We start from the raw sequence: 59,820 nt of genomic DNA, 5'->3' as shown, positions 1-59,820 counted from the left end.
TATATGATGGCGATGCCCCTATCTTGCTTGGATTTGGTGACGGAGTCATTCTTTACGAGTGATGGCACAGGGCTGATTGGACAATTTATGGCTAGTTATACTTATCCTTCTAGTGCTGGAATTATGGGCAAAACAGTGATCTTCTTCTCTCTTCTAAAATCATGTTCCCTGCACTTCCAGAAAGAAGGTTGTACAGTATCCAACAATAAGATAGGGTAGTGTCTGGTCTAGCCAAAAACATAACTAGCCGGATGATCATCTGAGCGAACCATCTCGAGAAGCCGATCGTCCTCACCCACTCCAACTTGAGATGGCGTCATCGTCGTCATCCCAGCGAGAAGACTGCACGAGACGACGTAGCCAGAACGGCTCTACCCCATACAGTGTCTTGACTGCCTGCCCCGTCCGGGTACGTAAGACATGGCCGGCACGGGTGCGAATACCAGATTTTGTGAGAGAAAACGGTGGCTCCTGATTGGGCGTGTTGGAACTTGGAAGCGAGTTGAGACTAGGCGATATTCACATTTGGAGGATCCACCAAGTTTATTTATTTTCTGAAATCTTGCTATGAATTTTGCATTTTCTAGTATTTGTTAAAAAGGTTTCCTGTCAGGTTGAAAACCTTTTCAAACTTGTTTTCTTCTTTGGCCAAAGCCAAACTGAGTTGTTCCCTACCAAAAAAAAGAGAGAGTTGCGGGACCAATTATCGCTCCGCCTAATTTAGTGTGTAGGTACATACATGGAAAAAAAACGCAATGGACAAGAATCTTTTGTTTAGGGAAAATACGGCGGATCCGACACTTACATCAAATATTGTTAGAAATCTTAAGCGATAATGACATAAACCAATGGACTTAATGTTCGATTCTGAAAAGGAAATGCGCGCGAAAGAAAACACACACATACAAGGATAAGGCCACTATTCACTGAAATGTAGTTTACATGGAAGGGCACCAAGGGTGGGATGCACCGGAACCTTTCTCGAAGCAGATTACTGGCCAGACAAACAAAGGCGAGATCCAAACCAAATCATCCGTTCGTCCTGTTCACTGTTCACTGTGCACAAGCACAACCCCCCATTTAATTTCTTCGTGTACTGAAAAAAGTGGCTTTCGCGATGGTCATGGCCTCATGGGGCTTCTCCTGTCGCGGCGAATTGACGCCACGCGTGCTTCTGGACACGCCGCGAGAATCGTCCGTCGTCGTCTCTGGAGTACGTAGAAACTGTTGGCGATTGCGATCGATGGATGGAATGGAACGGACGCTTAAATTTGGAGGGTGGGAATATCCACGTGTCCGGATTGCGTCCGCAGGATGCCGCCCGGAAGAACGAGTCGCCTGGGCCGGGGCTTTTCCGCGTCCAGGATCTTGGAGGGTTGCCTAACCATGAGATCCTGTCTCAAAATTATCTGTGAGGTTTCAAAAAACAAGAATAGAAAAACTGAGCTCCAGGGGCGTGTTGAATTTTGATTTTGTTCGATTTGCTGCACATGTACGTCTGGACTGGAAAGTTGGACCCACCACCTCTTTCTCTCCACACCACCATCGTTGTCCCCTACTTTTAACACCTGGCATTATCTATCCATTGGTTCTGATAAATTCAGCTCACCTGGCATCAGCTATCCATTAGTTCTGTTAAATTTAGCTACGGTGCCATGCTATCCAGCCGTTATTGTTACTGCTCCACGTCGTTCAGCATCGATGGCAACTACTTCCTTGGTTCCACCATTCTCGTCGAAATTTTACATGTATCTGGATACTTTTTAAAAATAGATACATCCATTTTTGGACAAATTTGAGACAAAAATTATGGAACGGAGGGAGTACCAGTAGCTTTTCGTTGCCATCATGCAGTGCATACGATCTTAGACCAGCTTAGCAAGTTAGCAGTAGGCCCAGAAAGCAACCATGCCGTGACCACTCACCTCACCTCGCATTCCAACAACGTCAAATCAAAAGAGAAGAAAAAAAAAACAACAGGAGAAACTAAAGCAGAAACGAGAGGCAGGAAATACTTGTCAGCACAGCTAGTGCCGTTGGCCCATCAGCATGCATAACATACTCTCATCTCACCTACACATCCATCATATGAGTGGAGATAATGTTCTTAAGCTGCGGGTCAAAACATAATACACGGAGTGATAACATTTTGAAATAAACCGGTTGTTGCCGTTCCAATTTCTTCTTCTTTTGAAATAAATGTAATTCTACATGGGCGGTGTGACCCTTTGTTCCGTTAACGAAACCCGGCTATATAGTCGTATGGAAAAAAAAATGTAATTCCCTAAATTTCACGAGAAACGAATTTGGGAGGATATAAAACCCTGATTAATCAAATATGCCATTTCTTTTTGAACCAATTGGACAAATGAAAGCTTGATAAGAGTTGCAAAGCAACGTACAATATGCATTTCGGCCAGGCCCAACAAAATATAGTACAGTAGTACACTAACAAATTGGTTGACGCGGCCTGCAGGCCCGTCGAGTGAGCATTACTAGCAGTCAGCACATCCTCTTTCGCTCACAAAAAAAAAGTCAGCACATCCTCTTTCGCTCACAAAAAAAAAAGTCAGCACATCCTCTTTCGCTCACAAAAAAAAAAGTCAGCACATCCTCTTTCGCTCACAAAAAAAAAAGTCAGCACATCCTCTTGGCAGGTTGCCCAATGAGATCGGTGCGACCGGCGTGTCGCTTCGATTTACGGCAACGCAGCGCACGTAACAAGGCGTGGTCGAATTCGTCGTCATGATTGTCGGGTGACGGCGGCGACGCAAATGTGAGAGGCGAGAGTAGCGTTGGGCGGTAACCCCCGCAGATCATCCACGATCTGTCAGCCGGCGATGACGGGAGCTTCTGCGGATAGCGCATCATAGGCTGACAAACAGAGTACTTGTAATCTCTCATGTCATACCTGTAAAAGTCGTCGCCAACCCTGTAGCACATCATCTGATCCTTCTCGTCAAGCCACGGCCCCCTCGGCAGGCCCGCGTAACTGTTGTCCAAGGCGGCTCCGTCCGTGATCTTGTCATCCACGAAGAAGCTGTAACACAGATCCCAGCCGTCCTTCGACGACGACGACAAGAGCCAGAACTTGATCTCTGGACGGTACCAGTGCTCGGTGTTGACGACGAGGCACGGCCGCCCGTGCAGCTCGAAGATGCTCACCCGCGCCGTGGCCCGCCTCGCTTGCCACGTCGATCACCAGTATCCAGTCAGGCCTTTCCTGCTGTTGGTTCGTCGTCAACACGTAGAGCTTGCCGTCCACGAGTATTGGCGGCGAGTATTTGGCTGTTGTGGTTCTGCGGTATGGGAAGAGATACGGGTGGTGCGCCACCCGTCGTTGTTGCCGCCGCCGCCTAGGGTACAAACGTCCAGGTAGCAGCAGCTGGTGGCCGGTGAGGGTACTACCGGGAACAAGGCCTGGGAAGCAGAGGGATAATAAGGATAACCATGTCGTGCTGAGACGACAGAGAGCCGGAACAGCTTGTACTCCCTGGTGGACGGGCTAAACCCCAAGGCAGTTAACAGATGAATGCTTCGGGCTCCCAGCGGCGGTGCCGGACTGGGAAGCGTCAGGTACTCGCCGGTAACAGGGCTGCAGACCAACGGCGGCGCGTCGTCCAGGCCAGCCGCAGAGGCAAAGCAGAGGATGCCGTTGCAGACGTTGGCGAGGGTGTAGCCGCTGGGGATGTTGACGCGGCACATGGGCCTCCCAGATGATACGAGGGAGACGCTGGCCTCGGTGAAGCTGCCGGGCGCGCGCTTCTCCGAGACGAGCAGCACCTCCGGAGCCGTGTCGTCGGCGGCGGCTATGTGGGTTTTTCGGAAGGAGGGGCTCCTGACGACGTCGCGCCAGAGCGTCGATACGCAGCAGGCTCTCGCCACGTCCTTGGTCGGCAGCTTCACCAGGATCTCTTCTAGCATCTCCCGGGGGATCTCGCCGCCGCCGCTGCTCTCAGGCGTCGCCATGGTTATTGATCGACAACTACTGCTCGATTCCTACTTTATGGAGTATACTTGGGGAAGCCTTCCCGAGTTCGAGTTGGACCATCGAGTGTTCGAGTCGACTTCTAGTACAACACCACCAATTATGTACCTGGACAAGAAACCAGTACGTGCACGACTCGGAGATCATGTCGGTGCTGCAATGCGCGCATTTTAAACCGTGGCACTACGCCGTACGGTAGTGGCGCCGACATATACCACCCAGGAATTTGAATTCTTCGTAAAATGTCAGCATATTTTCCACTTTCAGCAGTATCATCGTCTAACAAAATAATATACATTAGCTCTGATGGGTTGTAAAATGATCCAAGTAAAACATGTGTATTGAGCTCGGCAACACATAAAAAACATTGTTGGAGATGGTCATGTAGTTGACGTTATCTCTTTTCCTGCATAGCAGGCGAGCTTCAATCGTACCTCCTCAAGATCAACATCTTCCAGATCATCATGACTTAACCATGAAGATAAACAGAGATTAACAACATCTATACCACTATCCATTGATGCAAGGTCATCAAAATTGGCAACTTGTCCAAACTTAACTATCTTCCCTACATTAGCAGCAGATGGTTCCTCTGCAAACTTCAGTAAGATGTCTTTCATAGCACTACACCAGATAGGACGAGCCATCTTCAAGAAGCAGCACAAAGTTGTAACAGCAAGCTTAACTGCTCCAACATCAGACTCATCTTTTGTGCCTTTCCCATGGAAATCTGAACCTCCAAGCTTCAGAAGTCCGTACTTCTCAGCTAATTCACCATACCCTACAGAATTAATTCAATGCATTTTACTCAACATTTCATAGACCACGATATACGCTAACAAACGAATATTGTATAACACAATAGTGTTAATCTTCTTCTATCTTTGAGTCAATTATTTATATACATCAGACGTACCATCAACCTTCCCATCACTTCTGTAAACCTCCATGGCATTAAGACCAGCACCTTTCAAGGCCCTAGCGATTGCATCTGGATTTTTCAATGACCATGGGTGGGCTAATGCAGATATACCCCCAGTACGAGTAATCAACTGCACCACAGTCTCGGTAAATGGCTCATTCCCTCTGCAGAGAACACACGCACTGTTATTCAACAAGCATTTTTCTCATTGTGAAATACTCGATAGGATGAAATACTACATGCATCACTTACGTGGCATATGCAGGGCCATCATCACCAAGATATTTGTTAAATGCTTGCCTGACATTCTCTACATAGCCTGCTTCAACCAAAGCCCTCGCTACATGGAGTCGACCAGGAGCCACTCCCTCACCAGCAATTTTAGTTACATGCTCCCACTTTATTGGCACCTTCAACGTACTTAGCTTTGCCAGCATATTCTTTGCACGTAAGTATCGCCCATCTCTAATGTTCAATAACATGCTGTCCAATTCATCAAACCTTGATGGGCCACACATACCATAATATGCAAGAATATGAACGGGTTCGCCAGCACCAGCAGTCTGCCTTTTAGATAATGAATTTCAGTAAAGTTAAAACACAACAAATTGCAAAATGGCAAAAGGAAATATATGTACAAATGAACAACGAGCAGAACAATAGGTTAATTATAGGCCAGCAAGAAAATATTCTTATTTCTTAATAGAAATCACATAAACTATATCAGAGTATGTTTCATCATTGTCAACCGCCGTGCCTATAGGATGAAAAAAATGAAAGGAGCAAAGAGTATTCCTGAGAAGATTGTTTAGTCAGAGTATGTTCCGTCATTGGTCAGATCTGATCTTTACAAACAACAATGCTCAGGATCAGCATGCATTATGTGAAATGAATAAACAAATTGATGCTAATAACAGTTGACTTAACTCGTATATTTCACCTTAGGTGAGGCTTTTTCTTCAAGAAGTGCACAGATTTCTTAATTTTAGGATATAGATTTGTGGCTTTGCAGACTGATACATAAACACTAAGAGAACCCTCCAGTGTAGAATCAAGATAGCTACAACTTGGAGAACCACAGTTCTAACTGACAAGAGTATGCATGCAACATGCCCTGGAGAATTTATTTGCAAGCAAAGTGAAAAAGGCTCCTACCGTGGAGAATGCAGTGCACTGATTTCTACTCCAGGAATTATTCTTATGCCAAATTTACGAGCTGCTGACATAGCTTCTGGTATACCAGCCATGGTATCATGATCTGTCAGGGCAAGAACTTTCACCTGTATTACCAACATATATAATTTAATCTTTCTCAAAAAAATATATACTTTAATCATGATATTAATTTCATCATCCAAAATTGTACTCCCTCCGATCCTAAATTCTTGTCGCTGTTTTAGTTCAAAAGGGAGTTGCATGCACCCCAGAAGAACATAACATTAAAACTTGGACATATCCACAACATTAACATGGCGAAAATGTGGAAATAAGATATAGCACACCCCAAAATGATCCGTGACAAAAAAAATGCTCTTAAACCAATTGATTTTCCTATTCTCAAGCGATAAAAGAAGGAGCAGACAAGCAAAATGCAGTCTGAACTAGAAAACATAATTAGCAGATGACCACTTCATTAACTTTTTTTTTTGCTAAGATTTAACTTTGACAGTGGCCTGTGCACTGTATGGGTGTAGAGGCCAGAGAGAGTTCTCTCTTCCATTATCTCAAAAATTAACTGACGAGACTCATTCATTGACACTAGTTATAAAAGCACACCTGCGAAGCTAACTAAAGCATCTGCATCCCTAGGTGCGACGCACACGTTAAGGGTGAGAGAAAATGCCTAGCACAGCACACAAGTGCTAAGATAAAAAAATTTAGCTCACACGTTAAGGGTTAGAGAAATTGCCTAGCAAAGCACAGCTGCTAATGGGGAGTGTAGGTGCTGAGCAAAAACAATCTTAGTGCACATGTTACAAGCGCTAAGATAAGAAAAGGCTTAGCACTCCCAATACGCTTAGCAACCAATGCTAAGCTAAGTAAGTTTGTTTAGCTTATGTATATCAGTTTTAAATTGAAATTTGAAGTCCTTAGTTATTATTGGTCGTGCTTAAGGGATGTGGTAAAAGAAGCTCAAAAGCAACGGTGAATGGACAGAGAGGGCTCATGTTTGCACCTTAGCGCTTAGGTTGGATGCGGATGCTATGACCATAATCAAACTAATAGGCACGTTACTTATTGCTAAACAGGGCAACAGATTAGAAGCCAATACTCGAATTTGCCAAGCACTTGAAGAGTACGTACAATGGAATAATTCTGGGGAGAACTCATACAGCACAGGACACAAACCGCTAGCCGTACCTCGCAAGCATTTTTTCAAACACCTACTGTGCAAGCAGAGGAGAGGCCAGAGACCTACTAACTTACCCCGTTGCGGTGGGCGCGCTCGACGAGAGCGGAGGGGGACAGAAACCCGTCGCTATGAATGGAGTGGGAGTGTAGCTCAAACAGCACGTTGCCTCCGCCGCCGCAGGCCATGCGCGAGGCCTGGGGCGGCAGAAAGCCGTCCCCAGCGGCATCAGCCGCCGAGGGTTCCGGACAGGGCGCGGGGTGCGCCCAGGCGCGGACGTAGTCGAGTGCCAGCGCCTGGTCGGCGCTGGTCCTCGGCTTCTTCTTGCCCCTGCTAGGCTTCGCCTTCTTCTTGCTTCCTCCCATGGCAGGTTTTGGCCTTTTGGGAGGCGGCAGCGGCGCTGGCGGTACCGTCAGTCAGGGAGAGGGAGAGGGAGAGGGAGAGGGCGTTGGGAGAAGTCCCTCTTGGTCGCCTGCCGCTTTCCAGCCTGGCAAAATATTGGGAGCAATTTTATCCGCTATGGACTTCAAAGTTTGAATTTGATGATTTTAGTTTGCCTCGATTAGGTATTTTTTTATCAGTTTTGTTATATCTAATTTGTCTGATTTTTATATAAAGATAAGTTGATTTCGTAGCCATTGGATATGATCTGTGAAAGAAAAGTAAAATGAGATCTATGTAGTAATGCAATGACTCTGATTTGTCAACTTAAATTTAAATCTTCTGCTCCAGTTCCAAAATGAAAATGAAAAGCGAGAGTTACTTCTCATTTGATAGTTATGGCCATCCGATCAAAATTTTCTCATCTTTTATGTTTCTTTTTTTATGGAAAAATCATAAGGGCATAATTGTGAGTATCAGGATTTGAACCCTGATGGTCACCATGCCAAGAGTCGTTTCACAAAACTGGTGATTGAATCACACAATTATTAACATCAATTTAGAAATAGTTATTTTCAATCGTCTTAGAAATAGCGAAACCGAATGAACAAACATAACTCGCAGAATAAAAGACTTTAAAAGTCCAAAAAAAATCATACCAAACATAATTCAGTGCTTCATTCGCTGATCTTTTTTTATTTTATAAATAAAAAGTTCAAATGAAGCAGTAAATTCTAATTTGACCTTGTTGCTACGTCCGACGAAATTATTCAAACAACATGTTACGCTGTCCTCGTTTCGATCCAGTAACTCTCAGGTGACTTTGATGGAGTGCAGCACCAGCTCAGCTCTCATGCCTGATTATCTGTTATACCAAATCGGTCGGAACGTCCACAATACTAAAAAGCAGAGAGATCCATACGGCTGAAACGAGCGGGCTAAATTGGTTGGAGTAGTCCACCGCGAATCAAAAACATACAATTATAGACCAAGACATCCCCAAAACGGGCAGATCAATTGGCCACATTGTCTCGTACAGCCGAGCTAGCCCCCCGGTGAAAGAGATGACGGACGGAAGAACGCAGACACCCAACCGAAGAACCAGAAAACACACAATCAGCCGAAAAATAGGCCGATTCTGCCCTATATGTCCATAAAAAACCTCACCATTTCTTGGGGTCCAGGGAGGCGGATAGGATCACGGCGTTGCCGGGCCAGCCTCCTGACGTGTGCCTGTAGCAATATTCCAGCTATGCAAACATCAACCATGGGGAAGTTGCTTTTCTACTACTTCGTGGAGGCTCCTGCTAATCCTGCTCATAAACCACTTGTCCTCTGGCTCAATGGAGGTAAGAAGTAAGAACACAACAATTCTGCATAACTCCGCGCAAATATTTTCCTAGGTCCGGGGAGAGAAATAGGAAACGGAATGTGGGATGATGTTTGGGCTTTGCTGCGTGGCAGCTTCCTTCTATAAAAGATGATACACCTGTTTAGGTGTATCTACAAAAAAAAAACATGCGGTCAGATCAATGTGAGAGTTATATTGGTGGATTAATTTGTGGCAGGGCTTGGCCGCTCCTCCTATGGGATTGGAGCGTTCCAGGAGATTGGACCCTTTCGTGTCGACACAGACAGCAAGATCCTCTGCTGAAACAAATACGCCTGGATCACCGGTAAGCGCGCATGCAACAATCAGACCATGCTTGCATGCATTTCATCAATTAAAATCTCAAATGGATTCTAGCTTTGTTTTTGTTATGCTCTAATGGCGTTGTATTTAGGCGGTTTGCAACAGCGAGACTGCCGTTCCTGCAGATGCCCATGGGCGTGGGCTTCTCATACGAGGTGTACGAAACCATGGGGGACAACATAACCGCCGCCGACTCGCTGTTCTTCCTGCTCAGGTGGTTCGACCGTTTCACCGAGTACAAGGGCCGTGACTTCTTCATCGTCGGCGAGAGCTGCGTCGGCCACTACGTCCCCAAGCTCGCCGCCGTCATCCAAATTAACAAGAGAAACCCAACACCACCAATAACATCAAGCTCAAAGGAATTGACATAACGAAAACCAGCTTCATAACGGGGATTGGCACGGTAACATTGTTAACTGACTGACACGTCTCGCTAATCAGATAGGGAGCGGCATACTGGAGTACGCGGAGGAGCAGGCCGAGCTGTATGAGTACCTGTGGCAGCGCACATTCGTATCAGACTCGACGCACACCATGATCGCCCAACACTGTAAAATCTCCGACGACCCGTCCACAGTCTGCCAAACGACCAGGGTCATGGCCTACGACAACATAGGTGACATCAGCGCGTACAACATTTACGCGTCGACTTGCCACGACAAGAAAGTCACGGCTACAGATCCCAAGTGCATGGTATGAACTACTGCTATTAGTACGTACAGGCTGTGATCAAGCTTACATCAAGAACCCAGTCACTACTAGCATGCACTCATTTTGGCTTTCTTCTATTGTGTTGTGCTTCCTGTGTGGAATAATGGATCGACAAGCCCGTGTACGTAGACGTCTGCCGGTTTGTATTGTCACTAGATCTCGATGGACTCGGAGGGGTGAGGGGGGTACGTGCCCCCCCCCCCTCCGCCCCCCACATGAATAGTCGGTACATATACATGACCCAAATTGTATTGGATTTGATCATTTTTTATCGGGTTCTACAAAAGCCCCGACGACCCGTCTATGGTCTGACTTGTTAAAAATAATATCATTTCGGCAATATCATTTCGGCAGTTCGAAATAGCCCAACAAAAAGCAGAAACTCCCACCCGAATTTGAGCTTTTAGTTTTTTATCAACACCGTTCAACCAATTCCCAAACATATTTGTGACATTGGTTGGAGGTGGCAAATTAAAAGATACATGAACAATTCGCCACACAAGACGAGCATATGGACATGTTATAAACAAGTGACGGATAGTCTCTTCTAATCTGCAAAAGCAACATTGTTTACACCCACCCCAATTACGCTTAGCAAGATTGTCTTTGGTCAACAACACTTTTCTATAGAAAAACCACATAAAAATCTTGATTTTCAAAGGTATTTTAATCTTTCGAAATAATTGTGAGGAAAAACAGCATGCCCATCCATTAAGTCTCTATACATAGATTTAACCGTGAATACGCCAGTGGTATTAAGTTTCCAGGTAAAAGAATCTGGATCGGCAAAAAGTCGAACCATTATTAAGCGGTGGACTAAATGTAACCATGATGTCCATTTATTCCATGGCAGTGGCGCTAATTGCCGGACCTAATTAATTGCTAGGCCTAATACTAACCACCGCCAAAAGGCTCCCTAAAAAAAGCACTGGCAAAGCCTAATACTAGGCACCGGCAAAACTGCAAAAGGCTCCCTATAAAAAGCACCCGCCGAGTTGTGCAGAACACCACTTCTACGAATTTTTTGCAGATTTCACCACATATTGGTGTAATGAGTTGCAGATAGGTCTTAATAGTGTGTTAGACGAGCTAACCATGTTTTGACCTGTTGGCCCTGCATGTCAGTGCCAATGTGGACCGAGCCCCTTACCACAGTGGACCGGGTCGGGTTTGAGCCAACTGATTAAAATGAAATCATGCCCGATTCGGTGGAGACAGACCCGACCGGATCCAATTTAACATATTTTGGAATCTAATCAGACGTGATTTCTTTTTAACCAGTTGGCTCCAAACCGACCCGGTCCACCGTGACAAAGGGCTCGGTACACGTTAGCACTAACATGCGGGGCCCATAGGTCGGAAACGTGGTTAGCTCGTTTAACACGTTATTAGGACCTATCTGCAAGTAATTAGACCAATATGTGATGAAATCTGCAAAAAATTCGAAAAAATAGTGTTTCGCGCAACGACGGTGAAATGTACAATTTTCTCGCCGGGCTCCCCCGCTGAGGGGAGAGCAAACCGTGCATGTTCGCAGCACGGCGCATCGAAGCACGCCACAGTAGATCTAAGCTTAGCCTGCTACCGTGGTCCGTGGCAGTGGAATGCGTAGCTTGTTCTGCCCGGTGCCCACGCTCGAACCGGAAAGTAGGTGAGCCATGACCGCAGCGTCAGAGGAAAAAACATACGCGCTGTTCTGTCCACGCCCGAACCGGTTAAAAGCAGGTGAGCCCGCGCATAACCTCGGCGTCAGAAGAAAAAAGAACATACACGTTGGGCAGGATCGATCAATGAACGAGAGCGGCTAGAGTACCAGTCCATGTCCATAGAGTCCTAACTAACTATCCGTAGTAGTAACAGCTAGCTATGGTCCAAAATCAAGTGCTAAGCCTGCTGAACGAAATGAATCCAACATCGAACTACTGCTAAGCTCTAGATACTAGGCCCCATGACGACCATAACAAACATACAAAGATCGATGCTAAACACTACTAGTACCAGCTAGCAGAACCAGACGTCGATTCGTACAGATTAATGAGTATCTGGACAAACAAGGCGCCTATTTATGTTGCTGTGGCGCCTGCCTCTTCCTGCCCGGAATGCACCTTCCCCTGATCGCATCCTCCCCTCCCATGCGCTCATCCATTGTTTCCTCGCCAATCGCTCCACCGCCAATCCTCGAGCCCCTGGAGAGATCAAGCCAAACAATATTAGTCACCATCGATCAAATTAAGCGTATGTCAACGATGCAATATTCTGCACTGCTCACTCGAATATGTGCAGGACACACACAGTGAATTCCTCTATGTAGCTTAGTAGGCCCGTATGTACATACAGCAACTCGATCCAGCTTAGCAATCGAGGAGAGCTCCCGGAGTCCCGTGCATAATGCACAGTGACAGAACACACTGCACATTGCAGCCAAAGCCCAACGGGAATCCGTGGCACATGGTAGAATGGTACTGTACTGGTACACTGCTACACATTCGGTACTTCCCCGGCAATAATGCTTGGCTGCTTGCGCTGCGCGCCGATATGGTAGAACTAGGAACATGAACATGTACACTGGATCATGCAACGTTTGGCTTTGGCCTTTGGCTAGCTTCGTATAAACGACGACATGCATGCAATGTTTCCTTTCGTTTTCATTATTTTTCAGGACATAAGGACATGCAAGCTCACTTTCTGACCTCGACCTGTGCCTGTGTGTCCTACCGTGACCAAAGACCAAACTTCGTGGGCTTATTACGTCTACATGACATGACCTAATTATAATCAGGGACACATATTCCTAGACATGACATGACAAACCGGGATTAAGACAGCCCATGTGCAATCGACAATTTCATCCAGCAGAAATATGAAGCCCTGCAACTACAGAAGTGGTACTTCAAACACGAAGATCCCTGCCGGATAAACGAAGGAGATATGCTTTGGATCAGCTAATTACCTCTCTTCGTTGTACGAGTTGGAGCGTTTGAGCGACGAGGCAGGCAGAGGGGTGCCCCTGCCGCCACTCTCGACAATGCTGCCGCTGAAGTACTCCTTCTCCTCCACACGCATGTGGCCGAACCGCCGGCTCAGCTCGCCGCCGGCGTCCTCCTCTTCCTCCTCCTCGTCATCGTCCGCGCCGGCGCGGGACGAGAGCCGGCTCACGAGGCCGCAGCTCCGCCTCGGCTCGGCCCGGCCGCACTTGGCCGCCGAGCCCGCGGTCGCCGAGCCGCACGCGATGAGCTGCAGCAGCATCGAGCCGGTCCGGTTTGGCTCCTCGCAGAGGCTCGCCTGCTGCCTAGCAGGAGCCGCTGCCGGCGGCTTGTCCGACGAGGTCGAGGACGGCGGCGAGGTCTCCTCCACGGGCAGCTCCACGGGGTGGCAACGGTTGGTCGTGCGCGCCGAGACGCCGCCCGGCTTGGTGTCGGGCCGGGCGAGCCGAGCTGCGGCGCCGGCGGCTCGTCGGTGGTACGGCTGGTACCCCGCCGGCTCGTCGTCCTCGGGGTATTCTACGGCGTCATCCCGGTATCTTTCCACGTACTGCTTGTGGCTGTGCGGGAGAGCGAGCGTCTTCGCCGGAGACCTGTCGGTTAGCCGGAGGTGCTGTAATCGATCCACTGGTTTTCAGAAAAAAAAAAAGTTCATCAGTTAAACAGCTAGTACTTGTTCAGCTCGAAAATAAATTCAGATTTCAGAAAATACTGTATGATGCATCCAAGTATTCATGATAGACTTCCGGTGTCATGCATTTAAGACCAGGGGGAAAAGGAGACGAAATTCGAGACATGAATCTTTTGCGTTTTCTCGGGAAAAAAAACGAAATTCGACCAACGCTGGTTTCAGAAGAAAAAAACAGTTCGTCAGTTAAACAGCTAGTACTGTTGTACTTGCTCAGTTTTTCTTTTGACTGCTGCACTAAATGTAAATTCAGATTTCAGAAGAAAAAAATGACGCATGCAATGCAAGCATGCATGATAGACTTCTGGTGTCAGCGACTCAGCGTGCATTTAACATCAGGGAGAGAAAAATGGAGTTGTAGCAGCGCTGAGCTGTGGGCTAATAAAGTCTTCGCGACTTCCAATGCGGGTGCAGGAAGGGAACGTGCAGGTTGTAAGAAAGCCGTACTTTGTTTTAGTAGTACCAGCCTCCCTTGGACCATTGATTTGAAAACGAGTTGACAATGAGAAGAGAGAGAAAGCAGTAAAGGAGCTCGTTTTCATCAATCGACAAGACATCTTGTTTTTCTGGAGGAAAAAAATGAGTCCTTGCTTGACATGCATCATGCAAGCCATAGGAGTAGTAAGGTGACAAGAGGTAGACAAGAAACAACGTCACCAAGAGAAGGCCGTGCAGGGTGATAAATAAACGAACTGATAATGGTCATTACCGGAAGAACAGCCGGGGAAGATCTCAGAGCCCTTGAGGACGTACTCCACGCCGTCCGACGGGTAGATCACATCGCTCTCCGAGAGGTCGTTCCACACGTAACCATTCTTGTAGTTCCTTTCATATATGTACAGAAAAAAACACAAAACAATGCAAAAACCATGTGTAAGTTGCAGCACTGTCCTAGAAGTAATTAATTTACCCGGGAAGAGAGCAGTGTGAACGATGTGAACGAGACCAACCAAAGTCCAAGCAGCACCTACCTCTTGCAGGACCATGAGAAGAGAGCCGGCATGCCTTTGCCCCTCAGCAACGTGAGCCTGTCCATCACATCTTCACACCATGCAAAAGGAGAAGAAACAATGGCACAGCAGCAATCGGTGACTAGCTCTAGCACATTACACTTGTTTGAAACAAAAGACCGCGCATGCATTCAGATGCATCCATACACAATGGCAAATAAGTTTCTGAAACACTTGAAATGCATATAGGATGTGTGTAAGCAAGTAGAAGTTGTACCTTTGAGGCGAAGGGGCTGGTGAGGGTGCTGCGCCAGCTCCATGAAGTGCGGGTGCTCGAGCTGGCCGTTCCTGCAGAGGTAGTAGATGATCTGCACCCGCCGCATCGGCCTCGCCGGCGCCGACCTCGCCGTCGTCACCGCCGACGCCGGCCGGCCTCTCTCCGGGCTGGCCGCCTCCAGCACCCTGCCAACCTGCAGCTTCCTCCCTTCTCCTCCTGCCATCGCCTCCATTAACTTCCTCCGAGGCCGGGCAAGGCTCTCTCTTCGCTCCCTCGCGCGCGCTCTGATCACAAACTAAGTAGGAAGCGACACAACTAGCCGGCTTTGTAATGTAATGTACTCCGGCCGGCCGCAGCTGCTGCGCGCAAGAAGTCAGCAGCTTTATATCACTACAGCGGAGTGCATGCACTCTTGCCTGCTAGCTGCCTGGTGGTACAGGTAGAGCGGTTTGGCCCCCACAGGTTTTACTAGAGGGGGTAGGAAAAGAGGGAGGAGATCGTCGTCATCATGCTGCCATGATCGAAGCGTGTGGAACGGGAATGGAACATCCTAGTACCAAGCGCCCATCCTCCTCCTCCTCCTCCTCCGCTCTTCTCGGTCGTCTCTCCTTCAACGTACTGCGCACACAGCGCGTCGCTGGCTCACTGCTATGTATGTCACGTCGCGGGCTTTGCGGTTCGTGTTCAAGACAGGAGCAGCCCACCACCCACCCGTGTACCTCGCGGCAGCTTTTTATTTACCCCGGCCCATTGCCACGCCGGTTTTTACCTACCGGCTACCTTCGGCTCTATTTACTCGATCCATCCGACTCCAGCTGTCAGAAAGCAAAAATACTCGATCAACTCTATATTCAGCGGCAGCAACAGCGGTACAGCACACTTGTACAGAGAGAGAAAGTACTGTACTCCTATTTATTTTTTCTCGGCAGCGCGCTGCAGTGAGCGTCATCAAGCAAGCATGCACCGCTTCTGTCGCACAATAAGTGCACTCAACTGCCGAGGAGATCGAGCAGTGGCTACTCTATTAGCACTAGCTGTGGCCCGGGCCCGGGTCGAGCTTCTTCTGCTGTGGTTTGGCCGACGGGTTTGGGTCAAGCGGTCGTCGATGGCCTTAAAATTTGTTTGCGATGCCGCGGAAGGATTATGAAAGATGCCTTGCCATGAGAGGGACCCGGATTGCAGCTTTTGGAAACTAGCCGGCGGGCGCGCGCAGTGCCTCGTTCCGTCGTTCGATCTGATTTGATGGGGTGCTTTGGCCGGTTGTTTCTTTTGAGTTTTCCCTTTCTTTCCACTGACGGATCGGTCCTGGCCGCTTTAGTTTTGGTGGATCCAATGCACATGCACGAGATCGGCGCGAAGAAATTATTGGACGAGCGATCGGATAAATCTCTGGCATGCTAAGTCCGGGGGCCGGAGGGAATTAGTAGAATCCAAGCGCCCCCGTCCATAACTCTGGTCTTGGTGTTTGCATGCATTAAAATCTGACCCACTCTTTCCCTTGATCAACTTTTTGTTACTTTGTGTGCATGGTTGTACACTTGTACTAGAGGGATGGATCGATCGTCGATCGAGCTTATGCCGATTGGGATCACGGTGCGGTTCCATTGCAGCTTAGTGTCCATGAAAGAAAATAGATCGAGAATTATTAGAGTTGTTGGAGACCGCCCTGCGTGCATTCATGCAGATATTCACTAATGAGAGCATGATCAGTCCTGTGTGCCGTCAAGACCAAATAGTACATGGCGGCATGCATGCACAGGCAGCGCACGACAACAAAGTCGTAGCAGTGCAGAATTAAAACTTCATCGAGCATGTTGAAGTCTACATCGTGTAGTAGTAGTACCACTTTTACGTACTAGGCGTTCTGGTGTCTTCGTCTTTCTCAAGATACAGCCACACAGGCAGGCACCAATTTATTTCGTTGCCCTTCATCGATGCCTGCGTGCGTGCGTGCAGGACTGACATCGATGAACATTATGACAGGTGTGTATTGAAGAAACAACCTGCTTTGCGATGTGCAAGCCGAAAATGCTTGCATACCTCTCTTTAAGCTTCTCCGTAGATGCATATTGCTACATAATTGAGTCGATGAATCGCACAGCTTTCCATGGATTATGCAATGCAGAATTCAGTAAGCAAAAAGGGCACAGTTGCACTGCAGAAGCGAAGGCTGGCGGATCTCGATCATGACGCAGGGGTGCATATATAGCAGCATAGGCGGGGGCTGGACCTGAACATGGTCGAGGTCACGCAAGGATAAGGAAATGAATGTGGAGTAAAGTACACCGATGTCCAATAATACTAGCGACGTGCACGTCCACAGTGCACGAGAGAAGGAACAGCTAGGAAGAGTATGAGCAGATTGCCTTGTATATGTAGGTGCAGCTCTTGTTTCTGATACAGAGCCAAGAGCAGTAATGCCTTTGCCTAGTCTATTGAGAATAAAATGGATAGGGAACAGTGCATCCACATTAATCACATTACCATTTTCTGGACCTGGTGATGCGCTTTTTTAGGTACCTTGATTATGACATGGTGCCCACATCCACATGTCCTTCTGAAGGCTGAACTCACGAAATTAGCATCCTCTCTGCATTGCGAAGTGTCTAAAATGTTTTTCATAAACAATAGTGAGATTACTCGTTCCATCCATGCATGCCGGTGTACCTACACTCTTGCATGCATCCCACTCCCACCAACTTCTGATGTAGAAAAGACAGTAGTTGGAGTTTAACCACGAAATGACGATACACAGCTGATTTTCTGAAGCATCAGGACCTGTATTGCTCCGGCGCGCGCGGAAGCATCTCTTGGAATGAAGCTTCTTTTTTTTTTGAAAGGAGGAATGAAGCCTTTGGACTCTGCCACCGTGCAAGTAGCAAGCCAGTGCCCACCAATAGTACTCCAGATGGCAATGGATACCTATTACCCGTTTACCCGCAGGTAAATACCCATTAGGGTACGGGTATGGGCAAAATTTTTACCCGTGGGCACGTACATGGAGAAAAAGTTGTACCCGGCGGGTACGACAGGTATGGGTATGGGGAATTAGTACCCATACCCGTGTACCCATGTACCCGTGTAAGATGAGTTGATAAGTGGGTTCTTTATAGTCTATGTATACTTAGTAGCCTTGTTTTTTTTTTAGTGAATCCTTAGTTGGGCCTTGCTAGACGCAGTAAATTGATGGGCCACATGCCCGCCTCGGCCTGCCGGCCCCTAGCCACGAAAACCCTAACTTCCTATGCTTCCCGTTTCTGTCGATCTCTTCTCTCACTATATGTGTCATATGCTTCAAATGCTGCTGTTTTTTAGCTGATATACTGCTGTTTTTTGTGCGCCATATGTTGCTGTCGTATGAGAAATTGTTGTTGTTGTTGTTAGCAAATGCGTTGTCGTTTATGTCAAATATAGTGCTATTTATAACCATGCGATCAAAAAACTATACGGGTATTTTTATCCATGATACCCGTTTACCCTGGCGGGTACGGGTATGGGCATAAGTTATTACCCGGTAACGGGTCAGGTTATGAACGACGGGTACAGGTATGGGAAGCCAATACCCGTGCCCATAACATGCGGGTGACATCTTGAAGTAGTACTAATGCTGTGAGTAAAGTTCATTACTGTAATGCAAGAAATGAAGCGATCACGCTGTACGGAGCTAAAATCAGAACCCCCGGCTAACAGAAGAAAGGCTACTTTAAGTCTTTAATCTGCGCAGGGAGCCCATGGACGTCTTATCTACTTCGACCATCTCATGCTACACTTACATATAGACTGTTGAAACGGTGCAGGGAGATGGCTGACGCAGGCCACACGGGCCAGAAGAAGAAACCAGGCCAGAATGAATGGCAGGCTCTAATAGTACTGTAGCGGAGTACTCCGCAGAGGCGCGACAAGCCACGAACACCAGATCCATAATAAAGCGAGCTGCAGTATTAACTGCATGTCTGCAGCTCTGCACCGTTTCCCGGCCAAAGACAAGGGGAAGCCTTCCGTTATCTCTCTCCCTGTATCTCCACCCTTGGTAATGCTGGTTTTCACGGTTATGGAGGCGACCCAGCGTCCCAGCCAAGGTCTCCGGGAACACATCCGCCATCTGTCTTTGGATCTCGGCATCTCGTGCTTCTGTAATAAAGTTCCGGGTGTTTGACAGTGCCATCTGCCAATGCAGCAAATGTTGGGCTCACGGGCGACGGGGGTTAAGCAGAAACATCTGCAAAATGGCTGGCTGGCTATGCGCCTGTGTGCTGAGGCTTCTGACTTGGGATTCATAACGTGGCGTCGGGTCAACGGCGCGGTATAGCAGAGTGTAGTGCCAGTAGTGGGGCTGTGAGGGCTCGGGCATGTCGATCATTGCACAGCGCCCGTCGCGAGCATGCTGATTCTTGCACAGTACTACCTGCTGATGTATCGAGCCTACGCTTGCTCCAGTTGGAATCAGCTCCTTCGGTTCCTCGGTTCTCCTGCCATCCCCGAGACATCGAAGGTAACGATTCAATGTGCAAATACATCACGGTAACGATTTCTCCCCGTGCCTACCAAGTAAACTGTGCTTCATTGGTGACCCTAAAATCTAGTATTAGTAAATCTTTTACATACCACTTTTCCAGGCAGACATCTCTTGGATACCTTTTTCAGATAAATGGAACAACTTTTTTCACAAAAATGAAGGGATATACCATGAAAGGAAAATAACTGGGCAAAATAGCCGTACAAAGACAAGTTACATTAATAAAAAAAAAGATGGTTCATATAAAGACCAAAGTCGGCTTGGTATGTCAAATTATTAGCCAGCCAAATTTCGTCATCAACACAAGAAATACATGACAAGTGCTCAAGAGTGGGTTTCTCATAACAAATGTTGGGGTATCCAGGTCTAAAAGCCTTATTCATGCCCTCAAGACATGATGCCATCTTCGATAGGCTGAAGAAAAAATCTTGGGCATTACCAAACCTCAGGACGCAGCTCGCCGGTTGCCGGAGGCATCCATTTCCCAGAATTATACACACTCTCACCAACTTTCCACCCAGGAACATTTTTCATGATCCTCGCTTCCTCTTCAAGATACTTCTTCCACTCTTTCACAAATCTACAGGAGTATCAAACGCCACATGTAGTATGCAGATTATACGGGTAAAAGCCAAATATTTACAGTATTGAGTTGTACCTTTCATCCTCTTCAGCTTGGAGCATTGGCAGAATAGCACTACGGGCAGCAATTTTCTCTTCCTTCAGTGCACTACACAATCAGAAACCCACACATGAAGCTAAAAGACAAACATAACATGGACGGGCAACCACATTAAACAATTAGCATTCAAGAAAGAGAGATAAATATAATAAACAATGGATGTGACAATAACAAATAAGCAATAAAGCATGATCAGAAGACAACGATCCCAGGTGATTTCAGTATAAAATGGAGAAAACATATAAAAGTACTGTACTAAAGCATGAGGTTACAAAGATCACATATTAACGGCAAATACAGAACAAAGATGCATAGCAGAAAAGCATGGTACGCAGCAGCACTGGATGATTATAACAAATTGTTGCAATGATCACAAACCTATTGTCTTAACTAGTCCTAGTGACCATGAGTAAACTTGAGAATAAGCAACTCAAAGTACGGAGATACCAACCGAAAGAAATAAGAACTTTCAAACTTGAATTATTCCCTGACACCGGGTCCATTTGTCAACCTTGAACTCCAAAACTGTCCAGAAAGCACCCTCAAACTCTCAAAACCAGGACCTCAGCACACCTTCAAACTCTCAACACCAGGAGCTAGAGCAAGTGAGCAACAAGGAGATAGGAGGCGGGTTGCTGTGACCTCAGTTTGCATAGAGATGCCCTGTGATGTGCATGTGCTCACATCATGCGGCTGCAACACATCTTCAACAAAGGGATCTCAGGGAGAAGGATGGAGCGGTAGGATCTCCCTCTGCGATTCCTGTTCCAGGAGACGTTTTCTCTGGCGACAACGGTGAAGTACGAGGTAGAGCCAAAGAACCAGTGCCCCCCTTGCTTAGAACGGAAAGCAAGCAGGATGACTGCTGGTGTGTGGGAGCAGCACATCAACACCGCTGGCCGCAAGGACAGCCATTGCTGAGGGGGCGGCGTGGGATCAACAAGGAGATGGCAGCGAGTCAAATGAAAGCATGAGACGGGGTTGGATGGCAGTGGTGAGAGAGATATGCCGGCTGGTTAAATTGTATGTCTACGTAGCAACATGCTCTTTCCCTAAGCATGAAGTAGCACCTCCGACACATTTTTTGTCTTTGATTTTGCTAATGCCTCTTTAGCCCTTGCTATTCATTTCTAAGCTGATTAAAAACATCAACACTCACCTTCTTACACGGATGAATTCCATCAATATGTTAGAGGATAGGGGACAGAGCACATGGAACCTTGATGTCCTGCTAGAGCCTGGGAGAGAGAGGGGGAGGGGGGGGGGGGGGGAGGGGGGGAGGGGGCTGGAGGAGTTCACCGTTGGCTTGTGACCGTCTGCTGTGGCTGGTGGCACACTAGGGAGCCACCACCCTGGTCAGGAGAGAGGTAGGGGCAGAGGGGGTTGGGACCTACGTCGAGATCGGCAGGGGCACAGCAGGGAGATCGGGATAAGTATGCACTTATCCAGGGCTGGGCTGTATCCTCCATGTATCAGGTAGGTATCCAAAATTTATCGGGAACTAAAATCATTTGCTGTTATTTCTTTATAAACCGATACTCTTCTGATATCTATCAACACATACATGTATCACACACAGTATCCTATACGGATATGCAGGTCCTGGGAAGTATCGGTGCTGCGTAGCTAAGGTTCCTCAACACAATGTGCATGACTCAGGCTAGGTTTCTGATTCTCATGCATTATGCCAATACCTGAGCGATGCTAAAATATTTACCGTTACTCTGCTAATAATATACACATATGATGTGCACCAAGAAGTGCTGTTTTCATTTACATAAAACCCAACGGTACAAATGGTTTGTACAATTTCATTAGAACCCATTGTTAATAGTTACTCCCTCCGATCCTAAATTCTTGTCTCAAGTTTGCCCAAATATGGATCGGAGGGAGTATTTATGAACCACCAAACTGACTTCGGTTGGCTCAGCTAAAAATTTGGTGACGCATCCATTTACATCTGAGCAATCATCACTCCTGCTAATGGAAGTTCTCTAACTCATTATATCTAATTACCTAGAACAATTTCAGATGAAAAACTGCAACAATTTATTTCAACTAATGCAAGGTAATGAGTACAATATTTAAGGCAAGCACGCGTACTAGCAAGACATGCGAGTAAAACAGACAGATCGACGTGCAGGGCACGCACTTACCGGCGGACCTTGTTCCCCTGTCCAACCTGGTACATGCCCCAGGAGAAGGCGCCGAAGGTGGTGAGGAAGAGGGCGATGGCGCTGGGGCCCTTGCTGGGGATGCGGCGCGCGTAGCGCACGGGCGCGAACCCGCCAGGCGGCGGCCCGTCCTGCAGCAGCGGCATGTCCTTGACGCTCGCCATCCCCGGCTTGTTGCGCACCAACGACTCCGTCATCTTCGCTCCGATCCGGAAAGCTCACCACCAGCGCGGGGCCAAGCACCTGCGGATCTAGCGCTCCGGCGGGAAGCCAGGCGATCGGGAGCGCAGCTGTCTGTCGCTAGGGTTAGTGGAGGGTAGGAGGCGATGATGCGAATTGGGGGCGAACTTGGTGGGAGGAATCGCCTCGTCCCTGGCTGCGAGGAGGCAGTGACCCTGTGAGAGAGTGGGCAGTGAGTTAGTAATTCGTCGCTCTCCGGGGTCTCTTTTGCAAGAGCTTACCTGGGCCTGTGTAGAGCGGGAGGCCCGTTAGACGCCAACTGGGCTCCGATGGGCTAGCAACCTACTGGCCTGCATATATAAAACCAGCGAAGAGACGCCGTAGCCCCAAATCCAATTTGTGCCCCCGATGGCGACGTGACGTCTTTGATGCCATCAAAGCTCGCAAGACAAATTAGCCTGAAGCCTTTGCCGTGCCCCTTCCTAATAACGCCCCGACAACATTAGGAAGGATCGATGTACTCCGGTTGGATATTCTACCGACAGGTGATTACAACAGGGGCATGCTTGATTTTTCTTCAAAACAAAGGCAAGTTTTTTTTGCCTTCATTCGATAATTAAGAAATTTGTCTCGATTCATTAATCAAGAGAAAGTAACAATATAACATACCGAAGTAAGAGAAGAACAAAAATCTGCGGCAAAAACTCGTCCAAAACCAAAGCCTACTCACCCGGTATCAAGGAGTCCAAATGTCAAGCACACGCCCTAAGCTTAATTCTCCGTATTCAAAAAGTGGTATGCTTGTTTGATGAGTAGTTGGTCCGCTTAGCTCTTCCCATTTTTAGCTCTGGTTGGATGCCGAATTCTCTTCTGTGGGAAAGATGCCAATTTGTCACGCAGACGAGACAACCAGCAAGTATTCTGATGTGTGCATACACACATGTGCCTAGTTGGGCCAAATCGGCGAACAACCATACCCTGTTGAGGCCTGACCTAAAAGCTGTGCCTCACAAGGCATTAGTAAAATAAGTAAGTGGGTGTTACACCCACCTAAATTTTAATGGGCATTATATTTGTTACTTATACCTTACCCAATAATGCAGGTTGGATTTGGATGCGGCTAATGATGGGTACTCCAGTGGACAACATGCTTGGCGTATCTGATTAAATAGTTCTGACTGTACTTAGTGAGTGTTATTAGTGCAGACAGAAATAAACAGAACGACAAATCTGAAGTTATCAGGGGATCGTATAAAGGGAAACAAAAACAGTACTCTGATTTGTCAAAGAAAAAAAAAACAGTTAACACCTTCTCTGCCTTTAAAGCCTGTAACAGTGCAGCGTTATTCAGTGTGATGGAAAAAGAACACTCTGAGAATGCACTACCTGTTGTTCTCCACCGACAAACAGAGATACAGATGAACCTTCGATATTCAAGCCTTCAAGATTACCTCTTGTAAGAAAACTTTCAGTTAGTTGTCTTTCCACATCACCTTTAGCACAACAATTGGCATTCAGAATTTCGTTTTTGCTCTTCAGTCAAGATTGTGCTGATTATATATGTTTTCCTTTTTCCTAAACGATGGCCAGATTCATAGAAAGAGCAGCATCAAACGAGTGGTGTGAATTCAGGAGTGTCAGTAAAAACATTTATCAGAGAGTTTCTTAAAAAATATATCAGAGAAAACATGTTAGGAATTTAACTTCCCACTTTCACCTGGGAAATCAATATCCTGTAACTTGCAGACAGGACAAAGCAGCTGCACATGCAGTTCTTTGGTTCCCGTAGTAAATGTTTCACAACAAACAAAGCTCTCCAGAACAAAGCAACATGGCATAAATTTCAATCCTAGATCCAAGTTAGTCAAGAAAGAAACATCCATCTACTTTTAGTCCCATATAGTAAATTACATAGCATCACATGGACGGGCGATCAACCGGTGTATATTTTCCACGAGAAGAAAAATATTCTATGCAAGTGGTGACAAACACTGAATTAATCCTATTCGCGCTCAGGCATCACCGCGTCAGTGGACATAGAATTTTATAGTGGAGCAGTAGTGTTTCATTTTCACTTTACATGAGAGGAACAATCACAAATATATGATGCAGTGGCGAACATGCATTTGGAGCCTCATGCTGCAGAATCAGGTTCACTCCGCATCCAAGTAAGCTAATCGATGGCTATGTGCAAAGCCAATGCAGTGATCGAGGTAGTCCTCACGTGCTCTCGCCTCGCCTATTATCTAAAAAAAAATCTGAACATGCTACCAGCGAGCTGAGCAAGATCATCGAACAGTGAAATCAGTTGGGGGATCCTATCCCACATCCTACTCTGTACCACGAAAATCTTGCCACCAAAACCTTTTGATCTGTGCAGTGCACTGCCGCTCTCATCGAGTTCATCAATTTGATTGATTTCATGATGACGGAAACCTCGCATCTACACTAATCATCTCACGAGCTGATGTTTAGTTTACTAGTGCAGGTTCCGTGGGTTGCACCGTACCCAGTTTGCTGTTCCTTTCTAGGCAGATAGTTTGTTGTTCTCGCGAGTCCAACTACTTGGAAACCGAAGTGCAACTTGCTTTGAACGAAGAAAATCTTTAGCAGTTCTAGCTATCTTGTGAACTGTGACCCTCTTGTCGACCATGATAAGAATTCTCGCCCTACGTATTAAAACCCTATTCTTCCGTTCCACAATTCTATCTGAATTCTGATCCGTTAAGCAGTCTCGCGTCTCCACTTGGCACTTGCCCCCGGCGAGATATACACGCGACCTACCGCAATTCTGTGATCATCGTCTCACGTCCTCACGCCACAAAATCCCAAATCTGTCTCAAATCATACTCCAAATCGTATAAGCGACGGGATTCTGAATCAGCATTCGAAAAAGAAAAGGGAACAGAAGCCAATCATGGCAAGCCTGCAACTTATCCATCAAGCCGGCCGAGAACGTGCGCACACAGCATGCTGTTCTCCGGCCTATATCTCCCGGCAATAATAGTTTAAGGCAGATCGCATCGAGCGATCCTTGCCCACGACTGCAAGAATTAGTGCTTAGTTTTCTCTTTTGCGAATAGAATTAATGGTTAGTTGATTGATTAATCAAAGGATAATCAGAGGAGAATATTGTAGTAGCAGTGGCACTAATCGTCTTCCGTGGCCCCGTAATCAAAGAGCTTATCCGGAGAATATAGATAAGCTCCGACGACTGACGAGTTCGATCGGAACCCCGTACCTGCTTTGCTGGGTAGGTCGCCTGGTGGCCTCAGCGAGTTACACCACGCGGTTTTGCTCCCTGTCAGATGGGTCCCACGCTTCTGTTGGCTGTGGATACTGTGGATAGAGACGACACGTTGGTAGCGAGGTGGGGACACGTGCAGCGTAGCGGTTGGCTGCATGTGAAGCTGCGTGGATCCCACGTGGCGGGCCAGGCCCATCGTGCCGATTTTGTGTATCCATAAAATTATCCGTAGACCGCAGCGAGCGACGACTAGTCCACGAACGATGGTATGGGCGCCCGTCATTGCAGTTTTGCCGTGTCAAGCTTCGCATTTTGGCTTGGGGGCTGTTCGATCTTAATTACGTGGTGGTGTTTTGCACTTATGATTCTACGGTTACATTTTTTTCCCTTTTTAACAGTACAAAAGAATTCTCAAAGAAAAAATAAACTTGTCCTTATGAAACATTGTGCTTTCTTTCAACTGAATCACCTTCGGTCACATTTTGTTTGTTGCATGCTAGAGATTTTTGTTTAAAGCTTTGTGTTTGCGGGTCCATAATTCGAAACATGTTTCATGTGACGACGAATAGAACACCTTGGCAAAAAGGAGTGTTGAGGAAAGAAGACTAACTGAACGGCCTTGTCCAAAAAATAATTCCCCCAAAAAGAGACTTGTTCCATTTTTTTATTACAATAATAGTTAAGCAATTTCAGACCGAGGAAAAATAATTCTTCCTCTGTCTAGACATACGTGGAGGGAATGATCGTTGGTTAAACGTTCTTTGACCAACAACTAATCCGCTAGTATAAGATAAAATCGACATCATTCATAAGATTTGTATGCAAACTTGCTTGTGGTTGTAATTTGTATCACATATACTATTGATTTAGATTTATTTTTTCAGAATGTTGTATTGACCATTCAAAGTACGCCACAGATAAGTGCTACGAATGATTTTGTACTATATTCCGTCCATATTAAAATATAGGGAATATTTCATTTCTTTCGACCGAGGCTTCGATCAAGTAGTTGATCAACATTTGACTCATGTGATACAAATTAAACAAGTAGTAGTTTTCAATCCGAAGGAAATGCAATGATGTCAATTTTATTTCACAGAATAATATTAATAGACTAATTGTTGGTCAATGACTCAGTAAAAAAAGAAACAAAATACATCTTATATTTTAGAAGGGAGGGAGTACCATTAACACTTCAATTCTGTTAACCAGCGCTCCTAATTTCTTGTGCTTTTATGAGTCAGACATGACCAAAATTATTCATGTGGACACCATTTCCCAAATAAGCTATAGATACTCAATAATACATGCAACAGTATGAAAAGCATGAGTTAGGCAGTCAAAATTGCCATAAAAAATAATTGATGGAGTGGATGAAAAAAATAAAGTTGGAACTCTGTGTCCTGTAATCACTTTCACGCTAATTATTTCTCTCTTAAATCTACAAGCCTCTCAGCTTTCACGAAACAATTAGTACCACGCATCATAACAAATGTTTCAAATTAATTTTCATAATGTTCTCTCTGTTCCCTGTCAAACACATGCAGATATGAAATATGTGAAACGTGTATTCCACGTACATGACGCTAGTTCGATACAAAACGCACCACGTTAAACATAGACAGTGACATCAAATTTCACATTTTCGTGTGTGCTTACAAACCTTGTTTTGCTCGCTGACCCAAACTAACGGTTCTCCGAAGGGAGAAGAACAAAAACAAGACAATGTACTCGCATCATCGCATGTCAGCATGTGCCGACACATAATCGACCGAACGCAAATATTTCCCTACTACTCCGTACATGTTAAACACTAAACGTTTACCCTACATGTTAAACACTCCACGTTTAGCAACCCGACGGTGAGACTGGAAAAAGAAGCTGCAGCCATCTATTACTACGCACGGAACGCTACCGCTGGAGCTTTAAAACGGCACAACTACTTTACAATCTCAGCTTGAAATCCCGGCAAAGAGAAGAAAACCAGCGACGAGCAAAGCCGCTTGCACTTGCGCAGCAGCACACGCACAGGTCGCCCCTGCCGGCCAAATACAAACTTCCGGGAGGCCCTTTGTCGTAAAGCGACAAGCAGGACAACGACGGAGAAAATTAAGCTGAAATATGCACGGAAAACCCCACTCCACCCCACCACCAGAGCCGAGAACAAGCTCCCTAGAAAACGACGCCGTCCGGCCGCCGAGCAGCGCCTCCCGCGCCCCCGCCCCAGGAGACACCACCTCGAATCCTCAGGCGCAAGCCTTGCTCCCTCCCCATTAAGCTTCCTTTCCTCCCTCTCGGCTCATCAATCTCTCTCACCGACGCTCCCAAACGCCGCTTCGCTTTGGTTTCTTGCTAGCTCGCTGCTGCTGATTTCCCCAAAGCCAAATCCGTCCGTCTTTTGTTTCTGGCCAGCTTCCCACTTCGGAATCCTGCTGCGTGAAGCCATGGCCGAGGCCCCTGCCGCCGTCGGCGTCCTCGGCTCCCGACCCCGGGAAGTCGTCGCCCCAGCGCGCGCACCTACTCCGCCTCCCCCTCGCGCGGTCCGTGAGCTCTGCTCCCCCACAGGTAAAGCATGATCCTCTTTGGACGGCGCACGGTTTACTGCTGATTGATGCTATATTTTGTTCTGTTCTTCGATTTGATATTTGAAGTTTGATTCATGTAGATGGTGATAAGGAGGTGACTGGAGGCGCCGATGCGGCGGAGGTTCCAGAGGACCGGTCTGTGAGTGGCGGGGCGTCGGAAGGTTCAGCTGTCGTTGACGCCGACAAGGCTGCGGTTTTGTGTTCCGAGGGTGCCGCCGAGCTCGAATCGGCTGAGCCGGGTGTTTTGGATGTCAGATTAGAAGCTCCGGTGGCGCGGCTCCATGAGCAGAAGTCGGATTGCGGGAGCTCGGGTTCTGATGAAGCTGGCGCAATCAACAATATCTCTTCACTGGTTGCGGTGTCCCCATCAGATACCAGTCCAAATTCGGAAACTACTGGAGAAATTCGTGGTTCTTGCCTTGCGGAAGGATCCCTGGCGGAGGCGAGTGATTCCCGAGGACGACAACGAGAGGCACAGGAAAAGCCAACGGGCGTGCAAGGGATGCTTGTGGCTGCGGGGTCCTCTGACGGGCATGCGAATTCTGAGCTCGGAGTTGAGGTGAAAGGTGATTTCGATGGCCGACATGGCCTTATGCAGGGGGAATCGGAGTTGCGTGTTGGCGGCGGCGGTGTGGAGGCGGACACAGAGATGGGTGGCGCTTTGTGTGATGAAGAGGTAAACAGAGAGTTTGAGGCTTCAGATAGCTCCACCGCGCGGGTTCAGGAAGGAGTGGACAGGATGGAGACGAGTTTGGATGACTCTGAAGGTTCAGACGGCTCAACCACGCAGGACTCTGATACTGACGTGGAGACTGAGTCCAGCAGCTCTAGTATAGAGGAACAGGACGCGGGATATGGAGTCCACGTCCCACCCATGGTATGTCTTTCGTGCAAACTTCTGAGCTAGGTACTCGTCGACGTTTCTATGCTTAGCGTCCGTAAATTGATGCTGCAATATTTGTTACTCTGCCTTGTAATTTCTCTAAATTAGTTCATTTGATTTAACTTTTTGGAGTGTCATACCAACTCCATGGTGCAAAAATGCATTCTGTGGAACATTAGGCAGTTATTCTCAGGGGAGCAATGCTCCCTTTTTTAATGAGGATGTGCTTTTATTTATTATTACTGTTCTCTTATGTTATCACTTTCTAGTGACTTCGAGTATTTGGTTATGCTCTTTTGATATGGTCATATATCCTATAAAAGACCACGCTTGTACTCAAGGAACTCTCTTATACTAATTCAAGGAGTTATGTCCTTGGATACGATGCACCCCTTGTTTATAGTGGCAAATTAGCATTAAATTCCTCAAAAACTTTAAAACATAGCCTTGTATATTAAGCTAGCTTATGCCGTTATGTGAATATATATGTTTGATATAGTGCGGATTTCTTCTGCTTAGGGGATGATGTATTTATATGTACTTCCGTTTTCCCATTTGCAGGAACAGCCTATCTGTGAGGTGACCAGGGAAAGCAACATTTCAGAGGTGAAGAGCTCTGATAGGTATTGTTTTGCCTTATAGCTTTAAGGTTGGCTGATATCTTAATCTGTTTCCACACATGCATAGGGTTATTCAAGTAAGGTTTGGGGTGTTTTTAACCTATACGCTGTTAAAGTTGGGCATTCCTCACTATTTTCTCCTTTTCCTTTGCAACATATGAAGCTTGAACAGATGATTTATTCATGTTTTGGCATGCTTAATTCATATGCAGGATGGTTTCAGTAGCTGTATCAACACATGTATTGGCTTCAGGTGCAGCCATGTTACCTCATCCTTCAAAGGTAATGGTTGCTCTTTTCAGTATTTTGTTGGTAATGTAATTTCCTATATATGTCTGTATCTGAATAGTCCAGTTAGAAAATGTACATCAGACTAAACTTATTATATCCGAATAGTCCAGTTAGATGTCTGTATTGTTGATTCTGCTCGCAACGTACTGCACAATGTCGTTGAAGGCATGTCAAACAGTCAAATGTAAAGAACAAAAACATTGCAGCTACATAGCTCCTTTCTTATCATAATTTAAGCTTAAGTTGAGTACAACATTATTCCAAACGGCTGTGTGTACCACTTTGATGCACGGGGCAGTAGGCAATAAAGCTTCTCCTTTATCTTAAAGAAACGTTACTTGATTAATTTGTTTCCTCTTATGTATGGCTTACTATTTTGCTCCTTATTCCAGTTTGTTATATTCCATCTATAGTTCTTAGACTGCCTACAAGAAACAACAGCTCTAGTTCTCTTTAAAACATCTACACAGTTGTAGCTGCATCTACTGGTTTCATTTATGTGACATACTACACATGGAGGGGGTATTTACGTTCCTTGTGTATTTGATCTGTTTGCCTGTGGTAAATCATTTTTGTAGAATCGCTTACAATGATATCTGTTAAAAACAGGTGCTGACAGGTGGTGAAGATGCTTATTTTATAGCTTGCAATGGTTGGTTTGGTGTAGCGGATGGAGTTGGTCAGTGGTCATTTGAAGGTACCATATCTTCTCAGCTAGAGTTTTGTTGTGTAATCTCGTGGATTCTTTGAACTCCTGTGTGTACGAATTTGTCATTCATACCTTGATTCTTTAATTGTTCTCAGTCTTGTAAAGTGCTGTTTACCAGAATTTACCATAATTTTGAAATGTTCAGAACTAATTTATTTGCGTTATTTAGCTTCAATTTTTGCACCAAACTTGAATTTTATTTTTCATGTGCTCTGTTATTCTGGAGAATGTGATCACTTAGTTGTAGATGTGGCCTTTTGTCCCCAGGAATCAATGCGGGGCTGTATGCGAGAGAGCTAATGGATAGTTGCAAGAAATATGTTATGGATAGTCAAGGGGCACCAGAGATGAGAACAGAGGAAGTTCTTGCTATGGCTGCAGATGAAGCACAGTCCCCTGGCTCTTCAACTGTTCTGGTTGCTCACTTTGATGGGCAGGTATGTTGTTCTGCAAAGATTTAGGGCGCATTTCTTTCTTATTTCTTGGTTAATTGTATGTTTTGCTTATCGACTCCATTTATATGATAGGTCCTTCATGTATCAAATATCGGAGATTCGGGATTACTGGTGATAAGAAATGGACAAGTACATGAACAAACAAAGCCGATGACTTATGGTTTCAATTTCCCCTTGCAAATTGAAAAGGATGTTGATCCTTTAAGACTTGTACAGGTGTGACAGCACTTGCTGGCCCCATTTTTCTGTTATTGATCTCTTTGAGCTTTATCAGATTTAACACATGATTTTTTTCTCTCTTTATTCTCAGAATTATTCTATTGATCTACAAGAAGGTGATGTCATTGTAGCAGCGACAGATGGTGTGTTCGACAACGTCTACGAGCAAGAGATAGCAGACGTTGTTTCAAAATCTCTAGAAACCGACCTCAAGCCTACGGTCAGAACCTAACTTTTTATCACCTCTCAGAAAATTGTCAGCCAAGAATTATCCTGACATGTTCCATCTGTCATAACTTCCGCAGGAGATTGCCGAATTACTGGCTGCTAGAGCAAAGGAAGTGGGCAAGTCTGCATGGGGGAGTAGCCCGTTCTCAGACGCGGCACTTGCAGCCGGGTACCTTGGTTACTCCGGGGGCAAGCTGGATGATGTAACGGTTGTTGTATCTATTGTTCGGAAATCTGAAATATAACCCTGGATAAGTTGTATTTTCATCTCTCACGGCCATGGCAGCGCTAAAATTGCGAGCCATGTTCTTTGCGCTGCTCCGAATGAGCTGGCACTTACCACTGTGTTTCTGGTCGTAGCCAGTTAAGCATTTTCGACGGTAAAAATGATATGAACCAGCTGCAACATACAACCGACGAGAGATGATTGTGCATGGCAATTATGTGTTCATCAACGAAACCCGTTTAAACGTTTATGAAACGAATGGTAACTCTCAAGCAAGATACATCTCGGTACAGGCAGCATCAAGCCATCAATGATTTCTCGGCCGTGTCAGGAACGGCGAGAGTGCGACCATCTTACGGCATGAGCAGAGTCGCAGCAACAGTTGCCGCGGCTAGGAAGACCTCTGCTGAAGACTGGAAAGTGGCTGGAGCGGAGGACGATGGGGACGGAGCTCGAGCTGTGGCGTCGCTTCCTGTTCCTGCTGGTGATGCCGCAGAAGGTGTGGACGACGACGGCGATTCCCCGAAGAACGGAGCCCCGGACGATGGAGCAGGAGCTTTGAAACAACGGAACAACGTCAGTACAAAAAAGTTGCCGAGTTTTTACTGAAAAAAACTAGCTTTGTGTTCGGTTGCTCAAATTTTCTACGGGTTAATTTCACAAGAAAACATAAAGACTTGTACCTGGAGACCCACCAGTCACACCCGGAACGGAAACTGCATTTAGCGCAAGAGCGAGATCATTAGAATCCCATCAGGTAAGCAAATCATAACTGATACATGATCGATCAGAGACTTGGGATAAAACAGAACAAACTTACGGTGGCACTTGCTGAAGGGAGGCGTCTTGACCTTGCAGGCGTCGGGGAGCTGCAGCGCCTTGGTCATGTTGAGCGTGACGCCGTAGTCCTGGCTGCCCTGGAAGGCCTGGCAGAGGCAGGCCACCTCCTTCTTCACCACGTCCTTGAGCCCCGAGCAGCACGATGCGTCCGGCGTCGCCACCGTGCTCCCTTCCTGCACGTAGCTCAGGCACCCCGCCAGGCTCAGCAGCGCGTCCGTGCAGTCCACGGCCGGCGCCGGCGCAGCCACGCCGCCGGTTGCGCCATCGACGTGCGTTATTACCGTGGCTAGCGCTGAGAGGATTATTAGCAGCAGCGATGGCCATGCCATGGCCGTGGTTGACCTTGCCTCCGTTGCCATTCTTGCTCTGGTTACTGCTAGAGATGAACAGTGCTGGTCTGAGAACTTGTGATTTGGTCCGTGGAATGGTGGTGTGAGGATGATACGAGCTGGGAGGGTTTTATGCCGTGATGGATTATTGGATTGCCACCACGTCATGCACTACACGACGCTAGTGGAGACCTTGGTTGGCGACTTGTGTTCACACGATGCTCTCCCTGACAAGGGACAAGGGACAGGAAAGGAACTCACTGCTCATCCTAGCTTTACTAGTCAAAAAACGAAAAAGAAGAACTGGCCTCGTATGGCAATTCTCTTTCAGTGACACCTATGAACGTTTGCCCAATGGTTGAGAAATCATCAGCCCGGGCAGGTTCATCGGTGCACTGCCGTTGTAGCCGCAGCCACTAGAGAGCAGTGCAATGCAGGTGGCAATCGAGCTGGCGATAAAAAAACTCTGATCGGGGCGGCGCTGTGCCCGAAATGATGAAGTGCTTCGCGGTTGTGGGGGTGAGTCAAAAAGGCGATCGATCATTCCAATCCCACAATTGTTCTGCACTGAAGATCCATTCCGAGCGCCTAATCGCTAATTGTCAAGTATACCATCATATCATAAACCATCATAAGCATGCAGGGGTCGGTCGGCGGGAGATTGATAATGGGGCAGTGGCACGGGAGAAAAGAAACCGCGCGCCCGCACGATGGCACGGGGGAGTAGCTAGTGGACTCCGGAGACTTTTCGAGCCGTGGAGGGGACCAAAAACACGGCGCGAATACAAAGGGCACCCCTGAAGAAAATTTGTGTAACCAAAACGTACCTCAGCTCTTTTGTGAACACACGGAGCTTACACCACCGCCACGAGTTGCTTACGTCACGGGACACGGAAGATGCAACCGTAAAACTTAAAGCAGTGATTATAATGTAACAAATCATCTGAGAACGAAAACTTTAATTTTCCTCTCTGTCGAGTCGGATCGAATGCACGTAACAGAATAGTACGTACAACCAAAAATTTGCACGATGTAAAAATTTGTGAAGTGGGTAATGACAACTACTTTAGTACGTATATCACTAGCCCCAAGTACTACTAACTGAACCACCTACTTAAGCTAACCAAGGGCAAAACAGAACAGCCTAAAACAGTGCAACGGCAAGCGCTGCGGCAATCGCCATTGCTCCCATGGGAGCAGCCAGATTGGCGCCCGAGACAGTCGTCGTAGAATCCCGCGTGATCGGCGTCGTTGGTGCCGGTGACGGAGACGGAGACAGAGAGCCGAGGGCGGCAACCGGCGCTGGACTTGGCGCTGAAGGAAGCACTGGAGCTGCACACAAAATATTGAGCACAGTTTGTTAGTGTTGCACGCTCTTACGTAAAGCAGGTTGAAGATCGAATCTGTAGATAGCACATCCTTCCAGTACAGAAACACAATTTTCATTATTCAGAAAATGTGTATGTAGATCTGCGCTCCTTTTGTTTACGTTAAACTTCAGAGCATGACGCACCAGGTATGGCTGGTGTCAACGCAGGGGGTTGCGCAGTGGGAGCTGCACAACGATCATGACGTTAACAAAGAAGTGCAATTGTGATTAATTCTAAATGTTTAGTGTAGATTTATTTATTTTTCCTGATAAAAATAATACAGAACGAAAAGAACATTTTTTTTACAGCTAGGAAAGAGCATTCTTAATGGGCCGGTCAGGGGCCAACAGCTTCGGCCCGAGATAAACAAACGGGCCCTTGAAATCCGCGATTAAGCCCAACCGTCCAAAGCGATCGATCTGACGGGCCGGCTACGCAGATCGTGCGACAAAGCTAACAAAGAAGAACCACAAAAAAGAACTCGTAAAGAAAAAAACGAGACGTACCAGGAGGCGTAACAGGGAGCGGCAGTGGAAGCGCGGGCATCGGCGCAGGAGCTGCCGTTGCCGGAGAAAGAGCCAGCACGATCGGGCGGATCGGCCCCGGCGCAGGAGCCTCAATGCTCGGCCCCGACGCAGAAAGACCAGGCGCGCTCGGCCCCGAAGCAGAAAGACCACGCGTGCTCGGTCCAGGCGCAGGAGCTGCCATCGCTGGACCAAGAGCCGGCGCTGCAGCCGGAGACAGCATCGGAGACGAAGCCGGCATCGGCGCCGCCCCGGGGCCACCAGAAGGTGCCTGCACAGGCGCCGACCCGAGGCCGAGGACACCAGAGGGCGCCTGCACGGGCGCCGCCAAGGGGCTACCAGAGGGCGCCTGCACTGGCACTGCCACGGGGCTCCCAGAGGGGGCCTGCACGGGCGCTGCCAAGGGGCTCCCAGATTGGGCCTGCACTGGCGCCGACACGGGCACCGTGTTCACAGGCGCCGGCGCTGGCGCTGGCTGACCAGACGATAAGGTGGGCGTCGGCGTAGGCGCGTTGGATGATGAAGGAGAGGCGGTGGGCGGCACGGTCGCCATGGCGGGCGTCGGCATGGGCGCGCTGTATGACGGTGTGGTGGCTGGCGGCACGGGCGCCATGGCAGGCGTCGGCATCAACGGCTGGACACCACGACTTTTTGGGGCCTCCACGGGCGGCTTCGACGGAGCTGTCGCGGGTGAAGATGCCTCCTGGAACTTCGACGCCGCCATGGCGCCGCGACCCCATGGGACGGGAAACATCGTCCACTTAACTGCATCAGAAAGCAAAAAGTTAAGTTTGGTAAAGACTGTAGAGATGTTGCAGCAGTGCACAAAACGAGCAATTGATTACTTGAAAAGGTTGTGGCAACGACGATCGAACTAGATTAGTTTTCCATAGCCAGGAAACAAACTTCTGAAAGGTTTAATGCGTGTGTTACTTACTTGATTCGGCGACGGTGGAGGCGCAGAGCAGCAACGCCAAGACGGCGATGCTTTTGGTTAGCATTGCCGCCATAGGAGGCGAGGTTGGTATGGGCTAGGTTAGATCTATCGATCAATCGATGACGACGAGGTGTCTTCTTCGCGCAACCGGTTTTGAGGTGAATTGTGTGCAGTATATATGGAGGGAAACCAATATGCTAACCGACCTTAGTTTGTTGGGATTGTTGTGAAACGAGGTGACCTAGCTTAATGCTGAAGCTAAAAACCTGCGCCATTGTCACGATTTGCCTTGCCAACATGATCTGCTGAGAAAATCTGTTTGTTTTTCTGTACGGTATGCGCGTGCTCTTAGGCCCGGTCCATAATTGTGTGGTTTTCTGGTATACTAGAGGCCCTTATCGGCAGATAGGTTGATCAGGGCCCATTACTGGTTTTCCCGAGCCTTCTCTTCCCGGCATATATGGATCTTCGGCCCAGTGTTGTGTCTCTCTCTCTTTCTATATATATATATATGTAAATTAAATATTTTAATATTGGATTTTTTAAGGCTGGTGAGGCCAACGAGTGATGTAATAATCCTACTCAGTACTCACCGTATTTACTATATTGCTTCAGGAGTAGCTAAGTTATTTTCCTAAGCGTCTTTAGTCAGGTTTATATGGGTGATTTCTTATCGTCTTCCCAGGCAGTTCCACCTGAAAGGAACACTTCTCTACGGTTACAAAGTTCTCATTTCAACGCCATACACACGGCCTAACAGAGAACTACACGCAGATGTTTCTCCTATAGGATCCCTAGCATAAGCACGCACCCGTATAAACATGCTAAAAAGACCGAGGGAAAAACTAAACTACTTCATTTCGCAATATAGCTTACATACGGTTTTCCCTTTCGGAAACCCCCGAAGGGTTCACACAAAGATAAAGAAATTACTTTACTACCTTCCCAGTCTTATGTTACAAATGCCTTGATTACACAGGTTTTATTACAGTGGGAAGTGGTACTACTATTACAGAGCAGATAGTTTTTTAGCTAGCTACCCTGAACTACTTGCTGCTCTGAAGGCTTGTGTTGTGCTCGATGGTTGTGTGTCCTCCAATGCTGCAAACAGCCTCCTTATATAGGCACCATGGCTGGCTCAAATAGTGCTCCCATGCATTATTTACCTCACCTTTCTCCATGTCCATGATGCACCTCCTTTATAGGTCCTAGGCTTCTTTTATAACCTTTGAATGCATGCATGCATGGTGATAAGGGGTCTTTTGGCTGCCACTTCACTCTTCGGTTGCATACGAACGTGGCTTTTTCATCTTGGGAGTAGTCTTGCGTTTTAATGATACTGTCTACGACACACTGCAGCCTTATTGTCTGCTTCCTTGGCTATTCTTCATCTGCACACCATAAATCATAGGATCCCATGCATTTGTGATCTTGTATGCTGACGATGGGTCTTATAAGCCTAATACATGCTAACGATGGCTCTTAAGATTTAATATTTTCATTATTTTTAATTATTATTTACTTTTTTTTAAAGTTTTCAATCATATTCAAATTATATTCTATCAACTATTCGAGTATAGGTGTACATGTTCGGAGGTGGTGTATATGTCCTCCCCGCCCGAACAATTGATAGTAATATCAATTAAAATTCTGGTTTCTGCCCATGGCCTGCAATATCCATGTGATCATCTTCTGAAAGATTAAAATCAAATTTTGAAAGATTTAGTTAAAATTTTAAATCATATTCTTTCTTCATTTCTTCAATTTTTGCATGAATTCAAGTCGTAATTCTTTTAAAATTTCTTCTTTTAACTCTTCTTTCCATATTTTTGAGGTATCTTCTAATACTTCGTTTATCTTCAGATCTATATATTCAGAATCTAAAGGATCCACTCCTTTTACTAGGCAGTTTTTGTATGTTTGATATTTAAGAGATTCTTCTTCTTTTACCTTCTTTAATATTAATGTTTCTTCTTTTACATTCTTTGTATTTGATGAAGAAGAAATTTCTTCACCTTTGATCTTCTGGATATATTTTTTGGCTTTCGGTTCTATGTAATAATTTTCACCTATCGTACTTCTTGCTCTACTCAAGGCTTCATTGACATCAACATATTTCTTCCATGTTATGTCCTCTTTCCTTTTCCTTGCGTCTAGCTTTTCTTTTATTATTTCTTCAAAGGTCATATATATTTCAGGTTTGATTCCATCAAATAGTACATATAATAGCTTATATTCTTGCACTGCAATATTTGCTGATATTGGTAACTTCTTGTTCATCATATTGAAATATTCGGCTAGACTATTCAGAATTGATAGCATATAGCCTTTTTCTTCTCTTTTATTATTATATTGGAACCAGAAATTGTCAAGTATGCATTCTTGAATTTCATCGAGGGCAATATGTCCCTTATGTTTAAATTTAAATGTATTCGGGGGAAATATTTTCAGTGTGTTTTCATTTCCAAAGGTAAATACTTCCATCCCATTGGGAAGCAATCCATGCTTCATTCCTGCAAGATTGATGAACGGGAGAATATGTCAGGTAAACAATTATCTTTTCCCTTAATATGCTCAAAAACAACTTTATATCCATTTCCAGTTATGATATCTTCAAATAAAACCCATCTTCTAGTAGAACTTTTCTTACTATTGATTTGATTATAGTATCTACATATTGCTTCACAATCAGTGCGTGCTGTAAATTCTTTAAATCCCAAGTATAACCTAAATGCGTTTATTGCATGGACTACCGCGAGGATTTCTCTATCAATATTATTTACTGTTTTTAATTTATAACTTCCTGAGGCATACCTACATATCTTTTCTTCTGCCTTTGGAGAGTACTTATTAGGTTTTTGCTTTAATATAGCACCCCAACCTACTTTAGATGCATCGGTTTCGATTGTAAAGTAATAATCTTCTAATGGCAATTCTAAAGGTTTCAAATTTTTGACCTTTTCTTTTATGGCCTTGACTAACTTTATGTCTTCAGAATTAAAATACCTTTGCCCATTCTTTCTTAATTTAGCATATAAAGGTCCAGCTAGTTTTGCTAGATTATCTATATAATTTCTTGCATAGTTTACAATCCCTAGGAATTGTTGTAGAACCTTTTTATTATTCATAGAACAGGAAATTGTAAAATTTTCTTTGCAATATGCTCTTGCAGATGTATTTTTCCTTCTCCTATTTCGTGCCCAAGAAAACTGATTTTCTCTTCACAAATCTCCATTTTCTTTTTAGATAGTATTAGCCCATTTTGTTCTACCTTCCTAAAAAAGACTTCAAGGTGAGCAATATGCTCCTTTTATGATTTTGAAAAAACCAATAGATCATCTACATATACTAATATAAATGCTTGATTCTCATTAAATATATTTTGCAACTTCCTTTGAAATAATGCAGGCGCATTTTTTAATCCTAAGGGTATTACCAGCCATTCATAATGACCTTGAGGGCATGTAAACGCTGTCCAAGGAATAGATTCCTCAGCCATTTTTACTTGCCAAAACCCGGCCTTTAGATCAAATTTAAAAATATATTTGCTTCCTTGTATTCTATTAATCTATTCTTGCTTATTGGATATATTGAATGCATCGTCTATTGTATTATCATTAAGTCTTTTGTAATTAATAACCATTCTAGATTTTCCCCTGACTTCCTCAGCATGATTCCTAACTATAAAGGCAGCTGATCTATGAGGGCTTCTGTTTTCCCTGATGACTTTTAATTTCAATAACTCTTCAATATGCATTTTGAATTCTTCTATATCCTTGGGAGTAGCTTCTATTGGTCCTGACTTGATTATGTAATCAGGGTTGATAATATTTATCTTGCAGACTATGGAGTTCTTATCCCAATGTTTCATTGGTATTTCTCCAATGATTTGTATGTCTTCTTATTTTTGCACTATTTTGTCTATATCTTTCTTGGTTTTTATATCTCTATACCAATTTGGTGAGAATGATTGTAAACCTATACATTCGGTACATGTATTTTCTATATGGTATTCTTCTATGACATTACTAAGCTCTTCTTCTTTGCAGATTTCAAGAGAGTCTTTATCGGCACTATATTCTTCATCTATATTAGATATTTCTGCATTTTGTATGGATTTTCTCTGTCTTATAATCTCAGATATGTATGGAACCTTATCTTGATATGGGATGAATGTAACTCCTTCTTCATATATAATACTGGTTTGTAAGGATTGTTGTAAAAATCTTAAACCCAATATCATGTCATCCTTTATTACTGACAAATCTCTAATTCTAATTTCATCTATAATATATTTTGTTCCATTTATGTAAGATTCAATATTATAGGCCAATTGATTGTGAATCTTTTGTATTCCTGACATGTCTTTGGAGACTTCAGCTTTATCGTTGTCTATAGTTTTAACTATTTCAGGGCATCTCGCAAAATACTTGTCATGAATGATGTTTTTTGTGCACCCTGTGTCTAATAGTGCTAATATTTTATAGGAAATATTTGGTTTTAATACTATTTTGACTGGGATTCTTATTCCCAGAACCTCCTTAAATGGTAAACGTACTATATATTTGTTTCCAAAACTAGTAATGGCGTTTTTTAGTTGGATAAGCCTATCTCCTTTTCTTTCTTTTACTGTCACCATTTGATCCTTTAATTCAGTATTTTTGTCCATATTATCCTCTTGATATTGATTACCACTACTATTATTTTCTAAAATTATATTTTACCTCTTCTAGATCCGCTTCTAGTTTATTTATTCTATTCTCTAAATTTCTAACTCTACTAAATAGGATTCGTTCTTCTGGTTCACAAACTATTTCTTGTCTCCAGGCTTGATTTCTAGCCTTTAAACAAGAGGCACAAGCTTGTCTTAAGCATAAACTACATGTAGACCTATTTTCTTGGCTTGGATAGTATATACAAAACGCACATTTTATATTATAATCTCCTTTACCTCTAATCCAATCGTGTTCACAATCTACTTGATTCATCATTTCAATTTTTAAACCGGCTAAATCATCTATTAGGTCTATTTCATCTTCACTTGATTCTTCTTCTAAAGTATCATTTTCTACTTCATCTGTTTCTATGATAGAGTATATCGACTCATCGTCTTTTATTTCTTCATCGCATACTAGGATATTTTCATTAACACTATCTATAATTAACACTCTTTCTTGCTCTTCATATTTACTAAAGTACCTTTTCTGATCTTTATTAGGACAAGTTTCACTTAGGTGATCTGGTGAATTACATATAAAACACCTACATGTTTTATCATAAGTTTTTCTACGATCATATCTTCTTACATTTCTCTTATGTAGATAAGGAGCTCTATTATCAGATCTTATTAGAAAATATATTTTCTTTGTCCTAAAGTTCCTATTATCTCTCCTCTGGGGTTTGTAATATTTTTTACTTTTATGCCTATTTTCTCCGTATGTTAATGGTATTTGAACAATATTATTGCAAAAATTGTAGTCTGCTTTTTTCATAAATCTTTGGGCTTGTATATCCATATATACCTTTCTTAGTTGCTTAAAAACAAAATTAATAGCCTGAGATATATTTGAAACCGAACCCTCTGTTTGTTTCTTATATTCCTCGAATATTATAGATCCTAAAGGGTTAGGCAATTTGTTAAAATATCTTTCTACTACCTTTTGTTAAAACCTTGTTTAGCGGGGGTAGCATTATATAAATAATGTTGAGAGAATTCTTTTATACCTTTCCAGCTTGTTAACGTTAATTTTTCTATTTCTCGCAACCTCTCATTCTGCAATGTGGTATCTCCTAAATCTGGATCTTCTGCTATGACTATAAGTGATATAATATTAGCGAAGTTATGGGGATTACTTCCACCTGCTTTTAATTCTTCATATTGACTAGGAAATGTTTCTACCCATTGTTCCCATAAAACTTTTACAGATTCTCCTAAAAAGGTTTCAAGATAGGTTATCATATCTTCCACCTTATTGCCTATGCTATGCTGATTTTGTATATATTTTGAACTATTAAACCTTTCCATATGCTAATTATATTAGGCCAGTGTATTGGGTCATGGGCTGCTAGATTTAATATCGCACCATCATTCTTATAATTTTGAAATTGTACTGGTTTTTCAAAATCTCTTCTTTTAGTACCCATATATCTATATTGTTCAGGGATGTATGTTGGTTGGAAATCATCTTTTTCTAGAGGCCATGTTCTGGCTGCCCTTCTTGGTCTTTCTCTCTCTCCTTCTCTTTTTACTGAAGTATCACCGTATGTCCTTCTTCTTTTGTTATTCATTTCTACTTCCATAGCTTCCATTGCATTTTCTAAATTGTGTATTCCTACATTATCTAGAGAGTTTATAAAGTCACTATTTTCTTCAGATCCATCAAAAACTTCATCTTCCTTAAGCATATCTTTTATTAATTCTTCTTCTTCTTCATAACTTTCAGTTAGTATTTTATTATTTATGTCCCACTGCTCCTCTTCACTTATATCTTTATTTTTATGGCTCTGGTCTGTATTATTGGCTTTACTACTACCAACCTTATTTTCTTCTATCGTTATGTTCTTATTTAGTTTGATTGAACTACCAATGGCAGGCTTTTTCTCATTTTTTAATCTTCTAAGTCTTGCAATCTCTCTAATGAAAAACAATTCTTTTTCTCTTATCTTAGGCCAATCTTTTGTCATAGAATTATTATATTCCCATTCTATATGTTTCGATTTTCCTTCATAATGAATTATTTCATCGTGCCTTTTCCATGTATTCAGTCACGCCACTATTTTTATTTTCATTAAACTCTGATTCAGAAGCAAAAGATTCAGTATCATCTATGATTGCAGATTTATAATTTGTGAATCTAATGCTGCTGGTTCCTTCGCAGTTTGGGTAACTTATGTAGTTATTAGGTTGCTTTAATTCTTTCTTTTCAATTAGCTCGCTTATTTTTCACTCTTCTCCAGCTCTTTCTTCAGAACTGTTTTGAAGAGGACTCATGAATTTTATACCTTTTGATTGCATGCTTTCAATTACATCGTCTATATTTACTCTATATTTAGAGCTGTTTTTATTAGTTAGTCTTCGCAGTGATGTAATAATCCTACTCAGTACTCACCGTATTTATTACTATATTGCTTCAGGAGTAGCTAAGTTATTTCCCTAAGCGTCTTTAGTCAGGTTTATATGGGTGATTTCTTATCGTCTTCCCAGGCAGTTCCACCCGAAGGGAACACTTCTCTACGACTACAAGGTTCTCATTTCAACGCCATACACACGGCTTAACAGAGAACTACACGCAGAGGTTTCTCCTATAGGATCCCTAGCATAAGCACCCACCCGTATAAACATGCTAAAAAGACTGAGGGAAAAACTAAATTACTTCATTTCACAATATAGTTTACATACGGTTTTCCCTTTCGGGAACCCCTGAAGGGTTCACACAAAGATAAAGAAATTACTTTACTACCTTCCCAGTCTTATGTTACAAATGCTTTGATTACACAGGGTTTATTACAGTGGGAAGTGGTACTACTACTAGAGAGCAGATAGTTTTCTGGCTAGCTGCCCTGAACTATTTGCTGCTCTGAAGGCTTGTGTTTTGCTCGATGGTTGTGTGTCCTCCAATGCTGCAAAGAGCCTCCTTATATAGGCACCATGGCTGGCTCAAATAGTGCTCCCATGCATTATTTACCTCACCTTTCTCCATGTCCATGATGCACCTCCTTTATAGGTGCTAGGCTTCTTTTATAACTTTTGGATGCATGCATGCATGGTGATAAGGAGTCTTTTGGCTGCCACTTTACTCTTTGGTTGCATACGAACGTGGCTTCCTTCATTTTGGGAGTAGTCTTGCGCTTTAATGATAGTGTCTACGACACACTGCAGCCTTATTGTCTGCTTCCTTGGCTATTCTTCATCTGCACACCATAAATCATAGGATCCCATGCATTTGTGATCTTGTATGCTGATGATGGGTCTTATATGCCTAACACATGCTAACGATGGCTCTTAAGATTTAATATTTTTCATTATTTTTAATTATTATTTACTTTTTTTTTTAGTTTTCAATCATATTCAAATTATATTCTATCAACTATTCGGGTATAGGTGTATATGTTCGGAGGTGGTGTATATGTCCTCCCCGCCCGAATAATTGATATATATATATATATATATATATATATATATATATATATAATGTTCCCACTGCAAAAAGAATGCCAAAATATCCAAAATCTACGTAACACACGAAATTATCATAAAGTACCGTATTGCCGAACGATGCCTAGTCATGTGCATCAGCAGCACACAGGATGATTGGTAGTGTTGCAAAGGTACGTATATATGCAACCCAAAAACATGGTCTTGCTGCTATTGCAGCACACAGGATGATTGGTGTGCCATGCCTGTGCTCTGCATGAAATAAACTCGCGTAAAAGCGCACTGTCTATGTTGCGTACGCGTGTCCTATCTACAGTCTCGTATGCGCAGCAAAATTATGTGCGCACGTCCCTTTCGAAATATCTTTCCGGTTAGATCATGCTATATAATCGAGGCGCGCGATTGTCCTTGCATGTAGTCGAGCGTACCAAACTTGAATCACATTTCCGGGAAATCGTCGGGCACACGACAATTAATCTCTCTAGCTAGACAGCTAGACTCTTACATAAGAAGATACACACAGCACAGCACCCCATCTCTACGTGGGATCGAGCGATCGAGCGATCGAGCTCGTCTCTGTTTCGTTGAATTAGCAAACCTCCAAAGCAGATCTGGCTAAGGCAGGCAGAGCCGAACAACCCAGAACGCACCGGAGGCATGCACGCCCTAGATCAGATTCCGCGCGAAGGTTCCCCATAGTTTTTTTCGAAAAAAAAAAGAAAAGAGTCCCGAAAGTTTTACATGCAAGGACAGGTCCATTGCATGCAAGGACAGCAATTTTGTTCCGGCTTCGCTTGGAGCGGATCGCGTGGACGAGAAGGACGACGCAATCACCGGCGGAGGCAGAGCGGTGCGGCCCTGAGCCTGACAGCCACATGGCGCCCCGCGGGCCGCGGTGCACAGTTCTGACGGACCGCTCGTGGCTCTCTGGCTCTCGGCGCGTGCACATGGACCGGGTCCAGGCGTGAGCCGTTTGTTCCAGGAGCGTCCGCCACGATCGGGGTTGCAGTTAGCCACGTGACGGCGCCCACGAGCACCACGGAGCCAGCCAGCCACCAAAAGCGGCCACTTGGGCCAAGGGAGGAAGGGGCCCCGCCGTTGGCCGTGCGATTGCCGAGGGTCTCAGTCCGATTAGACCCGCCGATCGTGCTACCTAAGCAAGACCGGACCACACGAGATCGTCCTTCTCGCGCTTCGCCCCTCGTGGTTCTGGAGAATCGAGCGAGGGGTTTTTGTTTTCGGGTGAAGGAAAGGGGGGGCTTGTTAATTTCGCTCACGATCTCCCGAAGGCTCGGTTATATTCTCCCGAATCGATCGATCTCTCCCCACGCTGGCCGCTCCTCTCTGACTCTAGCTACCGCCGCCGGCCTTCCCAGTCTCTCTCTCGCGCTCCCACCGGCTGCGAAGCGGAGCTTTGTTTCTCTGCCGCCTCGCCGCGCAGAGGCCAGCGCCTTCGGAGTGGGACCTGAGCACAGCCAGCCGCTACTGCGGTACTGCCGCCCCGCCACGTGGCCTCCCAAAACCCCTATAAATCCCCCATTCATTCGCCCATCTCCGATCACACAGCTCTCTGCTCCTCTCCACCCTCACTGCAGCAGAAATCCCTTGGCCCCCCTTCTCTTCTCTCACCCTTCGTCTGAACTCCACTGAGGAGTCGAAGAAGATGTTCATCGAGAGCTTCCGGGTGGAGAGCCCGAACGTGCGGTACGGCGCGGGGGAGATCGAGGCGGAGTACCGGTACGACACGACGGAGCTGGTGCACGAGAGCCACGACGGCGCCTCCAAGTGGGTCGTCCGCCCCAAGTCCGTCAACTACCACTTCAAGACCAACACAAACGTCCCCAAGCTCGGGTACGTGCCCTGTCCTGCCCCTCGTCTCAATCCTTGTTATTACTGCTTTCGGTCGAAGAATGGCCCCATGTCCACCCAGATCGGGGGTTCCGGGTTCGGAGACCCAGACAAATAGAGAAACGAATCGACGACAGCAGCTAACCAAAAAAAAAGAAAAACGAATCTAGCGCCGCTGAACCTGCTTCTTCTGCCGAAAACGGCGATGTTAGTACTCCAAGAAATGTTTTTGGAACTTGCAGACCATTAATGTCAGCTCGGCTCAAATGCGACAACGTCATACTCCTATGTACTCCAGGGTAGGATCGTTCAGTGTTCCTGTAGTACATGAACTGAATCTCTGAATTGCGACCTTAATTCTGGCCCCTGTTAATTCGACTGCATCATTGTCACGTCGGCATCAATCGGGGATTCGGGGTTCCGTTTGGAATCTCGCCGTGCTAGACGAGACGACGACCCGTCGTTGACACTTGTGGGCCGCGCGGATAGTCACATATATCTCGGCTCTTTCTCGCCGCCCGTCCTGGCATTTTGCTGTTCGATTCTGTAATTCCTTTTCATTCTTTTTGCGTTGCTTTATTTCGTCGATTCGCCTCGAGGGTGATGGCAAGAGCCAAAAGAACGGTCCCTGTTTCTGTCTTTTGGGTGGAATGCGATGCCTTCGTTGGCATGCTAGATGCTATTCCATCGAGCAGCACTGAAGACTATCCAGCATTCCGAATCCATCTGCATAACACGACAGTTTTCTACCACGATCTTCTCTTAAGATGTTTTCCTTAGTTCTTCACTGGTTATTTTTTGCCTGTGCACGTGAGGCTGTACTATTTTACTAAGATTCATTCACGAGAGCCTGACGCCACCATTTTCAATGCTACTCTGAAACCATGCTTGTTTGTTTCCGCTGTTTTTCTGATTTCCTTGTTCTCATCTGTGCATGTTGGCTACGTGCAGTGTTGTGTCAGCCACTTGTCAATAGACGGTGGTGATTGTTTTGGGGTGTGTTTTTTACTCCATTTTTGGTGGTGCAGGGTGATGCTTGTGGGATGGGGCGGCAACAATGGCTCTACGCTGATGGCTGGGGTTATCGCTAACAGAGAGTAAGTTATCACAATCTCCGTTGCCACATAATTTTCTTTTGTTACTTTCTGTATCTCATTTGATTGACGGTGAAACAAAAATCGAGTTTAATTTATTCAGGGGGATCTCATGGGCAACCAAGGACAAGGTGCAGCAAGCCAACTACTTTGGCTCTCTCACCCAGGCTTCCACCATCAGGGTTGGGAGCTACAACGGGGAGGAGATCTATGCGCCCTTCAAGAGCCTCCTGCCCATGGTAATTTAACCTCTATTTTTGAAATCTAATTTAACCTTCTTTGACTACACTCCAACCAAAACAAATTAAATAGATCATGCTTTGCAAACTTGTACTCGGGTCTAACTTGAAAAAAATTGACTGGTTATCGTGTGCTTTTCGTAAAATAAATATTAAAAGAGGGAATTCAAATGTGGACATAGTGTCTCATGATATTGTGACTGTGAAAGTCCAAATGTCGTGGGTCAGCTGAAAGGTGTCAGCACTTCTTGACGACGGTTTCTCTGTTGAATGTATGCTTCAGTTGGCTGTAGATTTCCAGATCTTTGCCTGATGGTGATAAAGTAAATTTTCAGTGTCTTATGATATTGTGGTTGTGCAAGTCCAAATGTTGTGGGTCAACTGAAAGGCCAGCACTTTTCGTAAACGATTGCTATGTTGAATGTATGCTCCAGTTGGTTGTAGATTTGCAGATCTTTGCCTGATGGTGATGAATTTTTTTTCAGGTGAACCCAGATGACCTTGTGTTCGGTGGCTGGGACATTAGCAGCATGAACCTGGCTGATGCTATGACCAGGGCCAAGGTGCTGGACATTGACCTGCAGAAGCAGCTCAGGCCCTACATGGAATCCATCGTGCCGCTTCCCGGCATCTATGACCCGGACTTCATTGCTGCCAACCAGGGTTCCCGGGCTAACAATGTCATCAAGGGCACCAAGAAAGAGCAGATGGAACAGATTATCAAGGACATAAGGTATACATATGCATGTGCACACAACTTTCACAACTGTACATACTTAAAAAAAAGATATTCTGAATTGTGAGTGCGAACACATGATTGGCACCAGTGCATGGTTCCTTCAGGAATATGCTTGTACAAATACTACTTAACTGGTGATTAAAGATGGATAATACTCTATAGCCCCTATCATTTGTATTCAACACAATTATAGTACAGCAATAAAATCTTAAGCCAGTTGCTTATAAAAATGTTGTTTAATTATGGAGATACTTAACTGTGGAACTGGATCTAGATTACCATGGTTAAACACCATGGCTTGGTAGTCTCAATGTTCCATGCCGAAAACTTCAGCGACTATTAATCTATTAATTTTGGGGACTAATATTGCTTGATGAAACAGGGATTTCAAGGAGAAGAACAAAGTGGACAAGGTGGTGGTGCTGTGGACTGCAAACACTGAAAGGTACAGCAACGTCAGTGTTGGGCTCAATGACACAATGGAGAACCTCTTGGCGTCTGTGGACAAGAACGAGGCAGAGATATCTCCATCAACACTGTATGCAATTGCCTGCGTCATGGAGGGTGTACCGTTCATCAATGGGAGTCCTCAGAACACCTTTGTGCCTGGTGTGTAGTTTGTTGTGCTCGAGTTGTACCTGATTTAGTGTTTCTGGCTGCAAGCTTACATTAGTTCCTCGTGTGCAGGGCTCATCGATCTTGCTATTAAGAACAACTGCCTGATTGGCGGTGATGATTTCAAGAGTGGCCAGACCAAGATGAAGTCTGTCCTGGTCGATTTCCTTGTTGGTGCTGGAATCAAGGTATCAATCAATTATCAATACAGCACCTGAAATTTCTCCATTTTCGTAATACAAAACATCTGACAATCTTGTTTTTTCTACTGTAGCCCACCTCAATTGTCAGCTACAATCATCTGGGGAACAATGATGGGATGAACCTATCTGCACCGCAAACATTCCGTTCCAAGGAGATATCGAAGAGCAATGTGGTGGATGACATGGTCTCAAGCAATGCTATCCTCTACGAGCCTGGGGAGCATCCTGATCATGTCGTCGTGATCAAGGTCTGTTGAATTGTTTCTAGCTTGTGTTGCAGTCTTGCACAGGCACACACACCGTCATAATAACACCTGACAAGTTTGGCAATTCTCTCGCAGTATGTGCCATACGTTGGAGACAGCAAGAGGGCCATGGATGAGTACACCTCGGAGATCTTCATGGGGGGCAAGAGCACCATTGTGCTGCACAACACCTGCGAGGACTCGCTCCTCGCTGCACCGATCATTCTTGATCTGGTGCTCCTGGCCGAGCTCAGCACTAGGATTCAGCTGAAAGCCGAGGGAGAGGTAAATAAGAGTCTTCCAGGACTGAAACGAGTGCTGCTGGTGTCCCTCCCTCTATATTGTTTCTGCACTACATACAGTTATCAGCAAAACTGAAGACTTGCCTTGTGTGCAGGATAAGTTCCACTCTTTCCATCCGGTTGCTACTATCCTGAGCTACCTCACCAAGGCGCCCCTTGTAAGTACCATGCACATGCTACCTCTGACCCATACATATAAGCAAGTTAACTGACGACATAAATTTTTTTCTCTCTGGAAACAGGTCCCCCCGGGCACACCAGTGGTGAACGCTCTGGCCAAGCAGAGGGCCATGCTGGAAAACATCATGAGGGCCTGCGTCGGCCTGGCCCCTGAGAACAACATGATCCTGGAGTACAAGTGAAGGAGGAGGAGCAGGACGGAGGGCGCCGTGCGTGCGGAGCCGAGAGCAACCGTAGCAAGAGGCGCATGGATGGAATGGGCACGAGGAAGTCGAGATTACTAGTAGCTGTGGAATCACTCAGCTTGTCTTGTGTTTCTTTGGCGATTCTTTCCCTCGATGTTAGTTGATCACTACCCCCTCTGTGTTTTCGAGACTCTGTTCGGGCACGAAGCTTTCTTGGCTTGTATTCCTCTGTTCTTAAGTTAAGTTAGTGTTGTTGGTACTTTCAGTTTACCGATAGACTTATTTCGAGCTCGTCTTCGGTTGCCTTTCTCGTTGTGTTGGTTTGGTTTGATGGTTCACTGTTAGCGAGCGACATGGTTCACGCCTTCTGTGTCACTGAACGTTGTGGATCAGAATCAGACACAAACACGACATGGATCTTGGTCAAGATCTTTGGCATTGCTGGCAAGCGAATTCTAGGAAGATTTGGTGGCGCTTATTTCGCCATTCCTAATAATATCAAACTGAGGTCTTGCTTGCACGTCTGGATGAATTCAGTCCCGGACGATCTAATTCATGCCTACCTTCTGAAAGAACGGAGGTCTTGCTTGCGCCTATGTGCGGTGCTATGTGAATGTGAATTTGTGCAGTTGAAACACAAAAGGAGTTGCGCAGTTAGAACCAATGCCGAAACACAGTCTCACAAAAAAGTTTTAGCTAATATTATTCGAGTAAATAATACTCCTGTTTTTATCATCGGTTAATTTTTTTTGCGAAAAATCGTCGGTTGATTTTTCTGTAACCTGTTGATCTGCTGCGGTTTCACATCGGCCTAGCACCATCGGTTTGGCTCGTCAGGCATTAGGTAACTACAGTGAATGACAACTTCTGAAACCACAACTTTTGAGAAACAAAATCATATAAGAACTAGCAGAATGCCCGTGCGCTGCCACGGCCATGGTATACGCAATCCATTTTTGGGTCTTTTTTTTTCTCCTTTTTTTTTTTACTTTTTGGTCACATCCGTTCTTTCCAGCTACTTGGAGAGCGTCCAGCCCATGCCCGCACAAGCGCTCGTGCCCGTCTTTCTCCTCGTGCCTAGCGGTGCCAATCGCAGCGGCCGGCCGCCAGCCGCGAACTCCGCCCGCCAGAAAACGTGTTTATTGGCCCGTGCGGCCCACTATTTTAACTTTGTTCGGCTAAGTGGACAGACTCTGTGCGGCCCCCAACGTCCGCTTCGCCCGCGAAACAATCGACTGTATCTTCTTCCCCGAATCCTCGTTCAATTCCGCCGCTCCCTTTGCCCAATCCTGTCGTGGTGGTGCCGGCCTGCCGCCCGTTGACCAGCACACCCCTGCACGGCAGTGGCGCCACCACCACGAAGGCATGAAGAGCCAGCAGACCACGCGCAGCCGGAGCCACGCCATGCCTGAACGCCGGCGGTCGCGCCCCACACGGAGATCCGGCTAAGAGGACCATGGATCCGTTCTCCCTGGCAGCCACAACTCCGGCCAGTCGCCGCAACGGCCGTGGCTCTGATTCGAATTGCTTTTCGCACTTGAATTCACATGTATTTGCATTCTTCTCCGTTGTGTTGTTGTGTGCATGTGGCTGAGCGGCTGAGCCGCGGCGCTGCTGGACCGCCTTGTGTGTACTTGCGGCGTCCGCGGTAGCCCGTGTAGCCTTTTGCGGCCGAAGCGGACAATCCCGCGTAGCCCATTGGGCGGGCCACTGGCATCCTGACTCGTGCCAAAAGCAGCACACACGGGCGCCAGCCGCCACAATCTCCGCCCTCGACAATGCCTCCTCAGCCCATGACCCGTCCCGGTGCTCTGAACCGTATCCCATGACACTTCCCTTCCTTTCCTCCTCCTCAATCATCCCCCATTATCACGGCTGAATCGCCTTAGCGCACGTTGTCGTAGCGGCTCCCGTTGGCCCAGATCAGCACGACGGGGATGAGGGCTGAGAGAACGAACCCGTTCCCTTGTTTTCTTTGGAATTAAGCGGTGTCTGACAAGATGGAGCCTGCAGGCCAGAGCCGCCGGTTCTCGGATGGAAGGAGGCACCGCATGCGGGACCATATGCTGCATCGTAGGATCAACCTGCCGTTGCACCTACGAATAACGAGCATCACCAAAACGGGAGAGCAAGATCGAATGTGTGAAGAGATACCTTTGGGCTTTTAATTGTGTTTTCTCCGCTGCGTCAGGGAAAGTATTTATGTTGGATTAGGAAGGGTCTCCTATTGGGCTGCTGCACAAGGAGAGGTGAGCTCGGCCGTCTGGAGCGGACGGAGGAGGGGTTTGCGTGAGGGCGGATGAGTTAGGTCTCGGGGGCTTGACGAAAAAAAAGGGAGAAAAAGAGTTGGAACGGTCCGTATTTTTCACATTGATATAGATATAGATATAAATAGATTCGGTGTAGTTAATGGGCCAGCCAGCTTAGTAGGACTAATATACATGTAATCCTGAAAGCTCACAAATTTTATGGGATATATAGATAGATTTGGTGGAGGTAATGGACCAGCCAGATTAGTAGACCTAATAGACCTGCAATCATGAGAACTTACAAATTTTATGAGAAGTTTGACCCAAGCCCAAATCACAGTCAATTGGACTCACCCGTCAGAGTCTGCGCGGAAAATAAAATTAAAAAAATGATAAGGCAAGCGGACCAGATCCGGCCTAAACCGGCCCAATTGCTACTTCTGTGAGGTCAGCCCCAGAATCGACATCCACCGTCGCCTCCCCTCGTTCTCGTTCTTCCGCCGCCTCCCCACTATTCCTCGAGCACCACCGCTGTCAATCTCTACTCGCCCCCGCAGATCTGATCCCGGGGTTCCCAACCCTCCGGTCCGTGGTACGGGCCATACTCGTCGGCCAACATGCAGGTTACTAGTCCCTGATCAATTTCTCTGCGTTGCTTATTCCGTTATGTGTCTGATAGATCGCAATTAAATTCTGTATGCGGTAAAAACTCATCAAAAGAGCCCATAGGATCCATGTCGTTAGGAATATAAATACTCCACTGTGATCGAGACAACATCCTGGTTTAACAAGTGGAGCTGCTATTTTATGGTTTCCAGCGAAACATGGATGCCGCTAGATAGAGGAGGTTGACGTAGCGAAGTAAATTTCTCGAGTCCAAATGAATTTAGTGCCAGATGTCTCAAGATGAATCTAGTGCTGGGTTCATGAATTTACTAGGGTTTTCAACTCTTGATGTACCTTACTAAGGAAGAATACTTTTCTAGCCCCTTTGAGAAAAACGTTCTTATGGTCCATTGTATTTGGTACAGTCTAAGCGGTTTATTTGTTGTATTGATGTGAACTGAACCTAGATGTTTAAGTCATATCAGGATAGTTTGGAATGTAGCATATAGGTTTTCTACTGTTCATTTGTTCAGTTTACTGATTTTGAGGAATTACTGGGAATGCCGCCAGATCTTGAGTTCTCTCTCGTCTTTCTTAGCTTGCTTCAGCTTAAAGTGTTTAAGTAGGTCATATTTTCTCAATATACAGTTGTTTTTAGTAAAATCTTACATTTCAACTGGAAAGCTTAAGTTCTAACACTATCATTCACTATTTAAAAGGCTAGCGACAGGTTCAACATCAATTCTCAACTTGAGCATCTTCAAGCCAAATATGTCGGAACAGGGCATGCTGACCTGACCAGATTGTAAGTATCTCGTATTATGTATTAAAAATGTCGCACTAGCTGCAAGATTGTCTGGCATGCATTTGTAAGATATTAATCATTAACATGTTCTTCTATTACAGTGAATGGGCTGTGAATATCCAAAGAGACAGCTATGCATCTTATATTGGACACTACCCAATGTTGGCATATTTTGCCATTGCTGAGAATGAATCAATTGGAAGGGAGCGATACGATTTTATGCAGGTATGTTAAGGCAATTCGTCTTAACTTGTCTACTGAGTACGCTGAGTACTGACATTTAGCCCAAAATTCTGCAGAACTGAACTGGTGTATAAACATTTGTGTATAATATGAGAAGCATCACTATCGAATATGTTTCTTAGTTCACTTGCATTAGACTCTTACTGGCGGGATGCTAGTTTTGCTTTTGTTACTTAGGCAATTTCATGGTTTTGATGGGGCCTTTCATTGCATCACAGTCGACCTTTTTCATTATGACTACATACCATGTGAGTGCAATTATAGTGTATCACCTTTCCAATCTCATAAAATATCATCTCTTAGCTGCGAACTGTAGCTAGGCAGGGTTTCTGTACCAAACCATGATACAGCATGGCCAGAATCTAGCTGGAAGTTATTTATTTTCATGTTACCAAAGAGTATCCTAGTGGTGTTTGATATACATCCCCTGTCAGGACACAAGTTTCATAACCGTTTCTTAAACTGATGTGATATATAAATAGATGTTTTAGAATGCTTGCAGTCCAAATTTAAAAGTTTGACCTCTGATATACAAAAAAGGTCTTGTCACATTGAAGTGGTAGAGGTTTCACATCCACTAAATGGTGCACACCAAAATACTATGTTGGCTGTCCTTCTGCTGAATGTCGGAAGCAAAACTCACTGGGACTGTAGCTTAAATTGTTTATTTTTGGCCTTCAAAGTGATGCTAACATGTATTTTAAGGATATTAAGCTACATGACAGTTCACTTTCTACTGTTAGCTGGGCTTCAATCTTAAATCTCAGTAGAGTAGGTACAATATGTGGTATGGAGTATGGACTATGGACAAGGAGAGCCTAGGTAGTTATCAAATTTCAGGATTTATGTTCATCATTTTATTGCGGTCTTAACCAGTCTAATATCCCAGTGTGTGCATCTATAATGGTGTTTTTGCTCTGCAATAGCATTGCAAGAAAAAAAATTAAATCTCAGGGCGCAAGTGCATATGGATATATAAGAACACTGCCAGAGCTTTTGTGTTGCAGGCTTGTGTTAAAATGTTGTAATCACCTTTTGTGCTCAAAATTGAAGGAAAAAGTTTGACCTTTTGTAGGAAGGATTTACTATTTGAGCCCCTATACAATGTTTGAAATGCAATCGATCCGTTTCATCAAGTATTTAATGTTGCCATCCTGTGTAGCCCGTTTGAAAGTTGTGGTTCGTGGATGTACTTGACCGTAGCACAGTGTCTGCATCTGCATGTTTGCCCATTTTTTTTAATGTGCATTATATGATGAGGTATCGCAATATAAAGTATTGAAACTTTTTTTCTGGTGTCGCAGAAAATGCTGCTTCCTTGTGGCCTCCCTCCCGAGAGAGACGAAGACTGAGGAGTTGGTACTGTAGAGCTGCCACCACAGCAACTTGTGTAGTTGTGTTCAGTTGATGTTTGCTGTTTGCTGTGTGCTACCAAAAATCTAAGGCCAGCCAGGATTCGCCACCTTAGTACTATTGTGACTGTTTGAACACCATGAACATCTTCAGCTTTGTGTAATGTGTATCCTTTTTTCACTTGTACTCCCATGGATATTAATCATGAATGCTGGGCACTTACGGAATGGAACTTTAGTTGAGAGAGTACTAATTTTCAGGAACCAAATGTCGGATATTTAAGCAAATTTAAGACAAGGATTGTTAGAACCAAGTCGTTTCATCCCACTTTGGCTTGTTCCTTAAATCAAACATACAAGTATCTGGTCATGTTTGTTTGGACTTCTATTTCAGCTTTTGGTGCTTCTAACCTTTTAAAAATCACTTCTCCTGTTTACACATGAAGCTGAGAAGCACGTCCGGAGGTGTTTTCCCCAGAAGCTGCGGGAAGCATTTCCGGATGTGTTTTTCAGGTTCATGTGTAAACGCGAGAAGTGATTTCTAGAAGACTAGAAACATCAAAAGCTGAATCAGAATCCCAAACAGGCCGACTCAAACATTCTATTCGGTGACACTAGAGTTGAATCCGCGAATCCACCGACCAAACACACTATCTAAGTTGAGCCTCGTGCAGAGACGATGAGGTGGATTCATGGATTGCTATGATTGCCTAGCTTAAAAGAAGCAATCAATTAGCCGTTACTAAAAGAGATACGTAGTTCCTAGTTAACTTGTGTGATACCAAATTAAAAATCAGTCCGTCCCATATTGACTTTCTATTACATCCCATATTAAGTGACGGCGAGGGCAGGACGGCATCCCAGAGTCCTGACGAGCATGCATCGCCACCCCGCTAACGGACGAGCCAACGAGCACCATGGGTTATCAGATAGTTAATCTCAGGCTCTCAGCCATTGATTAAAAGGTATGACCATGGGATCATGGTAATTTACCACTTTCAACAGACTCGTCAAGGGAAGCACAAAGAAGCAATCAGAAAGATATGCAAATATTGGAACATGGCCAAAGACGTGAATCCACAGTATTGTTAATTCTGTGTCATCCTCAGTTCCTCATTGGCCCTGATTCAGCAAAGCCCAAAGGTCATACAGAACAACGAGCCAGAACTGAACTAAAATTTAACAAAAATGGCATCAACCTGGTCATTTTTCTTCATGATGGAATTCAGATTAAGAACTGCATCCTAAAGGAAACGAACAGAGATTTTAAACAACAGGTGGGTCTTTGCCTCAGAGGAGCTTCAGGCCGATGATTTGGTAGCAGCTTGTTGAGCTGTGGAACCAAGTTCACTGGAAGCTGTTGCTGCAGATGGTGGAACATACATCTTAGCTCTGCGAAGAACCTCGGCAACAACCCAATGCTTATTTTTGCTCAAGGGCCTAGAAGGGTCCAGCCTAACCTGAAAAGAAAATTTTCCAACCATTATAAGAAAAAAAAAAGAGGGTCTTGAATGTTATGATATAAAAGGAATTCATCAATCTACTGACAGAACAACAAATGCGGGACCAGTCTACAGTAAGAAGATAAATACTCCCTCCGTCCTGAAATAAGTGACATGATCTGTATAAGAATCTATACAAATCCACGCCATTTATTTTGGGACGGAGAGTAGATTATATACTCTGTGTTTTGAGAAGAAAATTGTGCATCATCCTACTGCTGTGGTATTCTTATTGTGCTCCTTTCTTCAGTACTGGGCGGCACTGAAGACTCAGGAGCTGCAGCAGAGGCTGACGGATGGGGCAGTTGGTCTCACACAGGCGACGGCGCAGCTGCTGCGAAGATTTCAGAGACGCTCGGCAAGTGGGGGATCTAGGCAGCTTATTACCTCCAGCTAAAAACTCAGTTCTGTCGGCATGACTTTTGGTTCATTCAGCCCCATGGTGTGTGGGTCTGTAAGGGTCTTAATACTCGCAAAACTCTCTGTTGCCTGCTTCGGCATCTCGATCTTTAGGTCTTCTGTTTTGGTGGCAGCAGGTTTTCGCCCCATAGTGCTATGGCCGAGCCGGCTGTAGGACAATGGGTTTCCTGCTGGTGCCCGAATCCGCTCCCCATTCTCTCCTGCTTTTTTCATGTTGTACGCTTGAGACTTTGTTGTTTCCGTTTCTATGAAATAGAAAATGGGGGTGCCCGATTCGAAAAAATATATATACCACAGGACACGACTATGTGAATTCATCAATCTATTGACAGAACAACAAATGCAGAAGCACCAAAATATTACTCCCTCCGATCCATAAAAAGTGTCGACCACTTAGTAAAAAATGGGCGACACTTTTTATGGATCGGGGGGAGTATTTTCTAAAAATCTGCATGTCTGGAATTTCAGTATAAGTTGTCATAGCAACAGTTCAACAAACTTCTTTACAGAAGTGCCCTTTGGTGATACAGATCTGTGGGCACTTAAAGCAAAGATAGTTGAGCAAACTTTTATAGTGCAGTTCAATTCACATTCTTACTCACTTTCCACAGAGCAGAAATGATTGGATCACATGGTAACATCATTACAACATCCTTCACATTGGATTGTCTGCCAGACCTTCCTTCACATTTATAAAAGTTAGCGTGCAAAAACACATGGGATCCTAGAGTATTATGAAGAAGAAAAGATTGCCATTACTACAACATCTACCGTAGTCGTACAAGTGCCGAAGTGGCAAAGATTGTTTACTCAATAAATTGTCAAGCGTAGATTGAGTTTCTCCAATAAGCTAGCAAGCTTATCAAAACTTCATCTTACAGGCCTAAAAAATGACATGGACAAATGCGCAGATGAATTTATCAACAGAAAACACCAAAAAAGATCAACTGTATACTAGCAGCGCTCTAGTTGTATCAACATAACAAGCAGGTAACAGTATTGTTTTTATTTCGAGTTTTCAACAATCAGTTCCAATACATGATAACAAGTGGTCTAGTACCGAGAACAAGAAAGTTTAGAAACTATATACTTCGCAAAATTCACAAAGAAGTGAATTGTACCATTCTGGAACTTGTTGAGAAGCAATCATGAAGGTAGAGGGACATATATTAACTCTTAATGATCAAGTGTAATCCCCAGTAAACATATGGTTGCCATCCCCAAACACTCCAGCCAAGACTATGCGTACAGATTACAGAGTATAAAATAACTGTTCGGTTGTTTTTATGCGCAGATACATAGCTGGCCTGGAGAACATCACACGAAGACCTGAGGTCCAACTCATCAAGTGGCAGTCTATGAATCAGTAACTGGGAGGATTTTCTAACATTTATAGCAGCAGAGAAGACGCAAACCACTTAAACTGCTACATATTTTGGCCACCCTTTCTGTATCAACCATAGACCCAACGAAGAGCCGAATTAATTGAACTTGTACACCATTATGTAACCTTCATCTTTACCTTTACTCCTCTAACAATATCCATCGATGGCGGCAGTCCACTCACGTCATCCCACGCTTTGATGCAAACAGTCAGATCCATTGCAAATGGATGAGATGGTGGTCATGTTTGGTACTAGAGGTAGGGTAAATTTCCCCGCAAGTGCCATGCACTAGGCTAAGTTTGACACTGGCTAGAATTTACGGCAAAAATGGTGCATAATAGCCAATGAAGGAGCATGTTACATAGGCTAAGCTGGGCACTACGCGCGTCTTTGAGTGGTCAAACTTATTTGTTCAGAGAATTATGTTAAATAGTCTAATTTATTAGATCTGTAGCAACGCTCGGGTATTTAGCTAGTCAATCATTAAATTTGAACTAAATCCTTAGGCGTTGAATTCGAATCCCACCTCGTCCATACAGGCCCTCAGACTATAACCCGGACCTCAAACGTACGATGCCGAAATGGCCGCGTCGAAGGCAAGTATCACAGTTCACAAAGGGAGGGGATCGAGGGAGCAGGTGGTTACTGACCCTGTCGCCGATGTTGCAGTCGTCGGTCTCGTCGTGCGCCATGAACTTGGAGGTGCGCTTGACGTAGCGGTTGTACACCTTGTTGTGGAAGAGGCGGTCCACCGCCACCACCACCGATTTCTGCATCTTGTTCGACACCACGATCCCCACCACCGGTTTCATATCTCCACCCGCGAGATCGACTCAATCCCACGACGAATCGGGTGCTGGCCCTGCGCCGGCGCCGGCGACGGCTGCCACGAGTTGGCAGGTGGCGAGATGAGAAACCCTAGCTTTTAGGTTCTCACGGTGGGGAACGGGAAAGGAAACGGGGCGGCGGCTCGCTCTTGGCACCGGCACGGCAACGACGGGGAAGGGTTTAACACGGGTTCGAGAAACGCGGATGAGGGCCGTCCGATTGAGTTTGGTCGGATCAGATTCAGCCATGACCTACATTTTCAGTTTTTACTCTACCCCGATTGAAGTCAGAATGTCAGATCAGCTCCAGGTCTGAAAGGTCCAGCAAATGCTGACTTCCATGTATTAGCAGGTAGAAATAGGTATAAGTTCGCACACGGCGAAAGGTGAAAAAGAACAAAGAGAAAAGGAAGACAAAGAAAAGCCTAAAACTCAAGGTGGCTCCCACACTAGTTTCCTCGGTGCTTTGGCGCCGGCAAATGCCCATTGCTGAGTTTCATCCCTAATGAAACATGCGAGTTGACTGACCGGGGTATGTTTGTCCTGAAAAACGCAGGTGTTCCGCTCCCGCCAAATGGTCCAGCAAAGAAGCGTGAAGAGGGAGCTAATTCCTTTGTGATGGCCGGCAGGGGCCGCCGCGAGGGCGCTGCCGAGGAAGTTTCGATGGAGC

The 59,820-nt window shown here is 45.3% G+C and overlaps 10 protein-coding genes and 1 pseudogene across 11 annotated transcripts; 4 read left to right on the top strand and 7 right to left on the bottom strand.

Annotated features, from left to right (window-relative positions):
* Nucleotides 1-2,236: 2,236 nt before the first annotated feature.
* Nucleotides 2,237-4,125, bottom strand: LOC104582407 (F-box protein At3g57590-like). Its single transcript, XM_014896613.2, has one exon. It carries the CDS (start codon nucleotides 3,967-3,969, stop codon nucleotides 3,241-3,243), a length of 729 nt encoding a protein of 242 aa, XP_014752099.1. The 5' UTR covers nucleotides 3,970-4,125; the 3' UTR covers nucleotides 2,237-3,240.
* A 94-nt stretch (nucleotides 4,126-4,219) lies between these two features.
* On the bottom strand, nucleotides 4,220-7,735 carry LOC100844208 (5'-3' exoribonuclease). The gene is made up of 5 exons (XM_003558565.4): nucleotides 7,338-7,735; nucleotides 6,066-6,190; nucleotides 5,163-5,477; nucleotides 4,905-5,074; nucleotides 4,220-4,769 (listed from the first exon to the last, which is right to left on the bottom strand). The coding sequence occupies exons 1-5, from the start codon at nucleotides 7,623-7,625 to the stop codon at nucleotides 4,369-4,371; spliced, it is 1,299 nt and encodes a 432-aa protein (XP_003558613.1). The 5' UTR covers nucleotides 7,626-7,735; the 3' UTR covers nucleotides 4,220-4,368.
* Nucleotides 7,736-7,779: 44 nt separating this feature from the next.
* LOC100842412 lies at nucleotides 7,780-10,033 on the top strand (annotated as a pseudogene).
* Nucleotides 10,034-11,797: 1,764 nt separating this feature from the next.
* LOC100843599 (protein UPSTREAM OF FLC) lies at nucleotides 11,798-15,570 on the bottom strand. Its single transcript, XM_003558563.4, has 5 exons — nucleotides 14,942-15,570; nucleotides 14,686-14,755; nucleotides 14,424-14,539; nucleotides 12,996-13,653; nucleotides 11,798-12,231 (listed from the first exon to the last, which is right to left on the bottom strand). Exons 1-5 carry the CDS (start codon nucleotides 15,171-15,173, stop codon nucleotides 12,105-12,107), a joined length of 1,203 nt encoding a protein of 400 aa, XP_003558611.1. The 5' UTR covers nucleotides 15,174-15,570; the 3' UTR covers nucleotides 11,798-12,104.
* A 4,043-nt stretch (nucleotides 15,571-19,613) lies between these two features.
* LOC100843297 (NADH dehydrogenase [ubiquinone] 1 alpha subcomplex subunit 13-B) lies at nucleotides 19,614-22,738 on the bottom strand. The gene is made up of 3 exons (XM_003558562.3): nucleotides 22,296-22,738; nucleotides 20,116-20,187; nucleotides 19,614-20,037 (listed from the first exon to the last, which is right to left on the bottom strand). Exons 1-3 carry the CDS (start codon nucleotides 22,508-22,510, stop codon nucleotides 19,893-19,895), a joined length of 432 nt encoding a protein of 143 aa, XP_003558610.1. The 5' UTR covers nucleotides 22,511-22,738; the 3' UTR covers nucleotides 19,614-19,892.
* A 5,046-nt stretch (nucleotides 22,739-27,784) lies between these two features.
* Nucleotides 27,785-32,089, top strand: LOC100842992 (probable protein phosphatase 2C BIPP2C1). Its single transcript, XM_003558561.4, has 9 exons — nucleotides 27,785-28,305; nucleotides 28,406-29,202; nucleotides 29,770-29,831; nucleotides 30,041-30,110; nucleotides 30,729-30,816; nucleotides 31,096-31,265; nucleotides 31,356-31,499; nucleotides 31,594-31,722; nucleotides 31,808-32,089. Exons 1-9 carry the CDS (start codon nucleotides 28,185-28,187, stop codon nucleotides 31,973-31,975), a joined length of 1,749 nt encoding a protein of 582 aa, XP_003558609.1. The 5' UTR covers nucleotides 27,785-28,184; the 3' UTR covers nucleotides 31,976-32,089.
* Nucleotides 32,090-32,170: 81 nt separating this feature from the next.
* Nucleotides 32,171-33,502, bottom strand: LOC100842687 (non-specific lipid-transfer protein-like protein At5g64080). The gene is made up of 3 exons (XM_003558560.4): nucleotides 32,777-33,502; nucleotides 32,640-32,672; nucleotides 32,171-32,512 (listed from the first exon to the last, which is right to left on the bottom strand). The coding sequence occupies exons 1-3, from the start codon at nucleotides 33,291-33,293 to the stop codon at nucleotides 32,310-32,312; spliced, it is 753 nt and encodes a 250-aa protein (XP_003558608.3). The 5' UTR covers nucleotides 33,294-33,502; the 3' UTR covers nucleotides 32,171-32,309.
* A 564-nt stretch (nucleotides 33,503-34,066) lies between these two features.
* LOC112269796 (skin secretory protein xP2-like) lies at nucleotides 34,067-36,095 on the bottom strand. 2 transcript variants are annotated; one of them, XM_024456969.1, is made up of 4 exons: nucleotides 35,957-36,095; nucleotides 35,002-35,784; nucleotides 34,639-34,680; nucleotides 34,067-34,457 (listed from the first exon to the last, which is right to left on the bottom strand). In XM_024456969.1, exons 1-4 carry the CDS (start codon nucleotides 36,027-36,029, stop codon nucleotides 34,270-34,272), a joined length of 1,086 nt encoding a protein of 361 aa, XP_024312737.1. In that variant the 5' UTR covers nucleotides 36,030-36,095; the 3' UTR covers nucleotides 34,067-34,269. The 2 variants fall into 2 exon arrangements, with proteins under 2 accessions (XP_024312737.1, XP_024312738.1); XM_024456970.1 differs by lacking the exon at nucleotides 34,639-34,680.
* Nucleotides 36,096-45,378: 9,283 nt separating this feature from the next.
* LOC100842175 (inositol-3-phosphate synthase) lies at nucleotides 45,379-50,054 on the top strand. Its single transcript, XM_003558559.4, has 10 exons — nucleotides 45,379-45,962; nucleotides 46,988-47,056; nucleotides 47,157-47,292; nucleotides 47,778-48,025; nucleotides 48,414-48,640; nucleotides 48,719-48,834; nucleotides 48,921-49,097; nucleotides 49,191-49,379; nucleotides 49,492-49,554; nucleotides 49,639-50,054. The coding sequence occupies exons 1-10, from the start codon at nucleotides 45,775-45,777 to the stop codon at nucleotides 49,756-49,758; spliced, it is 1,533 nt and encodes a 510-aa protein (XP_003558607.1). The 5' UTR covers nucleotides 45,379-45,774; the 3' UTR covers nucleotides 49,759-50,054.
* Nucleotides 50,055-52,443: 2,389 nt separating this feature from the next.
* LOC100841881 (uncharacterized protein At4g14342) lies at nucleotides 52,444-55,330 on the top strand. Its single transcript, XM_003558558.4, has 4 exons — nucleotides 52,444-52,633; nucleotides 53,336-53,421; nucleotides 53,523-53,646; nucleotides 54,969-55,330. The coding sequence occupies exons 1-4, from the start codon at nucleotides 52,628-52,630 to the stop codon at nucleotides 55,014-55,016; spliced, it is 264 nt and encodes an 87-aa protein (XP_003558606.1). The 5' UTR covers nucleotides 52,444-52,627; the 3' UTR covers nucleotides 55,017-55,330.
* Nucleotides 55,331-56,044: 714 nt separating this feature from the next.
* LOC100841573 (30S ribosomal protein S17) lies at nucleotides 56,045-59,328 on the bottom strand. Its single transcript, XM_003558557.4, has 2 exons — nucleotides 58,974-59,328; nucleotides 56,045-56,476 (listed from the first exon to the last, which is right to left on the bottom strand). Exons 1-2 carry the CDS (start codon nucleotides 59,133-59,135, stop codon nucleotides 56,318-56,320), a joined length of 321 nt encoding a protein of 106 aa, XP_003558605.1. The 5' UTR covers nucleotides 59,136-59,328; the 3' UTR covers nucleotides 56,045-56,317.
* Between the last annotated feature and the right edge of the window lie 492 nt (nucleotides 59,329-59,820).

The sequence above is a fragment of the Brachypodium distachyon genome, chromosome 1 (assembly GCF_000005505.3).
Source record: "Brachypodium distachyon strain Bd21 chromosome 1, Brachypodium_distachyon_v3.0, whole genome shotgun sequence".
NCBI lineage: Eukaryota > Viridiplantae > Streptophyta > Magnoliopsida > Poales > Poaceae > Brachypodium > Brachypodium distachyon.
This window is presented reverse-complemented; position numbering and strand designations above follow the sequence as displayed.

Excerpts from the sequence above, each read along its gene's own strand:
- LOC100842992 (XM_003558561.4), top strand. The coding sequence starts at position 28,185 with ATGGCCGAGGCCCCTGCCGCCGTCGGCGTCCTCGGCTCCCGACCCCGG. Across the intron at positions 29,832-30,040 it reads GAGGTGAAGAGCTCTGATAG|GATGGTTTCAGTAGCTGTAT; the intron begins GTATTGTTTTGC and ends ATTCATATGCAG. Across the intron at positions 30,111-30,728 it reads TGTTACCTCATCCTTCAAAG|GTGCTGACAGGTGGTGAAGA; the intron begins GTAATGGTTGCT and ends TGTTAAAAACAG.
- LOC100843599 (XM_003558563.4), bottom strand. The coding sequence starts at position 15,173 with ATGGAGGCGATGGCAGGAGGAGAAGGGAGGAAGCTGCAGGTTGGCAGG. Across the intron at positions 14,756-14,941 it reads CCAGCCCCTTCGCCTCAAAG|ATGTGATGGACAGGCTCACG; the intron begins GTACAACTTCTA and ends CATGGTGTGAAG. Across the intron at positions 13,654-14,423 it reads CTTCCCCGGCTGTTCTTCCG|TGGATCGATTACAGCACCTC; the intron begins GTAATGACCATT and ends TCTGAAAACCAG.
- LOC100842687 (XM_003558560.4), bottom strand. The coding sequence starts at position 33,293 with ATGACGTGGTGGCAATCCAATAATCCATCACGGCATAAAACCCTCCCA. Across the intron at positions 32,673-32,776 it reads TCCCTTCAGCAAGTGCCACC|TTTCCGTTCCGGGTGTGACT; the intron begins GTAAGTTTGTTC and ends CGCTAAATGCAG. Across the intron at positions 32,513-32,639 it reads TGTGACTGGTGGGTCTCCAG|CTCCTGCTCCATCGTCCGGG; the intron begins GTACAAGTCTTT and ends GTTGTTTCAAAG.
- LOC100842175 (XM_003558559.4), top strand. The coding sequence starts at position 45,775 with ATGTTCATCGAGAGCTTCCGGGTGGAGAGCCCGAACGTGCGGTACGGC. Across the intron at positions 45,963-46,987 it reads ACAAACGTCCCCAAGCTCGG|GGTGATGCTTGTGGGATGGG; the intron begins GTACGTGCCCTG and ends TTGGTGGTGCAG. Across the intron at positions 47,057-47,156 it reads GGGGTTATCGCTAACAGAGA|GGGGATCTCATGGGCAACCA; the intron begins GTAAGTTATCAC and ends TAATTTATTCAG.
- LOC100841881 (XM_003558558.4), top strand. Across the intron at positions 53,422-53,522 it reads CATGCTGACCTGACCAGATT|TGAATGGGCTGTGAATATCC; the intron begins GTAAGTATCTCG and ends CTTCTATTACAG. Across the intron at positions 53,647-54,968 it reads AGCGATACGATTTTATGCAG|AAAATGCTGCTTCCTTGTGG; the intron begins GTATGTTAAGGC and ends CTGGTGTCGCAG.
- LOC104582407 (XM_014896613.2), bottom strand. The coding sequence starts at position 3,969 with ATGGCGACGCCTGAGAGCAGCGGCGGCGGCGAGATCCCCCGGGAGATG.
- LOC100841573 (XM_003558557.4), bottom strand. The coding sequence starts at position 59,135 with ATGAAACCGGTGGTGGGGATCGTGGTGTCGAACAAGATGCAGAAATCG. Across the intron at positions 56,477-58,973 it reads ACTGCAACATCGGCGACAGG|GTTAGGCTGGACCCTTCTAG; the intron begins GTCAGTAACCAC and ends TTTTCTTTTCAG.
- LOC112269796 (XM_024456969.1), bottom strand. The coding sequence starts at position 36,029 with ATGGCGGCAATGCTAACCAAAAGCATCGCCGTCTTGGCGTTGCTGCTC. Across the intron at positions 34,681-35,001 it reads GCTCCCTGTTACGCCTCCTG|CTCCCACTGCGCAACCCCCT; the intron begins GTACGTCTCGTT and ends ATCGTTGTGCAG. Across the intron at positions 34,458-34,638 it reads GTTGACACCAGCCATACCTG|CTCCAGTGCTTCCTTCAGCG; the intron begins GTGCGTCATGCT and ends TTTTGTGTGCAG.
- LOC100843297 (XM_003558562.3), bottom strand. The coding sequence starts at position 22,510 with ATGACGGAGTCGTTGGTGCGCAACAAGCCGGGGATGGCGAGCGTCAAG. Across the intron at positions 20,188-22,295 it reads CAGGGGAACAAGGTCCGCCG|TGCACTGAAGGAAGAGAAAA; the intron begins GTAAGTGCGTGC and ends CTGATTGTGTAG. Across the intron at positions 20,038-20,115 it reads CAAGCTGAAGAGGATGAAAG|ATTTGTGAAAGAGTGGAAGA; the intron begins GTACAACTCAAT and ends ATACTCCTGTAG.
- LOC100844208 (XM_003558565.4), bottom strand. The coding sequence starts at position 7,625 with ATGGGAGGAAGCAAGAAGAAGGCGAAGCCTAGCAGGGGCAAGAAGAAG. Across the intron at positions 5,478-6,065 it reads AGTGCACTGCATTCTCCACG|GCAGACTGCTGGTGCTGGCG; the intron begins GTAGGAGCCTTT and ends ATTATCTAAAAG. Across the intron at positions 5,075-5,162 it reads GATGGCCCTGCATATGCCAC|AGGGAATGAGCCATTTACCG; the intron begins GTAAGTGATGCA and ends TGTTCTCTGCAG.